Source organism: Canis aureus, chromosome 18 (assembly GCF_053574225.1).
Source record: "Canis aureus isolate CA01 chromosome 18, VMU_Caureus_v.1.0, whole genome shotgun sequence".
NCBI classification, from domain to species: domain Eukaryota; kingdom Metazoa; phylum Chordata; class Mammalia; order Carnivora; family Canidae; genus Canis; species Canis aureus.
This window is the reverse complement of record NC_135628.1, coordinates 1,378,694-1,450,782: the sequence shown is the minus strand read 5'-3', so window position 1 is coordinate 1,450,782 and position 72,089 is coordinate 1,378,694. Positions and strand designations below refer to the sequence as shown.

General features: G+C 43.7%; 2 long non-coding RNA genes across 4 annotated transcripts; both read right to left on the bottom strand.

Annotated features, from left to right (window-relative positions):
* Positions 1-22,531: 22,531 nt before the first annotated feature.
* Positions 22,532-25,457, bottom strand: LOC144288485 (uncharacterized). Its single transcript, XR_013356345.1, has 2 exons — positions 25,188-25,457; positions 22,532-22,694 (listed from the first exon to the last, which is right to left on the bottom strand). It is a non-coding gene; the product is annotated as an uncharacterized LOC144288485 (long non-coding RNA).
* Positions 25,458-34,194: 8,737 nt separating this feature from the next.
* On the bottom strand, positions 34,195-56,237 carry LOC144288484 (uncharacterized). 3 transcript variants are annotated; one of them, XR_013356344.1, is made up of 6 exons: positions 56,024-56,237; positions 53,166-53,271; positions 49,754-49,892; positions 37,899-38,103; positions 36,214-36,414; positions 34,195-35,009 (listed from the first exon to the last, which is right to left on the bottom strand). It is a non-coding gene; the product is annotated as an uncharacterized LOC144288484 (long non-coding RNA). The 3 variants fall into 3 exon arrangements; XR_013356341.1 differs by having other exon boundaries at positions 34,195-36,414; positions 56,024-56,233; XR_013356342.1 differs by lacking the exon at positions 36,214-36,414 and having other exon boundaries at positions 34,199-35,009; positions 56,024-56,230.
* Positions 56,238-72,089: the final 15,852 nt, after the last annotated feature.

Below are 72,089 nucleotides of genomic sequence, written 5' to 3'. Positions count from 1 at the left end.
GGCGGCCGAGAGCTTGGCCCCAGACTGACACGGGGGCCTCGTGCCAGCGGGTGGGGGTGCATGTGGTTCCCCAGGGAACGAGGGGGAGGAACGAAGGCTCAGATCTCTCTAGAACTGGACCGAGAAGGGCCCAGGACGGAGCATGTTCCCTTGTCACCCGGGAAGGCAAAGCTGGTGGCTCGGCCAAGGGGGGCCCGGGCCTCCTGTTGGGGGACGTGAGTTGGGGGGCAAGAGCCCGAGGGACTCGGCCGTGGGGGGCGCTGGGGCCGTGGGGCTCGGTGGCCACGTGGCCACCTTCAAAGGCCAGATGCGGCCGTGCTGCTGTTTCCCTGACAAGACGCCGCCAGCCTGCGCAGGGCCTCCCCTCAGCTCCAGGGTGGATCCATTTCCTCACGTCGGGGCGCGCCGGGCATGTGGATCACCCCTGGGGTGGGCGCCCCGGCGGCACTCCCCGGCCTCCCGGGCCTGGAGCCAGTCTCCAGACAGAGTCCCTTCAAACCGAAGCGAAGCCGAGTCCTCAGATTGAGGCTAACACTGTTCTCCCGGGCAACCTCCTGACGCTGGGGCCGGCGACCCGGTCTAGGCTTCCCGGCTCCTTGTCCGTGAATTCCCCGCATGGCCCAGGAGCGCAGTGCGAGCCACGGCCCGGTCCGCACGGAGGCAAGGTGTGACTTTGCCCTGGCCTCTCGCCCTTTCTCCTGTGGATCCCGCGGCCAGACTGACAATCGCTGCCCTGCACTTTGGTGGGTTACTCTTCCCTTGGTCGGTTTCTGAACAGTACAAATTTGGGTTCCGGAAACAAATACTTTCGCATATTTATTTATTCATGAGAGACACAGAGCGAGAGGCAGAGACACAGGCAGAGGGAGAAGCAGGGTCCCCACAAGGAGCCCGATGCGGGACTCAGTCCAACATCCTGGGATCACGCCCTGGGCCGAAGGCAGATGCTCAACCACTGAGCCACCCAGGTGTCCCTCCCTTTTTTTCCCGTTCTATTAGGAAAAATCCGAATCAATGTCTAAAGTCTATTTCTTTTTCTCCCCCTACCTTTTTCTTTGCTTGGGAGATGCTTACTCAAATTAGTTCTAGTAGCGTCTACGTTTTGACAGCCCAGAGAACTCCGCTAAGAGAGTTATGCTCAGGGGATCCCTTGGTGGTGCAGCGGTTTAGCACCTGCCTTCGGTCCAGGGTGTGATCCTGGAGTCCCGGGATCGAGTCCCACGTCGGGCTCCCTGCAGGGAGCCTGCTTCTCCCTCTGCCTGTGTCTCTGCCTCCCTCTCTCTCTCTATCTCTGTCTATCACGAATGAATAAATAAAATCTTAAAAAAAAAAAGAGAGAGAGTTGTGCTCAGGTTGCTGCAGCATTGCAAGCAGTTGCTTCGAGCGTCTGGTCATTTGGTTTTTTGTTGTTGTTATTTGTTTTTTTTTTTTGTCCTACTTCATGTGAAGGAGATGCTTTCTCTAGGAACAGACATTTTCTCTCTCTCCATCTCCGTGGGTGAGTCATCAGCTGCTGCTTTATTCTGTAGGTTATTACTTCAGCATGATCTGTATCAGTCAGGCCCGATGGTACTTTAGTTATAAAGAACCTGAAAGACATGAGACTCTCAAAGGAACACAGCCTCACTGCGTTTTGCCGTCTCCCATACGGGCATCCCAGGTTGGCAGTGGCTTTGTTTACTGTGGTCACTCAAGGACCACAACGAAAAAGAATTTCTCTTTGAGGTCTGGCACTGTCGCATCGCCCAGGGGCTATCACATCACACATCTGTCCGCAGCCCATTGGCCAAATCTAGCCACGTAGCCTCATCCAAAAACAAAGGAGTGAAGAAACGTAGACCTACAAAGTGCCCAGAAGGGGAAGAACAGGAAGCAGCTGTTCAGCAGCTCCAATAGGCTACTACTTGAAATCACAGAAAAAGATACAATGAAATAGAATATTTATCTATATCCATCGACCCACCCATCTATCTATCTATCATCTATCAATCTATCATCTATCTATCTAATCTATCACGTGTCGGGGACCCAAAGTACACCTGCTTGTTCAGTAGATACAAATACTTCTGTATTTGATTTCCCGCATATGTTTGCTCGCATCCAGAAGGCCATTGGTGATTTTGGACTTTTTTTATCTGTAGAAAGAAGAAACATTGACTATAATCATCAGCTGCCTCTCTAACACCTTCTAAGAAAAACTCTGTGCTGTGTTTCAGTTAAGAGGTGATGAGATTTCTTAATCATGATCCAAACTGTCTTGAACAAGTTTCAACACAAACTATAAATAGCCACTCAGGACCATCTGCTGCACATATTTTGGTGTCGGGGATATTCGAGGGAAAAAAGTTAAAGTTGCCAACGTGAGGCTCTTCAGAACCGTCGCCTGGCCCTTGAAACCCGTGCTAGGATCGCTTTCGCTCCTGCCAGGGTCTCCATAAACCGACCAGCATTATCGACACGTAAACGAGATTCAAATGTAAGCTTTATTTTTGAGAAGGAAATGAACACATCCTTACTAATTGGGCCTAAATGTCAGCACCGACTTTCACGGGCTGTTATGAACTCCAATCTCCATGCATCCATACGGCGGTATAGACATAGAAGCAAAAATCTACTTTACAAACAGATCATCTTTCTAAATGTGGCCCAACCGCCGCCCCCACCAGCGTTATTGACGTATATATTGACGAATAACAATGGTAATAGAGTCAAGGTGTATGATATAATAATTTGACACACATATACCTCGTGAAAGGGTTTCCGTAATCAATTTAATTAATATGCCCATTGTTTCACACACTTTTTTTTGTTGTTTTTTGGTTTTGAGGCTGAGAATGCTTTAAGAGCCACTCTCTAGCAAATTTCAATTATACAATATAGTCTTAGCAGCCCTGGTCACGGCGCTCACAACTATTCATCTGACAACGGAAAGTTGAGCCCTTTTACCGACTTCTCCCCCTTCCCCTAACCTCCAACCCCCCTGCCCCAGGCAACAACCACTTTACTACTTTCCCTAACCTACCTTCCGTCCTTCCTTTCTTCTTAGAGTCCATATAGAGGAGACTCCCCGCAGTATTTGTCTTTTCCTGTCTGGCTTATTTCATTCAGTCTCATGCCCTCAGGGTCATTTGTTGTCAAATGGCCAGGATTTCCTTCTCTCTCTCTCATATATATATACACACACACATATATATGTCATATATACGTATATATAAATCATATATATTTATATTTGTAAATATATATTATATCTATATCATATATATTATATATATCATATTTTAGAGATCATATATATTTATATATATAAATACATATTTCCTTCTTTGTTAAAATTGAATATATATGTATTTAATACTCTCGCGTTCATTGAAGCGTGTTATATTATGTATAAATGCTGCAATGAACATGGGAGGACGGATTTCTCTTTGAGATAGTGATTTCTTTCCCTTTAGATATACACCCACGAGTAGGATTGCTGGATCATATGGTGCTTCTATTTTTAATTTCTTGAGGAACTTCCATAGCGGTATTGAGTTACAGGAGTTCCTTATGTATTTTGGATATTAAACCTTCATTAGATATATGGTTTACCTTATATTAGGTTGAGTAGGTGGCCTTTTCATTTTGTTGACGGATTCCTTTGCTGGGAAAGACCCTTTTTATTTTTATTATTAATTTTTTTTAAAGATTGTATTTATTTATTCACGAGAGACACAGAAAGAGACAGAGACACAGGCGGAGGGAGAAGCAGGCTCCATGCAGGGAGCCTGATGTGGGACTCGATCCTGGGACCCTGGGGGTCACGCCCTGAGCTGAAGGCAAATGCTCAACCGCTGAGCCCCAGGTGTCCCACGGGAAGACACCTTTTAGTCTGATATCATCCCCCTTGTTTATTTTGCTTTTGTTGTCATTGCTTGTAGCATCAAATCCACAAATTTATCACCAAGCAAGGTGTTTTATATACACATGCTGGTTGTGTAGACGATAGAAATGAATTTTCCCATCTATGTTATGCTATAATTTGGTGGTTAGATTCCCAGATTTGATCATAAAAACTCTCTTCCTCCTCTCCTTCCAAGTCTGACTTTCTCTTCTCTGGTAGCTTTGACTGCATTACGAGATTCTGAGGCATCACATAAAACGAAGTCATGGGGTGGGGGGCAGTGAGAGACAGCCGTGTTAGCAGCGTCCTCGCGCTGGAAGATGGGACTGCAGTGGCATGCACCCAAGGGTAGCGGGTGTGAGGATCCTACAGCCTTTCATGTAAGAGTCCCCACATTTGGCTCACGAACACTGAAGATTATCTCAACAGTGTCATGCAACTTGGCAGATAATATGCATTCTCATGATATTCCTCTCACTCTTTCCTCTCCTTGTCTAGATTCAGATTCTGTTATCACATCTCAGCCTGTCCTAAGCATAGCAGCGGGAGACATCCCATGTGCTGGGAATAGCAATGCGGAATACTCTGATTTACAGAAGGGAGCTTTTCTTTACTGTTCAAATTTCAATTTGATTTAGTTTTGGATCGACTTGATTTAGTATTGGATCAATACAACAAGGTGGTTTGATTTTCCATAGGAGGAGAGGGCTTTTAGAGTACACATTTCCCTTTCCAGAATCAAGTAATTATCAGACATTTTTGTGTATTTTTTACAGAGATACGTCATACATATACAAGTAAACGCATATCTACCCATCATCCATCTATCTCACTTTCTTGTATTATACACATTTTCTTTGCACGGCCTTTTCACGTAACCTTATATTTTGGAGATCATTACAAGTTACTACATAATGAGTTTTTTTAATCCCTTTTTTATAGCTGCCCCTTTTGGGATGTATGTGATTTTTTTCACCACTGCTCTATTATTTGGGTACTTAGATTGTTTTCAGTATTTTGCCTTTACTAAAAATAATTAGGTAGTAACTTTTCATAAACACTATTTGGAGCACACCTGGAAGAAACATGCATGGGTAAGTTCCAAGATACATCCAGTAGCCACGCGAAGGGATCACAGACTCCCACCACTTGCATCATACACACAGATACAGGCTTCCCCGGCGATTCCAGGAACAGAGAAGCAGTACGGCCGAGCAGTCCCCCAAGGTCGGCTTTTTCCCCAGGACGAGCCGGATAGTGATGCTCTGAGTGTGCACTGGCTGAAGTGTCAGCGGATAGGGGCCTACCCGGGCCAGCAGGCTAGAGGGAGTGCGCCAGCACTCCGGGGGGACCCCGAACCCACAGCAGGAGGCCCTCTCAAGGGTGGGGGGCGCTGACAGTGGCCGTCCCGCCCTGGTTGAGCCTCTGTCTCAGGGCATGACCCCGGGTCCCGGGATCGAGTGTCGCATCGGGCTCCCTGCGGGAAGCCTGCTTCTCCCTATGCCTGGGTCTCTCTCTCTCTCTCTCTCTCTGGGTCTCTCATGAATAAATAAATAAAATCTTTAGAAAGGAAGTGTCTATCTCTTCACGGTTAGGTATGAACAATGATTATAGTTTTGGTGGTTGGTCTGTTTGAAGATTCCTTTGAATGGATTGAGGAAACTGCTTTCTGCAGCTTTCTGGGAGTTTTTAAAAAGTCACTAATTGGTATTGAATTTGGTCAAATGCTGTTTTCCCCCCTCTACTGAAATGATCACACGATTTTTTTTCCTTTTCTATTTGTTAACATATATTACTGGTATTCTTAGAATCGTGTATTACTGAAATAAATCCTAGTTATCACGATGTATTATAAATTGATGAAATTGATTTATGAATATGTTTTTAAAAATATTTTTGTGTCTATGTTTATAAGTGATATTGATTTCTAATTTCCTTTTTTTTTTCTAGTGATGTTCTCTTATAGTTTAATATGAGGATTATGTTCCTTCAGCCTGAAGGATTTCATTTAACTTACCTTGTAACGCTGGTCTGTTGGTGACAGATTCTCTCAGCTTTTGTTTATCTGTATATATATGTTCATTTTTGCCTTCATTTTGGAAGACTATTCTCTTTGACCATACTTCCTTTTTGGTCTTAGAACCCTTAAAAGATGTTGTTCTATTATTGTCTAGCCTGCATAGTGTCTGGGATGAAGCCTGTGATTCTTCTTATGATTGTCTCACAAATACAATGTGTGTTTTTTCCTCTGTCTGCTTTTAAAATTTTCTGTTTATCTTTGGGACTCAGCAATTTGACTGTGATATGCCTGCGTGTGGTTTCCTTGGCTTGGCAGTACACAAGGTTTAGGATTTCTGGTTGGATTTTTTAAAAAATTGAATTTGGAAAGATGTTTGCCTTTATTTAATTAACTATTTTTTCCTGCTCTTTTCTCTCCTTTCCACCTCAGATTCCAATTAGACATGTGTTTGATGTTAGACTGCTTTATACTTTCCCAGTTGACATTTAGGCTCTGTTTACATTTTGTCTTTTTTTCTCTCCCTGTATTTCAGTTTGCATGGTTTCTCCAGACTTTAAGCTCATTAACCTTCATATGTAAAGGGCATTTCGATGCTCATGGTACTTCCAACAGAATTCAGGAATCAAGAACTTTTACTTAATTTTTGCAATCTTATATATGGGCCTCCTTTTTCTAATGGTGAAAATCCCTGTCAATAAAAGTATTTACTTTGTCCCACGATGCACACACTAGTCTCCAAATTACGTAACAAATGCTACCATGACAAGATGTTTCTTTAACACGGTTTAGTCTTATTTCGTAGACCTTTTTCGTTCTTAGGGTACGTTATCACTAAGGAAGTACAGTTAAATTGCTGTGCTTTAAAGTCATTGGTGTAGTGATGCCACCAACAGATTCACAAGTTCATTTGTTTCACTTTAAATATTTAGGGATTAATAAAAGAAGTATGCTTTAAAATATTTATATGGCTTCAAAATCAAATCTACAAAATATTGCATATATTAGTTTCTACACACTACATGTACTACAAAATATTGTAAATCTAGTTTTCTTATCTCTTTCATCCTATTTCCTTTCTTTCTTTATAGATAATTTAAAGTATAATGTATTTATAAATTTATATTTATAAATATAATATATTAAAAAATATATATTATATATATTTATAAAATCTTTCCATGGTCTAAAAATGTGAAGAATCCTTATATTCCCCCCCTTTAAGCTAATAGCCTACTATGAACTCTTTTCACCTTATTTTAGTATTGCAACTCAATATATCCTAGATATAGCTCCACACTATGTAGAAATTCCCATTTTTAACTTATTATTATTATTATTGTTTTTACTGATACACATACTCCATTGTGTGGATGTGCCATAGTTTTGCAACCAGTCCCGTCATCAAACACACCTAGGTTATTTCCACTCTTTAGCTGTTATAATAAAATGGTAACAAGTCACTTATGCATACTTATTTTCATATTTTGCCAGTGTATCTTTGGAGTAGTTTCCTGAATAGTAGTTTCCTTTTGGGTCAAAAGGTAAATGAACATGTGCTTTTATTAGAAATCATCAAATTTCCCTTGCTAGGGGATGTGACATTTTAAAGTTCCACCATCTCTGATTTAGGGGACCTGTTTCCTGGTAGCTTCACCAAAAGAGTAGATTTTCAATCCTTTGGATTTTTGCCATCTGATGGTGAGAAGTAATATCTCAATGTAGTTTTAATTTGCATTTCTCTTAAGTATTACGTTTTTATATTTAAAAATAACCATTTTCTCAAGGGTCATTTTTCTTTCACATTTTTAGAAAATGGGAAAATCTCTATTTGTGAAGTCTGCTTCTCATGTATACACAAATATAATTTAAAAAGAAAGAAAAGTTTCCCCTCTTGCCAAAATCTTGGGGTTTTCACTTACACTGCAAAGAACAAATTGTAAACCACTTTGCACAGTGTCCCAGCCCCAAAATGAGGGTTTGATTTACCATGTAATTTATTTCTGGTTCATATTTCTGTTCTGAACAAGCTTTTGGGTTTGAGGTTATAAACAAAATAATCTGACTGTTTATTTGTGGTTGAACAAATGGCATAAATATATGTTAGGAAAAAAATCCTTTTTGAAGGAGAAAAAGTAGGGCAATAGTTTCCAACAATTATCAACATCTATTTGCCTGATGAATATTTGATTCAATAATATCGTAGAAACTCTTGGTTCCTGTCATAATAAAAGGTGTATTTTTTTCCTAGTCAAAGGACTTTAGGTCCTTGATAAGATAGCCACCAAAGTTCAACTGATATTGCTCTTTGTAGTCATTCTCACGAGTTTAACTTGGAATGGATTTTCAAATCTTGTTTCCTGTTGCTTTGTATTTTGTTCTTCCCTCACTTGTTTATCCTTTTATTCCCTGTCTTCCTTGAATTTCTTACCCAAAGACTTTTATTTTCCTTTCCCACTTCTTTTATAACCTATTGTTTGTACTCTTTCCTGCTTTCATGCCTTCCTTCTGCTTGTCCATGATTTTTCTTTGGTTCGCACACCTAACTGTCTCGTTTTGATCTGTTCTGGCTCTGGGTACCATCGTGGCACAAGAAATACCTTTCACCTGAGGCATGATCTGGTAGCTTTGACTGCATTAAGAGATTCTGAGGCCCTGGGTCTAAATAGAAGGCACGATGCTGAAAGAGAGGTCTCCTCACCTGTGTGTCGGCATTCTTGACTGATTAACTTTGCTTGTATGACCTGCTAGAATCACTTGCACAAAGGTGTCAACAAATCTCATCCCCTAGAGGATTTGTGTCTGCTTTCTGGACACATCAGAACTCTCTGCACCTTTTCCTGTATTTCTTTGATTGAACGTCTATGGTGCACCCATTAAATGCCAACCCCCGAAGCAGGCAGCAAGGGTACATATAAAAATAAGGCAGAGGTCTTGCTCTGAAAGTGCTCAGTTGGGTAGTGATTGATCACAGGCTCAGCCTACAAATACACACAACTCATGAAAATCTCTCTTCCTACCCTCGCATGGCCTATTCTGACTGATTTTTTCACCTTCTTTGCTACATTGTCCGGAATCCGTTGACTCCTCCTTTTTCCATTCCCAAAGTTGTTTGGTGCACGTCCTGGAGGCTCCCTATTGTATCCCACTTCACCACAGTGCATTGTAGTTGGGTCCTTCTCTAGACCAGAAGCTCCATGAGAGTAGGGGCAGATTTCCATCATTAACTGTAGGTTTCCAGCACCCAACACGGTGGTCAGCAGCACAGGAGAAGCCCGAAGAACATTCTCTGAGTGAATGGCTATTTATACACATGTGGGTATACCTCCCTGCATGTAATTAGAATTTGATGGAAGAAAGTATACCTCCCAGTGAAAATAAAGAGGTCAGAGTAATCTCTTTAAAGTATGTTCCTATGGTTATCTTGCAGAAATTTTGCCAGTTCTAATCGCAAGTACTTTTGAAATGTGTTTTTAAACAACTATCCATCAAAAATGTGTTTGACTTCCTTTAGTGGTATTGAGGGGACCCATGAAATACTGATGAATTACTCACTCTGACATTGAAAGACAAGCACAGAGGTTAGATAGGTCTCAGATGTTACTCAGTAATTCCCTTTAGCTCAGTCCGAGGTGTACCTCACCCATGACTTTAAAGCCGAAGTAAATTGCTAATCTGTCCCTCCAGACACACTCACAACTACAAAACGTAAAGCCTGAGGTGGAAGGAAATTATCTTCCTGTAACATTCTCCTGTTTTCAAATGTCCAACCATCACAGAAAACAAGATTTAGTTTCTGGATGTGTTCCTTGAACCATTTTCCCTTGGCTGTACTTTCTCTTTTTAAAACTGTTTTTATTTTATTGGTTTTTTCTATATTGACAAAACATTGGGAACAAAAGCAACAATCTAATGGCTAAAGATTTTCTTAGGTTGTGGTTATTAAACCAAAGAAGAACTAATGTTAGCTCTCATTTATAATGCTTTTGTAAAATAGCTGATCATTTCAGAGCTACATGCTGGTATCTCTAATTTATTAGCCTTTTTTTCATCCATTTAAAAATCACTTTTCTTCCCTCTGTGTCATAAAGATTTTCTGTACAAACTGAGTTTTGGCTAAAGCTACTAAATTAGGCTAATAAAAAAGCATACAAGTGATTAAGAGATCAGCTTGGAACCAGGTGGAAATGACTAATTCTGCTATAAAGATAGTATCATTATGGTCACATGAAACCAAAGAAATCCAGAATATGAAGAAATGCTATGCCTAGAAATCCAATGACCATATGCTAGAGTTTCACTTATGCTCTTATTCATTCAACATATATTCTTATACATCTATTCACATAAATAATAGATATTTCCCTTTAATAGGAATTACCTAAACCCCTTTCAAACAAAATTTGGAATGAAAACCTTAATTAAAGGAATTTCCAAATGCAAGAATTAAGAAGTTTTTTTATTTGCATATTCTAATTTTTATATTTATTTATTTATTTATAAAATATTTTATTTATTTATTAGAAAGAGAGAGAGCGTGTGCACAGAGGGAGAGGGAGAAGCAGACTCCCTGCCCAGCAGAGATCCCAGTTGGGACTCCATCCCAGGACCCTGAGATCCTGACCTGAGCCAAAGGCAAACAACTGACTGAGCCACCCAGGCACCCCACACCTATTCTAATTTTTAAAGAATCCCCAATAATCTCAAAGTGTCAAAATATTTTTTAAAAATTATTATTTAGAGGCTACCCCTCTGAAATTGTATGGTAATAAATTAACTTTAGTGAGAAATTATGTTGATTTAAAAAACTATTTATTTACTCATGAGAGACACAGAAAGGGACAGAGACACAAGCAGAGGGAGAAGCAGGCTCCCCATGGGGAGCCCGATGCAGACTCGATCCCAGGACCCTGGGATCATGTCCTGAGGCAAAGGCAGATGCTCAATGCCTGAGCCACCCAGGCGTCCCGAATTATGTTGATTTTAAGCATAATTAAATGTAACACAAAAGGCTACTAAATTAAAAATCAGCATTTTATTTGTTTAGACATTGTGATTAGTCCCTTTAGACTTCCTTCTTATAACCATGTTATAAAAAGTTCAGAAGCACATTTTATAGAGGGTAACATAATATGAAACAGACTTAACTAAACTGAATCAACTTCTTTGAAGATTTCAGTAAAATTTTGTTTGGTATCCGAATGCCAAACAGCTCATCTGCTTCTCAAGCTGAAACTAACCTCCAATTTGTTCACTCTAAGACTTATTAGGACCAATATCTGGAAGTAGTTTCAGTTGCACACCTGATTCAGCCCCAGATTCAAGACTCCTTTCATTTTGGTACCCAAAGCCCCCCAACACCCCAACCCAACAGTCCGGTATTCAATTGCCAAATGCCATCTTTCTATCACTAACACAACCTATGACCAAACAAAGCTGAGCTTACTATTTATTGTGGTGAGAGAAAGAACACCACTTTGATAGAGCGTTGGCTGTGTTTCAAAACACACAAAAAAAGGTCAATTTTCAATTAATCGAAAATTGAAGTTTGGTTTAAAGTGCGCCTTTCAATATGGAAGCCTAATAAGGATGGATAAGGATCACGATACAACACTATTCTCATTGTCTGTGGACTATTTTGTACCTTTTGTAAATTGCAGGTAACTGATGGATATGCAAGCTCTGGCTTGTGTTTGCTGAGATTTAATTGACTTCCTTCCCCACTTGGAAAAACCGTTACCTACGTTAAACTGGATTGGATGTTGTGAGCTTGCACAAATGGTCAACCCGTAACCAAACTTGCAATGCTTCCAGGTTCCCTCACTATCTAGCTACAGCCCTCCAGTTTATGTTCCCAACTCTTCTCCTTCCCTCCTGACTTGGCATCACTGGGAACAAACCCCTGACCGCATGGGTCCCCACGGAGACTCTAGGTTGCCCTGCGGCCGACTCTTTCCCTCAGGATCTGAAGAACCACTGTGAGCTAAAGCCTGTTGACACCATATCAACCTTGAGGGACTCATCACCACAGCAGATCATGATTTCTCCCTGGACAAGTCTCTGTCTGAGCCACTGAGGAAGTCCAGTGAAATGCTGGGGTCATGCTTATCCATATGTGACAAGCAGCCAAGACTGGACCTTATCACCAAGAGCACTGACATCCTAACCTCCATGAGCAGTGATGCATAATCAAAAGATTTCTATCTGCCAACTCTTGGTATCCACTGGACCGAATATTCTCAGAATTTAACTCCTCTTTCTTCACTTTAACCTTTTATGTCAATATTTCTTTTTTTAATTTTTTTTATTTTATTTATTTATTTATTTATTTATTTATTTATTTATTTATTTATTATGTCAATATTTCCATTTTTCATTTAAGGCATCCCTCTTTTAAGACGACTGGTCTCCACAATTCTAAAAGAACTGACATGTGCCACACTACCTTTCAAGGAATGATCCAATTAATTTTGCAAGTACAGCTCTAGCAAGAGTCCTCCCAACGGTATTTCCTCATTTCTGGTTCACCTTACTCAGGAGCTTTATGGTCACCTCTGAGTTGTACAACAATTAACGATATTCGTTTGTCTTGAACAAAGAAAGGAGGGGGGACTGACAACTGTTTAATTTCACCGGACGGAGCCTTGAGCTTCTAGCAAACAGTGATGGTTGAGAACTCTCCGCAATTTTTTGTTTTCTAAAATCCTTCATCATTTTTGTTCTAGAAAAACAATTTACCAAAAAGATTCACCCTCCCTAAGTGACTTACGTAAGATTTGCTATCCACTCTTTCTCATGACTCTAATAAGCCTCAAACATGACTCCCTTGGTTGCCTGTGACAAGACCTTTCCCTCTTCCCTAAGCCTGCTGATAAAGTCAGACACGTGCTTCCCCTTTAGCTGGTACTCAGCTTCCTGTTCTTTGTCTCATAAGTGATTAGCTAAGATTAGAACTGTTTGTCCTCCTGAAACTAGCCAGACAAACATTTCCTGTTCAGCTAATGATCAACTGTTGCCCTTATTGCAAACCAGTCTTCACTGTAATTCTCCTCACCTGTAACATGTCCCTTCTAGGACGCGCTCATCTCATCTGGGGGGCTTTCCCTGTTGCAAGAGCCTGAATGAAATAATCTCATTGTTCATTTCTTCTCACGCCACACTGCGGGGGTTCCCTGCATGGCATGAGGGAACGGATGCCAGTGCCAGTCGCACTTTCTTGTCCTTTTCACTTTCCGGACAAGTAAAAGAAATAAAGGCAAAATGCTATGCACTTACATCGGCCTCAGATAAGACTCTGAGAGATACTGATACAGTCGGTTTGCATAATTTCTGCTTTTGAAATACGGGTAGCAGGAAGTTACATGTTTTTAAAGAAATTCACATTGTTAAATTTGTGAATATAATTTTTACAATGTTATAATGAATCTACCCATTGACAAAATAGACTGTTGTGTTATTTTTAAATACGGTTGATGCAGTGCATGTCTGCCCATTTTATTTTTTTTTTATTTGTTTAAGGATTTTATGTATTTATTCACGAGAGACCCAGAGAGAGGCAGAGGGAGAAGCAGGCTCCATGCAGGGAGCCCGATGTGGGACTTGACCCCAGGTACTCTGGGGTCACGCCCTGAGCCAAAGACAGACGCTCAATTGCTGAGCCACCCCGGCGTCCCTTGTCTGCCCATTTTAAAAAACAACTCATTACCCTGGGTAGGGGTGTTGAGGGGACTCAACAGTAAGAGCCCATCTGGGCTACACATCTAAATTCACTTAATCCTTTTAATGACCTGCGTAAGTTATCATCCTTATTTTAGAGACGCAGAATCAAGGCTCCTAGGAGTTAATATCCAGCTCAAGATCACACATCTGGTAACTGATAGAGTTTGAGGCTCCATCTAGAGCCTCTATCCAGAGTATCTGATAAACCTTCAGAGCTAATTCTTCAGAAATCAGTAAACCATCTCTGAATCGAGAACTCACTCGAGACAAATACATATCTCTGCTTTCTACATGGTACATATTAGACCCATTAAGTATCCCAAAAGATGTCCATTCATTTGCCTTATTGTTCCAAAAATGGCAGATTTTTTCTAGAAGTCTCGGGGATCCCTGGGTGGCCCAGCGGTTTAGCACCTGCCTTCGGCCCAGGCTGTGACCCCGGGATCCTGAGATCGAGTCCCACATCGGGCTCCCTGCTTGGAGCCTGCTTCTCCCTCTGCCTGTGTCTCTGCCTCTCTGTCTCTGTGCATCTCTCATGAATGAATAAATAAAAATCTTAAAAAAAAAGTGTTAGAAGTCAAACTTATTGTGTACAACCTGTTAAAAAAAAAAAAAACCTTCACTGTTCTGAATATCCTTTGCACAAACTAGCATTCAGATCATTAATTAAATATAAACGAGCAGTAGAATCAAACCAAAAATCTTCGATTGAAAGCAAAAATATGGTTTTGATTATTGGATTTATTTGATCAGAAAACATTTTGCAGAACAACTCTGTGCAAAACAAATAGAAAGATCATTGTGTCCAAAGAACTTGGCTTTAAGGCACCGCAAAAATCCCTGGGGTCAGCTATGAGAGATCATCCGGTGTAATTATCTTCAAGAGGCGTTTTCTGCTGTCTTCGTGAACAGCCTTCCGGGCTTGGCTGTGGAGGCCTCTCTGAGCGCCTCTCCTCCGTCCGCGCCTCTCGGCCCCATCCTGCTGGCTGCACCAGAGTCCTTCACGCTCCCTTGATCCATCACTTTGATACTTCAATTAAAAAACAAATGCCCAGGGAAAAAAGTCTGTCCTGTGGGCTGGTGGCAGTTATATACCGACAAACAACTGCTTAATGGCAGGTCAGCAGTTTGGAAAATTAGAAACTTTTCCAACATAAGCAAAATGAAGGATTCCACTCTATTTGTCTGAGGCCATAATTTTCCAACCCACTTCCACTGTTTGCTTCATGCAGGACATCTCAGAGTCAGAAAAACTATAATTTAATGCTTCCTGATGATGTCGGCTGAAACGCCGAGTTCAGCGTGACCATTAGCTTGTTTATCTGACTCGAGGTAAGGCATTTACCTTCCATCAACCACTATTTCTAATTTTCTTGTGGACGTTTATACCTTCTGAAAAAATTAGCTTTTAAGGTCCTGCAAGCGCAGCCCTAGCAGCTTGGCAAAGTGCAACCGAGTGGACTAATCATCGTAAAGGGTTCACGGGCAAAGACAGGAAACCAGGGCTGAAAAACCAGTGTCAGAGCTTACACAGGTGCAAGAAAAAACCAAGAACACAATTTCCAAGGGGGGTTCTGTGGGTTTTTTTTTTTTAACACTGAGAGAAAAGCATTTGTCGAGGTATGCAAAATGTGCAAAATCATTTTAAAAAGTCTTTCCCTCAGAAATGAAAAATCCTACGATTTTAGGAAATGCTGAACCAAAGGAGTGGTGGAGGATGTGGCTGCGGGATTCTAGGTGTTTCTGGCGCCATCTCGTGACGGCCACGAGCACGGCTGCCGGGCTCCCCGCCTGCACACGCAGCCAGGAGAGCGGGGCCCACTCCAGGATGCGGCACCTGCGGGCCGGGGGTCACCGTGCGCCCCCGACGGACACTGGGCCTCCCGGGAGCAGTGACGAGCCGAGCTCCCTGAACACTGCAGTCGGGCCGAGATCACCATTATTTTGAACAAGAATCATCTTTTCTTTTTAGACACTATCTCTGACCAGAGGTTGGTGACCGTAAAGACAAACTTCATCTCAGTAGAAAACTTTGCACGCCTTTCTGGGTCATAAGACTCTGGCCCGCTTGTTGTCTGTGGACCATTTTGTACCTTTCTGTAAACTGCAGGTAACTGACGGATACGCAAACCCTGGCTTGTGTTTGCTGAGATTTAATTGACTTCCGTGTCCGTTGTGGAAAAACTAGTTCTGCTGCCTCTCTGTAAACCGGATGCTAGTTAGTCTGCACCAAAGTCAACCCTAGTGATCTCAGCCTAATTATATTTGGTCTGCTTATTCCCGCAGGTGCGACAGGGATGGGCATTTACCACGCAGACCTTAAATGTGTTTTGCTAGAAGTTACCATTAGGGACTCTAGATTTGACTATTAATTAGGTCAGCTCCCTTCTCACTTTTAAAATAATAGTCTTTATTTTACAGAATACTTTATATTTAAGGAGATAACACACGAGCACCACGTCCTGTGCACCTAGCTTCCCCGATTGCTCCTATTCTACGTTAGTGTGGTGTGTCTGCTACCGTTCATTAACTAAGATTTCCTCAGTTTTTACCTAACGTCCTACTTCTCCCCAAGGATCCCAGTGAGAACACCTGTTACATTAAGCCATCATTTCTCCTTGGGCTCCTCTTGGCTGTAACAGCTGCTCAGATTTCGCCTGTGTTGACGACCTTGACAGTTGTTGAGAAGTACTGGCCAGGTGTTTTTGCAGGACAGGTGTCTATTGGAATCTGCCTGAGGATTTTCTCGTGATTAGACTGGGGTTGTGTTTGGGGGAGGAAAACCACAAAGGTAAAGTACCATTTTCACCACATCGTATCAAGGTACATATCGAGGGTACAATGCAATTTATTTCTATTGATGTTGACCTTGATCACCTGGCTAAGTTTGTATTTGTGAACTTTCTGCACTGTAAAGGTTTTTTTTTTTTTTTTCTATTTTTAAAGATTTTATTTATTCATGAGAGACACAGAGACACAGGCAGAGGGAGAAGCAGGCTCCCTGCAGGGACCTGATGTGGGACTCCATCCCGGGATCCTGGGATCATGACCTGAGCCGAAGGCAGAAGCTCAACCGCTGAGCCACCCTGGGGCCTCTGAACTGTAAAGTTTTATATTTTTTATCCCCTTTTCATATTATACTCTTCAGGAGCAAATCACTGTGTGCAGCTCACACTTAAAGAGTGAAGAGTATGCTCCTTCCTTGAGGGTCAAGTATCAACATAAATCATATGGAATTCTTCTATGTGGGAAATTTTCCTCTTCATCCCCATTTATTAATTTATTCAATCACTTATGCATATCAGTTTGGACTCAGTGTACTTATTTTATATTTTGGGTTACAATTCAATGTTTTTTTTTTTTAAACATTTATTTTGTTCCTCAAATCTTTCCCATTATGGTTACTGGGAGCTCTTTCAGTTGACTCCTTTGCCCCCCTCACATCCCTCCATCAGTGTGTTTTTTTTTCCTTCCTGTTGTTGTAGATTTTCTTACTTTCTGGAACCACAAGATCTTCAAAGAAGGAGGCACTTCATCACTGTGAGGTGTGAGTACAAGTCTAGGCTCCCCTCTTGGCCTTTGTCAGCATGAATGGTGATGGAGTTAAAGTTTTTTCTTTGATGTATGACTGAAATCAAATGGTTATTGTCTAAAAATTTATGTCTTTCTAGGATATTCCTTTCTGGTCTTTTGGCTGGAAAGAATATGCTTCTGGTTGTTATTTATTTATTAGTCTGAACCTATTGGCATTTTCAGGTAACTAGCTTCTTTACCTGTAAGTCCAGGGATATATGAGGCACTCCCTCCCCACCAAAAAAAAAGACCAAAAAACAACAACAACAAAAAAAAAAACAAGAACAACCCAGGAAACAGAAATACCCCCAAGGAACTCATCACCATTTTGTTCTTTGTGTCCCGAGGTTCCCTCTGGTCTGCCTTCTCTCAACCTTTCAGGATTTTCTTATGTTTTACAACTAGTGAATAGGAGTTTCCCTTGTTTTTAGCATGAGGGATATGTGTACACTTCATCTTCTAAGAAGTGGAAGTCCCACACTTGCTTCTTAAAAGTCCTTTTCAGAAGCAATGATCAAATTCAGTATTATTTCGATAAGTTACTTTGTTGTAAGTGGCACTGACTGGTTTTTCCAGGAGTCACTAAATATTTCTCATCTTCCCTTGTAAAACATATGAAAACCTCTATGTTGTATTTCATACGTAAACCTTAAAGATGGACAACAGGAAATTAGCCTGCCATGGAAGACTTACCTGCTTAGATTATAGTTTGGAGGTTTATTTTGTTTTGTTTCATTTTTCTGAAGGTCTAGTGTTGGGACATCAGTATAGTTCTGGCTCTAAGTCAACAACATCAATCACTGCACAGATCAAATTGGTTTCTGTCCCCATCAGAGAGTAAGACATGTACTCCATAAGACAATAATGCCCGAGGAGTCACTTTTCCGTGAAATGAAACACAAAGTTTGTTTTCTTGCAGCGATAGAGAGACACACAGCCCACAAGGAGCTGTTCACAAATGTTCTGGAAGCAGTACCCAACATCTGGAAGAACCTGAAACTTGCCAAGGACAGTTACAAGTGCCAAGTAATCTAGAATCAATTATCACCTTCCCAACTAAGTAAAGATGACTTGAATGTCCCAAAGTCAATCATTCCTGTGGGTTCTCTGGAACAGTTAACCGAAACCTCAATTTCATAAAATATAAATACCCCTTTCATAATCATAGTAGTCATACTCAATCATATGACCATTTTGACCCTACTGAACACAGCACACTTTTTCGTTATGCAGCGACTTTCAGGTTCGGTTTTATCTATTGAACCAAAACATGTTAAATGTTTTATACAAATTCCTGGGAATGTTGATCAGGGGCATAATGTTTCATCTGTATTGTTCAGAATTCAAATATATATGCATTGAGGTCAGAAATTAATTGGTATAGCACAACATGTGGTGGTAAACATATTCTAATAACAAGGATTTCTGTACAAGAAAGCAAAGAGTAAATAAACAGAAATGATCAGAATATTATCACTATTTTGGTAAGATGATATTTATTGGTAAACACTTGTGTTTTTTTTTTTTTTTTTTTTTAAGTGTGGAGCAGGCTGCTAAGTTTGTTACAATAAAGGCAAAAAGAAAAAAGGAAGAAACTAAGATAATTACCTAAAATATATCAGTGGTTCTCTGTGGCCCCTGATTCAACAGCATCAGCATTATTAGGAACTAATTAGAAATGCAAATTATCCCAGCCCCCTCCACTGCCCCAGATCTGCAGATTCAGAATCTCTGCGGGTGGGACCCAGCAATCTGTATTTTAAAAAGCCCTACAGGTGATTTTACATATATATACATTCATTGATATCAATATTTCATGTCAGGCAAGGAAGAATTTTAAATATTTTCTCAATGTGTTCATATAATTTGCTCCTTTTCATTATCCGTATCATCCAAGACTCTGTTCATTACTTTTCTTATAAATATATAATTTTCTTAATGAATTAACTGTTTTTGGTACAATCTGAATTTTTGGTTCAATTCATTTTTCAATGACAGATTAATTATTATTTATTTCACCATTATATAATCGATCATACACGGTCTTTCCTTTATATTTTATTAATTTAATTTTTTCTCATTTATATAATTTAAATAAATAACTTAAATTTAAAGATGTGTAAGGAAGTTACTCCTCATATATAAGAAAATTGAGCATTTGTCGTTTATAATCAGATTTACTAAAACATTCTAGAATGCATTTGCAAGTTGTGCTTAAAATGGCCTACTCTCAACTCAACCTCTGCTTAGTTGGACCTAGAAAATACACAGCCTCTCCAGCATCTTGAGCAGGAAGGCGAGTAAGGGTAGAGAGGAGGTCACAGTAAAAACAGATGGTTCTATTAAACTTAAATTGAAGGTAAAATTTTAACTTTTGCAAATTTTATGTACAGCCACGGGAGCACATTCCTAGACCCAGCTGCCTTCAGGCCCATTATAGTCTTCTTGGGAGCCTTCGTGGGGGGAAGTGAATCAGATGAGGGGCCTCCATAGCTGAGGAAGGTAGCTCCTGGAGGAACCACTAAGAGATATTCTCTCTGGCAGCAGGAATGTTGCTCAACAATCTATTTTATATCCTAAAACTCTTATAAGATATTCAACTCAACAACAATCTAATTAAATTTAGGCATGTTCTGGGACGCCTGGGTGGCTCAGTGGTTGAGCATCTGCCTTCAGCTCAGGTCCTGATCCCAGGGTCCTGGGATTGAGTCCCGCATTGGGATCCCCGCAGGGAGCCTGCTTCTCCCTCTGCCTGTGTCTCTGCCTCTCTCTGTGTCTCTCACGAATAAATAAATAAAATCTTCAAAAATAAAAAAAATTAGGCATATTCTATTGATCCAGAAAATTCAGCTTGTTGAGCGGTTGAATGACACCAAATGAGTATACGGTTTTAATCCAGGAAGACATTGGTTCTACTTTTGACACTACTTTTTTATTTTTATTTTTATTTTATTATTATTTTTTTTAATGAGGGAAAGAAAATCTAAACTACAGGCCCCTCTCTGTCGTCTCCACACTGGGAGCAGTTCTGCTACAGCCTCTCATCCCCTGAAAATGTGCACCTGTGCAAAGCTCGTCTCCACCCCCTTCTTGGTCAGGATCCCCTCCCAGCTGCCCAGCCAGGTCACCGTCTGCAGTGGTGCTAAAACCACCGGAGACACTGACGGATCAGAGCCTCAGCAGCTTGGCAGCCCCACACCCCCCGACCTCACTCCTAGCCGCAGCTTCCGAACCAGCGCCACTTCTAGGGACATTGACCCAGCAGCCACGTTCACTGGGGCTGGGGCTGCCACTGTGGGGTGGCTGGCTCTGGGGCTGGAACTGGGACTGTGTTTGGGAGCCTCATCCTTGGTTATGCCAGGAATCCCTCTCTGAAGCAAAAGCTGTTCTCCTACGCCATTCTGGACTTTGCCCTCTCAGAGGCCATGGGGCTCTTGCCTGATGGTGGCCTTTCTCATCCTCTTCGCCATGTGACGGAGCCCTCTCCACCTCCCATAGGTCTTTCTCCCATGTTTTGTCTGCGCTGCATGTTCTTTTTCCTATACCTACCCAGGCAGCCTGGGGAAAGTGGTTGGCTCAGGGTTTGACAGAGGGAAGACAAATAAATACTGTATTAATAAGAAAAAAAATAAAATATCAAAGTATTGTCAAACAAAAACATTTCATAAATCAGAAAAAATGTCAAGATAGAACATATGGAATAAAGACTATCATTTCATTAATGTAACTACTGTATTTTCCCCTACAGATGGCTTGCAGAATCATCAACTCTTAAAATTCAGTGGAAACCATGGAATTTTGAACAGTTTAGATCCTGCAGTGGTACAGAAACCTAAAAAGTGGAGGACAGGAAGGCTGGGAGGTTTACTAAATGCTTTCCTAGGGGAAGCCACACGACCAAGTGCAGCTGAGCAAAAAGCCACATTTTCTAGGGCCAGATGCTTGGGTCATAAGGGGGTTTGTTAGGTCCCTGTCATGCCTCTGAATCAGAGACCAAAGGGGATTTGGAGAGAAATATGGAGGCCTTAGTTGTTCTTTGCCTGGAAGGAAGGAAGGAGAAAGGAGACGTGAGCACCTTCTTTGGAGGCCTATACCTAGCCCACCACATGGTTTTCACCTTCAGATAAAGAAATCTCTGACAGGAAATTGCATTACTTGTCCCCATGCTCCTCACTAAGGGAGCTGTTAGGACATCCTTCTGGAAAAGAGGAAGAATGGAGGCAACTGATATCTTAATGCACAAAATCTAACTAGAGTTGGAAACGGGAGGAAGTATATGTTTTGGTTTGTTTGTTTTAACCAATCCATCCATCAACCAATTTTTTAACACACGTTTATTGAGCAACTACTACGTACCATGCACTTGTGCCAAGTTCTGGGGCTAAAGGAGACCTGTTCCTTAAGAAACCTCAAGCCCAGGAGAGAGAGTCTAGTATAAACAAGTAAGTGCTACACCAGTCCTGGTGATGAGGCAGTTGTGTGTACAAGGTCCCAGGGGTACAAAGGAGTGGTCAAGTCTATCGGTGTTGGGGTGGGGGGAGAAAGGGACTGTAGTCACTTAAAATATAGCTTCCTGTTCTCTGATATTCTTCCCTTTGGGAGGTGGGGTCGATACCTGTCCCCTTGCATCCGGGCCGGTGTGTGCCTGCTTTGACGCACAGAGTACGGTGGGAACGAAGACTAGTCTTGAAAACCCCGGAGGCTTCCTCCTGGTTCTTTTGCAATGTCTCTGGATGCTCCCTTGTTACACTTCCTCTCAGAACCCAACAGCCATTTAGTGAGAAGACGAAGGCCCTTGGGGAGGCCATATGCAGGCCTTGGGTTTCCTTCTAAACCCTGCCATGGGCTCCTCCAGTCCCACCCCAAGCCGTCGGATGATCCAGCCCAAGCCCCTTGTATCTATCTCTCTGGATGAAGCCGCAGTCTTCATCGGACACAAGCCACCTGTGCCTTGTGCGCCCTGGCAGAGTATTCCGCCATACGTGACAAGGACAGGCCCAGGGGATATTATGGTAAGTGCCACAAGCCAGTGACCAAAGGACGTGCACTGCAGGATTCCACTGACATGAGACATCTAAGCCAGTCAGATTCACAGGATCGAAGGGTGGAATGGTGGTCACCACGGGCCGCCAGGAGGAGGATCTGGGCGGTCAGTAATCAAGGGTTCAGTTAAGTAGGGTGAACAAGCCCTAGAGGCTGCCGTACAACATCGGAACGCATGATTCACAGAACTGTACCGTACACCTAACAATTTTGTGAAGAAGGTAGGTCTCATTTTAAATGCTCTTACCGCAGTAAAATAAAATTTATTTTGAAAAGTAAAATAAAACATGAGGTACCTGCCTGGGTCAGTCGGTTAAGCATCTGGCTCTTGATTTCTGCTCAGGTCATGATCTCAGAGTCATGAGATGGAGCCCCGCGTCGGGCTCTGTGCTGGGCGTGGAGCCTGCTTAAGATGCTCTCTCCCTCTCCCCCTCTGCTCCCTAACTCGCTCTTTCTCTGTAAATAAATAAATAAATAAATAAATAAAATCTAAAAAAAAGAGAAATTTCTGACTTACAGAATCCAGAAGCATAATAAAATTGTGGTTGTTTTATGCCACTAAGTTATTGGTGGTTTGTTAGGCAGCAACAGACAATCACAATAGGAGACTTCCAGGGAAGGCTTTATAAAATATATAATACGTGAACGAAACCTAATCCACCCTAACAGTACAGACTTTGATCTTAAAGTGGGGTAAAAAAAAAAAAATCCCAATTCTACAAGGAACTAGCTACGTCATTTAGGTGACCCTAATGGGTTTGTTGTATGTATTATGGCATAATGACGGACAGTGTTTCTTACACTGTTGGCACAAGGTTAGCCATCGATGTTTAAGAAATACAAGTAGAAATAATAAGAGCAAAAGCAATCAGTCGCACTGGTATGGGGTCTACCATTCTAGTCGGGGTACCCTCCTGACATGGGTCATCCAGGACAATTCTCATATATTCCCATTGTCCTGGTATCCTTTCTATTTTCGCATTGGGGTGGAGGTTATTTATTTACCTTTATCCTTTCTATTTTGCTTTTGGGGGGGGTATTTATCCTTTCTATTTTCTTATTTAGCGGGGTTAACTATCTTTAAAATGAAGCATCAACGTTAATAGTTGCATTAAAACAAACTGGGGTAGATTGGATAGGCCTTTGCTTTATACTTCCAGGTTCTGCTGTGCAGTGAGCAGAATTCTCAGTTCAGCTTGGCCTTAAATCAAAAGAATACTTTTCCCATCTCTTTCCAGAAAAATCTAACGATCACCTTTTTTTTTTTTTTTCCCCAAGGACAACATGGATGACTCTGTAACAAAATAAAAGTGCATTGGGGGTAAGCAACAAGGAGCAGGTAACTCCTTGCAGGGCAGAGCGGTAGGGAAAAAATATTCAAAGCTTCTTCTGCCTCCTGTGGCCACGTGGCGAGGGAGCTGTGGGGGCACAGCCTCTGCTTTAGTGTTTGAGGCCTACCAGCTGCTCATCCGCAGCATTACTGGGAAGCCCTGGAAACTCTAAATCGGATGTGGCCGAAGTAATTGGAGGAAATGGAGCCTGGACAGTCGTTGTGTAGAATAAAAGTGGTCTGAATGCTTTGCTACAGTGGTTTAGCCTTTTATTATGCAGGGTGTAATGGTATTTATTTGTGATATTTTATAATATATATCATATAGTAAATGCAATGCTGTATTTTGGGGTTAGGCTCTTGTATTTTGCAATAAACCCTTTTGACAGCAATGCCCTCAAAAAAAATTGATGATGTTTATTATCTAACCATTGGAAATCGTAGTGATAGCACGGAAAAATAAAAATAGGCTTCAGATACATCCCCCATCTACCTCAAAAGTGGGAGTGGGCAGTTATTTTAGGAAGACTATGAAGAACTTTTCATCGAGGATCACATGAGTCTTTTAATTCATTTCACTCATTTCTGATTTACATTATTTTTAAACATGTATGAAAAGTAAAACAAATGCAATTAATATGTTGACCCTTGTCAGGACTTTTCAAACACTTAAATAAAGGCTGTTTTACATCAGTGACATCAGATGCTTCAAGTGGGAAGTCAAGTAAATTAATTCCAATGGTATGATTTTTTTTTTTTTTTTTTTAGAGTTTTAATTAAGTAACCGCATCCCACAAGGGGCTTGAACTTACAACCCCGAGATGAAGAGTTGCATGCTTTTCTGACTGAGCCAGCCAGGCACCCTGCAGTGGTTTAACTTTTTAATTCAACTTATGAAACCAATGAAATGCTTCTAAAATTTCCTTTATTTGAAAGGGACATCACTGATGCCATCATGACTGGCACCAGAAAGTAAGCAAAAAATTCTGCACTGAAGAACAAATTACATTTTTTTGACATGATAAAACTAGAATATTTGTGGAGAATAAAGTCATAGTAAACACAACGCTGCATTACACTAGGAAATTCATGGAGCAGAAATACTTGAAACTAACTGCCATGCACACCCAACTCATAGTTGCGTCTGAAGCATTTATACTGTATCAGCCACAACCGATAGCTGCTGAAATACACTCATTTTTAGATTCGCATAATTCAGTAACTGACGTATGAACTTCTTGTGACAAGGTTAATGCCGAATAAGAAAAATATGTCAGGATGGCAGGACATGTTTTCTCCTTAGCTGCCCATCATCAGCTAGATTTTTGAAATGCTGACCTTTGACGACTGGCCCTGTAAATCCCCTGTAGCATGTTATAATGCTCTCAAACTTTTCTAAAATGAGTCCTCTAAATTTTTCTTGCATTCTGTCCAAAATCTACTGGAAATGTTTAATCCAATTATTTGATGAATGGAGAGCTGCAAATTCCATTTCCTTGGCCCCACGCCTCCAAACTCTCAGCTCTGTCTTTCCAGCTAAGCTAGACTGCCAGCCTCGGGTTTGGATTCCCCTCCCGGGAAGCCCTGCGGGTAGTGAGCTGGGACAATTGTTGACTTACCTCATCTGTTTCCTCCTCTCCGGGAGCCCTCTCCTGCCTGCCTATTGTCCAGGATCTTACATCCTTTGTTTCATGTATTTTGTCCATCTTAAAATTGCTTAAGACGAGAGGGTAAATCCAGCCATCACTAGTTTATCAAGGATAGAAATGGAAGTCCCTGAAAATGGTTTGTGAATAGAATCATCATTTATAGAAAAAAAAAAAAAAGAATCAATACTTCTATCCACCAATATAATAACATTGAGTAATTAGTAGGTGAATAAACCTGGTGGAGAGTATATGCTTTGTTATTTTTATGTTTCCCTATATTCACAAAAGTTTCCCAGTTTGGATGCTAAACTATCTGGTAATTAATTCTAGCGTATTAATAATGTTTGCTAGTATTCAGCACTAAAATCATTCACGAAATTTTCTATTACATATTTTAATTTAAATAAAATTAGGAAGTGTATCAACACCTTAATTTCTTTCATGTGCATTAATTAATGAGCTCATTGGTTGAACTTTGAAACAGCACTATATAATTATCCCCGATTTGGGGATCCCTGGGTGGCTCAGCGGTTTAGCGCCTGCCTTTGGCCCAGCGCGTGATCCTGGAGTCCCGGGATCGAGTCCCACGTCGGGCTCCCGGTGCATGGAGCCTGCTTCTCCCTCTGCCTGTGTCTCTGCCTCTCTCTCTCTCTCTGTCTATCATAAATAAATAAATAAATAAATAAATAAATAAATAAATAAATCTTTAAAAAAAATATCCCCAATTAAACAAAGCTTTCAGAGTGTAAGAGGATTCCGTCAAACTCTACATTACGGCAGCATTCAGGATTCCATGTTATTTTTTTAAACCCGATGTGCAAAAAGTTCAGTTAAATATATATTAGGCACTTTATTTCACCAATATATATCCTTGCTAGATTCCTCTTGTTTTACTATTATTCTCTTATTCTGGCCTCTTATTCTCATACTTTACATATGTTTGATATATACCCTGGAACATGTTTGAATTCTGATAAATATGTAGTATTTAAGTGTATATTTGTTTTTAATTTACGCTAATGGCATAGCACCATAACATTCATTCTCTTTTTTACATTTCCACGCATGTGTTTTCATCCACCCGTGTCACTACATGTATGTATCTGATCCTCTGTTCCAAGTTGCTACCTCGTGTACCACCGTGTGTATCCGTCACGTGTTATTATACACTGCTCTAGAGATGGGCACCATTGCCTCAGACTCACAACTGTGCAAGTAAATGGATGGTTATCCTTGCTCGCTACCTTCATGGACATGTGTGGACATTTCTCTGTGATACAAATGCAGGAACGGGCTAGCTGGATCATAGGTTCTCTGAGTACTGCCAGGTTATTATTCCTGAAATTATACCCAAGTATAGTCCCACTAGCCATACAGGGGCTTCCCATTTCTCCACATAGTTCCCAACATTCAGAATTTTTGGTACTCTGTGTTTTGCCAAGCTGGTAGGTATAAAATAGCATGTTAGTGTTATGACTACCAGTAGGTTTAAACCTATATCTGATTTCCCTTCTTTTTCTGATCAATTTACATAAGTTTCTTATGTATTTAGATGTAAAATCTTTTTATTGGTGTAGACTTCGTTATATCCTTACAGTTTTCTGTTTTATATTAACCTCGTCTAACCTTAATATTTATTACACCAATATTATTTCCACGTTTACAGAAGCTCTCCTGTATTCCTAGTTCATAAAGATATCTTCTACATTTTCTTTAATTTTGTTTAACTTTTCTAGTTAGGTCTTTGACTCTTGTGATATTCATTCACTTTTAAATATGCCTTATTTTATTCCATGTTGGGGCTTTATCAGGATAAAAATCTTCTACACAGTGAAGGAAACAAACAATAAAACTAAGAGACAACCTACAGAATGAAAGAAGATATTTGCAAATGGCACATCAGATGAAGGGCTAGTATCCAAAATCTATAAAGAACTTATCAAACTCAACACCCAAAAAATAAAAAACCCAGTTAAGAAATGGGCAGAAGACATGAACAGACATTTCTCTAAAGAAGACATAGACATGGCCAACAAGCACATGAGAAAATGCTCTCCATCACTTGCCAACAGGGAAACACAAATAAAAACCATAATGAGATACCACCTCACACCAGTGAGAATGGGGAAAATGACCAACTCTGGAAATAATAGATATTGTAGAGGATGTGGAGAAAAGGTTCCCCTTACACTGTTGGTGGGAATGCAAACCAGTGCAGCCACTGTGGAAAACAGTATGGACGATTCTTAAAAAGTTAAACGTAGAACTACACTATGACCCAGCAACTGCACTACTTGGTATTTATCCAAAGAATACAAAAACAGTGATCAAAGGGGCACATGCACCCTAATATTTATAGCAGCACTATCCATAATAACCCAAATATGGAAAAAGCCACCCAGATGAAGGGATCAACAAGATGTGATACACACACACACACACACACACACAGAGTGGAATATTACTTAACCATTGAAAAGAATGAACTCTAGCCATTTGCAATGACCTGTATGGAGCTAGAGTGTATTTTGCTAAGTGAAATGTCAGTCAGAGAAAAACAAACACCATATGATCTTACTCACATGTGGAATTTAAGAAATAAAACAGATGAAGGGATAGGGGAAGGGAGGGAAAAAATAAGATGAAAACAGAGAGGGAGGGATGCCTGGGTGGCTCAGCAGTTGAGCATCTGCCTTTGGCTCAGGGACAGATCCCAGGGTCCTAGGATCCAGTCCCAGATTGGGCTCTCTGCAGGGAGCCTGCTTCTCCCTCTGCCTCTGTCTCTACCTCTCTCTGTGTGTTTCTCATGAATAAATACATAAAATCTTTAATAATAAAAAAAACAGAGGAGGTAAACCTTGAAAGACTCTTAACTACGGGAACAAACTGAGGGTTGCTGATGGGTGGGGGGGATGAGGTAACTAGGTGACATGGGGTGTGATGAGCACCGGGTGTTACATGCAACTGATGAATCATGAACCTCTACCCTTGAAACTAATAATACATTATATGTTAACTAACTGGAATTAAAATACTGAAAGAAAAAAATGTACTTTTTCTTTCTGACTAGGAATACCCAATATGTGCATTTTGTACCTCAGAACCAGACCAAATGGAGTCTAGGCTGGTCACATAGACATCTTTTTTCTTTGTAACCAATGACAGAGCCTTCTGGGGATTTCAACAAGAATAGGCATAGATCACCAACTTACCAAACAATGATATTGATAAGTTGGTCCACATTTTCCTCAGACTCATGACCACAAAGAGACACTATTAATCTGTACGATGCAGGCCTTGCCTGGGGGTCAGTGCTGTGTGGGTAATTTAGGAAAACAGCCAACAGACCCTTGGGGAAACTTACTTAAGATAGTAGATGTCCTTCTGAAGGCTTCCAGTAACCACAGTGTTGTTCACCCACACCCACCCCTCCCCAACCTCGTGCCATCAAGTGAAGCAGAAACTACAAGATGCTTGGACAAAGACGGTAATAGGTGGCAGCAGCTGTCAGATATCTGTACCACTAGTGTGGTAAGAGAGCAGCTTGTGTCTGAGGCTCAACTCTTGCCCCCGTACAATCATTATGTTTGCTGTCTACAGCCACCTCTGCTTTTGCTCAGTTTCCACTTTCTTCAAATATAAAAAATACATCAGTATGTTTTCCCAAGATACAGTTCTTTTTTTTTTTTTTTTAAATCTGATGCTTGTGTATTTATTTGGAAAGAATGTTTACACAAAAGTCATGCCTAGCTCAACCTTGGAGAAACAGGGACACCATATTCTGTTTAACCTTAGAAAGCATTTTATAGTTAATGTTTGTTCTAGGTCCTTTTATTACCCCATATCATGTAAGAGTAAAATAGGAATTAGAGAAGTGAAATGATACACAACTAGCAAGGAACAGTCTAGATTTCTGATCACGAGATCTTCTCCCTTCACATGGTGACTGGGGGAGGACATACTTAGTGGAGGAAGCAACATGAAAAAATATGGAACTACAGAGGCGTTTCCAGGAATTCAAGATATTTCTTCATGATGGGAGCTTAGGATGTATGTAGAACTATGGAACAGGGAACCCAAAAGAAAGGATTAGTGGAAAAGGTAGAAACTGAAGGCCTCATGATTGATTCGTTAGGTAAAAAGTGGTCATTGAGAGTTCTCAAAAATAAGTAACATACTCAGGTTTGAATTTCCAGAAAAATTTTCTAAATTCTCTAGGACCCTTATGGAGGATGGCGTCAAGGATTAAAGCTGAATAAAAGAATTGTTTGATCATGAAAGTGATGGTGAACATAAACTAAGCCATTAGTAGTAAAGATAAAGAACTTGGGGAACTTTGAGAGATGCTGGAGTGAACATGCATGAGACTTGATCCTGATTGACCCTGGTGAGAGTGGAGCGAAGAAATGGGAGAAATCAAGTGTGTCTCCATGGTTTCCTGCTTGGGTAGCTTAGGTGGTTGGATGATGTGATAGTGACTTCCTGGACTGGAAATACAGCGAAGGGGCATGTGTGGAAGAAAACAAATGAGTTCAAGACGTCTTGTATGTGTTATAGATGTCTGTGGGGCAGAAGGTAGAAATGCTCTGGAGGCTTTTGGATGGACAGCTCTGAAATCAGTGAAGTCTGTCCTGGAGCTAGATACAGATGTGTGCCTAGACCCTACCTTAGACCGACCAAATCGGTTTCCGGAAATAGGTCCGTGTGTCTCCCACTGAATCAATCTTATATTGAATAACGTGAGGGAGATATATTAGGGACTATCTAAGAGCGATGAGTATATGGTAATATTTTCTTACAATGGGGAAGAGAAGACTCGTGATTTAAGGCTATACATGGGCTAATCAACTTCTTAGGTTCCTCGGGTTAAAAATCTATTGTGATTTAGTATTTAACTTTGTACGTGTTTATTTCATTTCATATTCTACTAAAGAGGCCTATTCAAGCGATTAAAACATAGTTTTTGAAATTCTTTGCTAGAGACGATGTGATCTCCCAAAACAAAACAACTTCTTTAATCCTGCAATAAGATTCAAATCTCTAATATGAGCAACCTAATGGAGTTGAAAGAGTTGAAAAAAGATGGGGTTGGTGTCAAGAGATTTGGCTCTGCTACTTCTTGTTTGGTAAAATCACTTGATTGAAGTGCAATTCAATAAATTGACTGAGTGACTACCATGTACAGAGCACTTAGCTAGCGGTGGAGGGAATCCTCAGATATATACAGCACTTCCTCTTCTCTTAAGAAGCTTATACTCCATTAGCATACTCCTACACGGTAAGCTCTCCAGGAGCTTATCTCTGCACGCCCTAGAGACGGAAATAACTTGAGCACAATCACAAGACAAAGTAGAGTAGGACCGGTGTAAAAAAAAAAGGGAGATCGAGTGTTGTTATAAAATTTAAAGAAAAGGGAACATTTATTGAGTATGTACTACGCGCTATCTTTCTAAGTAATATGCTAGAATTTTGGAACATTCCATCTAAAAATAGCACTGTCTGATAGTCGTTCAATTTTATCTAATCATTAAAGTTAGTTAAATAGGGCCATCTGTTATGAGACCTAAAAGCAAGGCTAAATACCTTGCTTTTGACACCTGGTGGAACCGGAGGACTTTGGTCGAACTGCAAGTTCTCCTCCGCGCTCTGCGTCAGTGAATAAGGCCCCCTACTCAAACCACTGTTCTTATCAGGAGGACCAGGTACCCTTTTTGCTTTTCTCTGTAGGGATTTCAGTTCTCTGCCAACCCGTGGAAGTATTGCACAAGCCAATCACATCCTTCCACCAGAACCAAGGGGGAACCTCACAGTCTTGATTCTACAAAGGCTGCCGCCCACAGCCTCTGCTTGTTCACCCTCTTCCTGAAAGCAATCCTGGCCCAGTGTGGTGTGTGATTCTCCGCTCCCCAGGCTAGGAGTAGGCTTGATAAATAAACTGCTGTTGATCCCATCTGTCTAGTATTGGGTTCATGTATCTAGCTATCTCATAACCAAAGGGTGGGAGTCCCTTCCTCACAAACAGGGTGATTAGGTGGTAATTAAAAACAAGTCATGAGTAATTAAAAATAATAGATAATCTAACATAAACGTGACAATGTAGCAATTGCTTAAAAATTTGTACAGTCTCCTTAATTAAAAACCAAGAGCAAACACAAAAAACACAGGGTGAACTCTTTAGATATACAAGAAATTCCATAACCTTAGTTTGTGCCTACCTCTCTGATATTATTTTCCACAGCAAGAGTCTACCTCCATCCACTGTAAACCATTTTTGTTTTTTAATGCTCTACGTGGTGATAAATATCTATACTTTTACTTTTTTGTGTGTCTTCTGGCTGGTAAAATGTCTCATTATCTGTTCAACTCCTAAAAAAAAAGCCGACTCCGTATCTTCTCTACAGTGAGGTTTTCCTACACACCCCACAGAAATGCTGTGGTTGTGCCTTCCTCTATATCATCACATCACTGAAAGTCCATATTATTCCATAATGCAACGATTTGTTTATATACTTGTCTCTCTTATTAGCTTGAGGATAGAGTCGGTCACTTTTTTATTAACGCTTATGCTTCCGAGAACTTACCATGGTGGCTAGCATTAGATGATGTCAGCGTTCCAAAATCCTAGTTCAACAGACGCTGTTGAACGAATGAATCATCGTGTAATTGTGTCTGGCCAACATGGGGTTTATAGCCACGAAGCTCACGATGCAAAGAAATAGTTCCATTTCTCCCTCTCTTTCTTCCCGCAGCCCTTCTAATGATTGGAGTAATGGGAGGCTTACGTGTCTGGGTAAAGAAAGCTCAGATTTTCCACCGCCTCCTGGCCTCTGATGGCCACCAGTGAATTGTAATGGACCCTGTGGTCGTTGGGCCTTGGCCTTTATACCCGAGATGCTGAGACCACGGCAGATGCAGTGTAGCCCCACATATGTCCAATGCGTTACTCTGCGTTTTCCTCATCCTCGAATTAGACTCCTCTGCTTCCTGCATCTTTTTAGGAGCCAAGAAATCTTTGCCTGCCCTCCCCGCCCGCCTCTACGTCACGCAGACTGAGCCCTCCACTGGGCGCCGTACGCATCATCGCTAGAGACGGCTGTTCCGACACCAAGCTTCTGCTCTCCCTGGGTTAAACCAGGACACAAACACACGTCCTCTCTGTTTTGGGACTGCCTAGCTCTATCTGGGGTCTGAGGATTCCCCGTACCATTCTGATCACTCATTTTAAAATTCCAATCAATTCCACCTTTTCAGGTAAGCTTTCCCCAGAAAGAAGACAACATTGTTCCCGCCTGAACGTGAAGGGATCTTTTCTTTTGAACTTCTAGTTTATTATCCCGCCTTCTAGCTGACATTTATCACATACAGCTGTGAAATAGCGTATGTATGTATATATATTTTTCCCAACTATATCATATATTATATATGTGTTTTAGCTTTTCAACTATACCCTAAATTTCCCCTCCTCGTTTTGGATTTTTTTAAATAAGTGAAAACTGCCCCAAAAATGCCATTATTCTTTAAAAAATTACGTATACTCTGATGATAGTATATTATTTCCATGATCTCCAATAGAAGATCTGTAAATTTAATCTAGTAGCTGTTTAATGAATGGTTTCCAGGCCAACAAAAAAACAGCAAACATTACACTAAAACATATTTTTATCACAAGTTAAATTCCACTAGAGCGACGAAAATTTCCAAATACCAAAAACTGTTTTTCAACTCCGGCTATGGCCCACTTATTTCAAACAATACTTAATATAATAGCATTCTAGTATGACAATAGAATTGAGACAATCCCTTAGAGTTCATGTTAATTAGGTTTGCAGATGGCTTTAAATCTTTTCAATTTTTTTCTTATTTAAATTTAAATACAATGGGGAAACGGATTAGATATTGCATGCCAGTTAACTCAGCTACATTGTAAAACAAGTATAATATCAAATTACACATGACATCTATCCATGGGCTTATTCAACTGTAGGAAAGTGGTCTTACATTTTGTCAAACAAGATCAAACTAAAAGATTTAATCCAAACAATTCAATATTTGATGAGCGATAAAAAGTGACATGTGTTTGTCTAAAGAAAGACCTAAATGCCTGGACAAACAGATGTGCCTCTAGAAACATAAAGCTTTTGTTTTCCTTTTGTTCAGATTGTGCCAAGGAGGAATATTGTCTCCATTACGGTGAACATTTTATTATCGTGTCTCAACAGGAGTGCTCTGGTTGAGAAAGCCCTTTTCATTCTAAGTTCTTGTCCCCCATGGGCTCTAAGTTTCTTATTCTTACTTTCAATGCAGAACTGATTTCTTTTTCCCTCTTGAAATGTTTGATGAAATTTCTATGTGGCCAATTTTGAGTTATTGGAGCATAAAAATGATGATTTTTTTTTTCACCAGATAGGCGATTTTTCAGGTGCTCTGGGGACGGTTAACTTAAGAATTTATTTCGAAAAGTTAAACATTCTTCAGAATATCATTATTCAAGAGAAACAAATTCATCAGAAATAAGACCAACGAAATAAACAAGTGGTATAGATTGAAAGTCCGAAGACGTAGGGAATCTGAAACCTGAAAACTAGGTTTGTTATAAATAGTTGCATCAGTGAGTTCTCTTCTTCAGTGTGCGGAAGAGGTTTAGCAATGGGGGGCTCTGAGGCTGGGCAGTTTCTTCCAGTATGTGCTTTTCTACATCCTAAATATCCTTGAGACCAAGTCCTGTCTTTGTGCAAACTCTCATGTCAGAAAAGACAGTAAAATAGGGTACAAGGATTTAAGAATGTTCCTCAAGAGTCAGTGCTCCTTCCTCTACTCCCTTTCTGTATGTCTCAGAAAGTTCCAAGTACATGGCATGGAGATTGGTCACTGCCCCATGTCACAGCAGGATCTCAGTTTGTTGCCCTTAGTTTGTGCCTTACCTTTCCTTACCTTCCTTACCTTGTGCTTTTCCTTCACTAATTCTGTTTTTGCCTGAGATTTCAACAGCAGAGATCATCGAAAAGAGTAACTCGTTTTTTTGTTTTTAACCACTTTATTGAGGTATGATTGACAGGCTGTACATACACAAAATTGTTTCTGCCTCTTCAAAAGAAGCATGGATCCATCACTTTGTCCCCAAAGTTAAGACCTGGTGTCACGGAAGGAGAAGCAGTCTAGCATATTGTAGAAAGCACTGAAGACATGGGTGTGAATCCTGACTCTGCTAGATTCAGCTCTACGATCTTAAGCAAATTGGTTTAGAATCTCAAAAAGCGGGTCTCCTCACCAGCAAAACGAGGATTTTGATACTTTGAAGGTTATTTTGAAGATTAAAGACGATGTATGTAAAATTCAGGGATTGGCAGATGTTTCACAAATACTTCTGTTAACTGTGACCTTGAGCTTCAAAGAGAACCCTGATGAAAGGGCTCCGGCTTTCTTGAGAGGGAAGTTTGCCCTCATGCCCTCGCATGGTTTGAAAAGTCTTTGCCTCACAAAGAATTTATTGACTCCTTTGAGACAACGTGTGGTATAATGAAAGGAGCACCCAATTTGGAGTCAGGAGACTTAAATCTTGACCCTTCTTTCTTGCTAATTCATCTCTGTCACCCTGAGTAGGTCCCTTAAATTTTACGGGCTACAGTTTCCTCGTCTATCATGGAATGAGGCAATAGGACAGAGGATCCAAAAGTCCCTTCTAAAATTTTCTGACCCTGAGATTCAGAGCTCACGCCAGACTAGGGCAGCAGTGAAAGCCGAGGAGAGGAACACATGGGAGCGGCTCCCTGAGGCATGTAGTTCCAGGTCAATCTGAGAGCAAGATCAAGAGAGATTAAAACTAAGTTCAGTAAGAGAAACAAAGTCGTTGCTCTTTTAAAGTACTTTGGAAATTTGGTTTCTCTCAGGATATGTTATAGAGCTCATTGGCATTAAAACCCTTGGTGCATGTAAATCACACGTTTCTAAGATCGCTTCCAATGGCACCGGGAGCCCCGGATCTTTGAACCAGAGACCATTAGGTTGAAAGAAGGAAGAAAAGATGTTATGATGGTTAAGAGGGATTCAATTGGCTGGTGTCAAGGTGGTTAATGACACCATTTTTTTTCCTTTTGTACGTATGACCTCTACATTAGAGGCATCTATTTTCCAGGAGGGAGATTATTTTCATTATGATTCTGAGACATGTGCAAAGAGCTTCCAGCTGAGACAGACTTCCCAGAGCCCCCGTTGGGAGACTGAGCATTAAGATACATGCTGTGATTTCACCCTTGTCAGCGCAAGGAAGTACCAAGAGACGACTGGCTTCAGGCCCGTCTGCCGCTGCCCTTGCTACCAACCAGAGGAGCTGCTGCTACCTCAGTGAAAACGGATCCAGCTTTCATCTTAAATACTGATGGACATCGGACCCATGATGCACCCAACCTCAGCAATCTGGCTATGATTTTATTTTATTTATTTTATTTTATTTATTTTATTTTATTTATTTTATTTTCTGTTTTATAAAAGAAATCCTATTTTATAGAATTGGATAACCATGCTATTGCTGGTATAACAGCTATTGTAAACACTTGGTCAATTTTTATTGTTGTGATACATTTTCTATTGATGATCACTGGGCAACACAGAAAATATAAACAAGAAAATAAAAGCCACCTATTATAGAATCTTCCTGAAATGGCCTTGATAGTATTTTATGTACATCCTTTCAGCCTTTTCATGTGCATGAATATGATCTTCCCAAATTGGGATAATATGCCTATTATTTGACATTGAAAAAATAATTAAGATAATATCATGAAAGTCTCCCATGACATTAAATGTTCTTTGGGGAATATGGTTGTCGGGACGAGGTAAGGGTGGAGGGGACAAAGAGAAGAAATGGAAGTGGTGAGAGCTGAATTGGGAAGTCTCGTTGGGCTGGTTTATAAAGCAGCCAGGGTCTTGTAGGCCATGCTACTGCGGAGGAGGAGGCAGAGGGTTACGGTGCAGCGTGAGCAGAAGTCACTGAACCCACCTCTCTAAACAGGGGTGAGCGAGACAGTTGAGCAGGATAACCCAGGATCCTTGCGATTCATTTATGTCGTGAAGGGAGTACAGCAGAGAAGAACAGGCCATGGACTTTGGACTCAGCCATTTGGGATTTGATTCAACGTCCTGAACTTAACCCATGGTGCCACCAAGACAAGTTATGTCACGCCTTATGAGGTTTCCTCATCTGTAGAACAAGGACAATCATATACATAACTTCTACTCACGATTAAATGAGATAACACACGGAAAGCTTGTGTCTTTCTGCTGGCACATATACGGTGCTCATTAAACTTTTCCATTCTTATTATCCAATTTAGGTTATAGAGGGAAAGATCATCTGTTTTCCCATAAAAGACATTCACTCCTGTTAATGGGTCTGTCAGGGACACTATTTCTCAGAAGTGAGAGCAACTTTGTGTGTATTTACTATTTCCCTTATACAGAGTTGTTCACACAGTTGGGGGGGCGGGGCTTGAGACTTTTTCCATCAGTTTGGCCACCAATCAAATATAAAGGAACAAGTGTGGTAACTTAGGGGGTGAAATGTGGATTTAGTGAAGCCAATGTCCCTTGAAGATCTTTCCCCAAGATGACGGCCCCTCGTGGCATGCATCCTCCCCAGTGCTTTCTGCCTATTTTTCTTGGTTCTTCCTCTTCCTCACCCAGCTCCCACTGGTGCCTGCCTTCTGACCATGAAGCTCCATTGCTAAAACACCCTCCTCTAGTCTCATCCTCCTCACCTATGATGAGATCCATCCTCTAACTCCCAGAAAGGCACAGATTGCCGGGCCTACGGCTCACCTCACCTACGGCTCTGCCCGGGGCAAGCTGTGTGATCTGGTGAAATGAGGAGGTAACAGTAGGGCCTATTATATAAACGTGTGTACACATATGCACACAAGTTACTTATGGCTACCCTATGTTATGTAATTTGGGGCTGCTACACACTTTCACTAAATTAAGACATTACAGAGCACTTATAAAAATAACTGATAGAGGGGATCCCTGGGTGGCTCAGCCGTTTAGAGCCTGCCTTCAGCCCAGGGCGTGATCCTGGAGTCCCGGGATCGAGTCCCGTGTCGGGCTCCCTGCATGGAGCCTGCTTCTCCCTCTGCCTGTGTCTCTGCCTCTCTCTCTCTCTCTCTGTGTGTGTCTATCATGAATAAATAAACAAATCTTTAAAAAAAATAACTGATAGAGAGTAAGCCCTTACATCTTAGCTATGATTTTCTTATTTTGTATAAAAATAAAAATAATAACTGTGAATCAATCCGGTACTGAATGAGATGGTCTGTCTCGAAGCACTTAGTCTTGAGCATGGCCCCGCATAGCCCTGGCCCTCAATGGCGATAGTCGTTAATCTCTGCGTCCTAGCTACAGTGAAATCCTTCCAGCTTCCCGGGTGAGTGATGCTCTGTTACGTCCAGATGCTCAGTTACATCTCTGCACACTCTGTTCTTTTTGTCTGGAACTGTCCCCCTGTGGGACCCCTGCTCATTCTTGAGGTCTTCCCTTGCACGTTGGGTCTCTGCGAAGCCAGCTCTGTCAACGGCACAGACGGGCTAGAGGCCCTTGCTGTGTGTCCCCATGGCACCCCAGCACCCTGACCGTCTCCATTCGTGGTGCAGTAACGCACCACTCCCTGCACCCTTTGCCTCCACCCTTTACCTTATCCACGCCTTCGCCGTCCACGGTCTCAGTTACCCACAGTCGACCTAGTCTGGAAGCAGATGACCCTCCTTCTGACTTCTTTCTCGTCAGAAGACCAGCACCAGCCTGACACCCTCACTGCCCCTCACCATACAGACGTCTCAGCATCTCACATCTTCACAGGGAGCAGCGTGAGTGGAGCGCAGTCACACGTTGAGATATTCTGAGAGACCACATTCGCATAATTAGTAGAGTGTATTGTTCTAATTGTTCCACTTAATTATCACTATTATCGTTAATATCTTAGTGTGCCTTACCTTCATATTATTAAATAATCATTTAATTCATAAACTAAGCCTTACCGTGGGTGTGAGTGTGCAGGCAAAAACATCATCGATACGGGGTCAGGCACCATCTGAGGCTTCAGGCATCCGCTGCGGGTCTTGGGCCGTATTCCCCACGGATCAGGGAAGGGGTTGGCAGGACTGTGTAATCGCTGACTTTATCGTCTTTGCTCCCGACTTGGTGGCTGGCCCTGGGAGAGAAGATGCCTAGCTCCCGAAATATCACATGCATCGAATAGATAATAACAATAACAAAATTGGTTTAAAAAAATAAAGGGTAGTCATAAAGGTGAGAGGAAAACCGGGAGAGTAATTCCGTGCAACTCAGCAGGCCGCTCGGGTCTCAGGAAGGGACTGCGCGGGGGCTGGGCCTGAGAGATGTCGGTGCGCTGGGCCGTGGGGAGCCGAGCGGCCACCTGAGGGCCTGTGACTTCGGGCCGCGGGGCGCAGGGGGCAGGTTGCAAAGGGAGCACGGCCGGGCGGGAGCCGAGGAATCGCAGCAGCCAGTGTAGACGCCTCTGGCCAAAAGCGTGGCTGTGAAGCAAGAGGAGCAGGAGAAGAGCCCCTCAGCGTGCGCGTGTGCCCGTGGCTGCTGGGCACGCGTGTGCTTCCCAAGGGCGTGCATGGGTCAGGTGCAAGGTGGAATGTGTTTCCAAGGTGAGGGGAGGCGAGGCCACCGGCAGGCCTGTGAGCCCAGGGCAGGCTGGACAAGGAGCCGCTCGGGGCGGAGGTTCCTGGGACTCTGGCCTGTGCCCACGGGCAGCGGTGGTCCCCGGCTGCTGCTTACGTGGACGGTTCCCCAGGACCGTCCCTGTGCCCCCGGCCCCGGCTGGGATGGCTCCGGGCAGCCCCAGGCCCCGGCCCCGTCGCGCACAACAACTGCGGGTTTTCAAGACAACGAGGCACGGGCTCGGTGGCTCCTCGTGAAGCCCCGCGGGCCCAGCTGTGGCCGGGCCGGAGAGCAAGGCAGCAGGTGGCGCGTTCATGCCCCGACGGCGTTAGCACATCCTAGGTGTGCCACACACGGGTCTACACCCGCTGAAGCAGACTCGGGGCGGGGGCGCTCGGTGGCTGCGTTGGTCGTGACCTCAGGATCGTGGGATTGCGCGGTGGCCCGGCGACCGGCCGGCCTGGAGCCTGCCTCAGTCTCCCTCGGCCCCTGCCCACCGGCCCTCTCTCCCTCTCTCTTTAAAAACAAAAATGTAGGAGATAATGATGTTGAAGTCTCGGCTTCTCATTTGGAAACTGTTGGTATCTGTTCATTTAAAAGGACAGTGGCAGGACTCAGCAGGGCATGTGGAGCTTCTATTCTAAAGAAAACTGAGGACAAGGAAATGCGTCAGCCACTGTTTGCAATTTGTCACTGTCTAAACTCCTGGATGACTTCGTGAAAAAAAAAATTTACATTTTCTTAGGACACTGGAAAAGAGGAAAACTTTGGAGCAATGTTTTTCTGTTTGTTTTTGTTCTTTTTACATTAAACTGTTTTTGCTTTGAAAAATGTGATCACACGCAGAAAAGGGAAAGGTTTTTTTATCTTGTGCTTTCACTGCAGATCTTTTTTTCGATGGAGCTCTTTGAAATATTCTGGCCATAGTCTTAAAAAACTTCTCAAAATCGAAAGAAAATATTTTTACTGAGTATTCTTTGAAACTCCACTCTGATTTGGGATGGACGTACACATGTAAAATGTTCAAAAGGTACAAAATGAAATCGAGTAAAAAGTAAGTTTCCCGATTCCCACTCGCCGAGCTCCCGCCCTAGAGGCAACTGCTATTAGGAGTCTCCTGTGTTCTTCTGGAGGTATTCTCTGCATTTATAGTTACACATGTTGACACGTTCCCCTCCATCAGCAGCAGGTTATATACATGCTCATCTATTTTGTTTTGTTTTTCTCCTGAATGGTCCTTGGACTAAGAAAGTATAAGAAAAATCCTATCAGGCATCCTCAGCAGCGGAGCCTTGGCCTCTAAGTGACCAGTGAGATCTCCACCTCCCCTCCCCTCCCCTTCCAGGCACCGTTATGCATGGAGGCTTCTGGTTTTGCCTGAGGGAGGACAAGGAAGGAATATTTTTGAGGGGCGGGGTGTCTGTGGTTGGTGCAGAGCTAAAGATGAGAGACATTTTATGACCTTAGCCTGGGTTAGATGCCCAAGGTCAGAAAAGTGGAGGATTTATGGGAAGGAGGAGATGGTCAAATGTTAATTTCTGGGAAGAAGGGCCATTTCGAGCCCTGGGGACCAAATGTGGCACACAATTGGAGAGGAGGCCATTTCCCCCCATTTCCCCTTGGAAACTAGCAATAATCCGACATTCCTCAAATCTGCAGGCAGGGAATGTGGAAAATTATAAGCCAGAGTAGCAAAGGAAGGAAAGAGCAGACACCATGTAGTTACAGACTGGTTTGTGGGCATGTGTGTGGCATCCTTTTGGGGAACTCCCAAAAATAACTTGGGGACACTCGGAGATGTGCTAATTCCTAGTCATCAAACCAGCTGGAACTCCTACCATCATATTTTGGGCGTAAGAATAGACTGCAACTTGATCTTACCCCCTCAATCTGGTGAGGCTAGAAGACTTGGATTATCCGTAAAACTGGAAATTACTAAATATACAATAGGGGCAATGCCTTGCAACAGGATGGTGGGATGGAAATCTTGATTGCAAAACAACAGATACCTCTTCCAAGCTGAAGTGCTGAGCCAGGATCGAAAAGGAAGAGACTGAGAAGCAGCAGGTCACTCTTATCAGGAATACAGAGAGGTGGAGAAAGAGCTTGAAATGTAACTTCTTCTTTTCTAAGTTTTACTTTAGTTCCAGCATAGTTAGCCTGGAGTGCTGCATTAGTTTCAGGTGTACAGTGGAGCGAGTCAGCAGTTCCCTACAGCACCCGGTGCTCATCACAAGTGCCCTCCTTTATCCCCATCACCTATTGCACTCATCCCCCAGCCATGTTCCCTCTGGTGACCAGCAGTATGTTTTCTATAGGTAAGAATCTACTTTTTTGTCTCTCTCTCTCTCTCTCTCCTTTGCTCATTTGTTTTGTTTCTTAAATTCCACATATGAGTCACATCATACGGTATTTGTCTTTCTCTGGCTGGCTTATTTATTTCCCTTAGCATGATACTGTCTAGCTCCGCTCATGTTGTTGCAAATGGCCAGATTTCATTCTTTTTTTGTAAACTGAATTATATATATACACCACATCCTCTTTATTCATTAAGCTGTCAATAGACACTTGGGCCGCTTGCATATCTTGGCTCTTGTAGGTAATGCTGCAGTAAACATAGAGGTGCACATATCCCTTTGAATCAGTGTTTTGGTATTTTGGGGGTAGATACCCAGTAGTGCAATTACTGGATCATACAGTAGTTCCATGTTTAACCCTTTGAGGACCCTCCACACTGTTTTCCACGGTGGGTGCCTCAGTTTGCATCCCCGCCAGCAGTGTAAGAGGGCTCCCCTCCCTCCACATCCTCGCCAACACCTGTTGTTTCTTACGTCGTTGACTTTAGCCTTTCTGACAGGTGTGAGGTGATGTCTCCTTGTGCTTTTGATTAGCGTTCCCCTGAGGATGTATAACGTTGAGCACCTTTTCATGTGTCTGTTGGCCACTGAACTATAACTCGCTAGGAGGACTTCTCAGGAGAGTTCTCCCGAGAGTCGTGCCATCTACAAGGGCAGGTTCTGAGGGGTGCCTGCCCGTCACCGTAGCCAGGCCTTTGGTCAGACCAACAGGAGAGTCTGGTACGTGTTCCCCAAGACTGGAGAATACAGTGGACTGGCATCTCATTCTCCCAGGGAGTCTCTTGGGCGATGGATGCGCTGGGTTCCAGAACAGACAAGCGGAAGAAGGGCTGTATTGGGAGCCACCAGCACTCCCAGAGTTCCCCGGGGTGAGCAACAGGTGCATGTTCTTCGCGGGTGTGCTGTGGGCCGTGGGTGAGAAGGCTTGAGCCGGGCGGGGTTCTTCTGGAGAGAAGTCGGAGGGGGCGTTGCCAGATTGCTAGGGGCTAAGGAAAGCCTAGGAGACCAGACAGCACAGGAAACCCGGGTCCAGAGAATCTCAGGCGGCTGTTTCCAAGCAATTGGGGGGGTTTCCAAAATAACCCCCACAGTGTGTTTCTCCACAGGCTCCGCTCTGGGCAGCAGCCAAGCCTCGGTAGGGCTACTCCTGCACACCCAGTCAGGGAGCTCTCGCTCCCCTTGCCCCTCCCGTGCCCCTAGCAGCACCCTCTTTGCCCCTGAACAAGCAAAGCAGGGAAGAGGAGCAGGAGAACCCAAGAGGGAAAGCTGACCGTACTGGGGGGGGGTTGGGGCTGCCACCTGCAGTCACGTCCGGAACCTTGATCACCACACGGTGGGACACTTTAACGGGAGCATTTAGACTCAGACTAGGGAGCAGCTGACGGGAGCCGCGCATCCCACTCCGTCCAGGACACCGCGGCACTCCCCGGGGCGGGGACACATGGCCCAGGTGGCGGACTCTGCCTCTTCCCCCCGTGTCCCGGAGGCTCCTCAATGTTCACGTCCCTTCAGTTAACTTCTTGCCGGCAAGGCCCCCTCCTTCCCGCCCGCTCGGGCTCCACTTCTTCCCTTCTTGCGTCCTCTTGGGGTTCCTCTGTCACCTCGGGCCCGGCCCCGAGAGCCAGGAGTTCTCCTCCCGGGATGGCTCTTCACTCCCCGTGCGACAGTGGCCATCACCGGTGTTTGCAGCCCCTTTCTGCGGAGGGACCGTCCCGAGGGCGTTGGCCTCAGCCCGGGAGCCCACGGCCGCTGCTGGCGACGGGACGGGGCGCAGCCCGAGCTGCCTCTGCTGGGAAGCACCGCGCCTTCCAGCGACCCAAACCCCGCATCGGTGCGGCGGCTTGAAGGCTCCAGCTCACAAACCCCCGCAGTTGTACACACCAGGCCCCTGCCCCTCCAGGGGCAGCTGAGCTCCCACTCCTGTCTCCACTGCAACGCCTGCAGGCCCGAGGTGGCCGCCTCTGGACACGGAGGCCAGTGACACCACCCTCCGTTAAACGAGAGGGCCAGCGTGGCGCGGGGCGTGTTGGCAAAACGCTAGTGGGACGGAGGCATTTGCCAGGTATTAACTACTACCGTGTCTGTAATCCTCACTCATTTTAATCCCAAATTTATCCGTCTCTTGGATGCCCGGGCTATTAGTTACTTCTTCCTCTTCTCCTTCTTTTCTTTCTGTTTCTTTCTTCCTGCTTCTTTTTTCTTTTTTCTTTTTTAGATTTTTTTTTATTTATTCATGAGAGATACAGAGAGAGAGAGAGGCAGAGACACGGGCAGAGGGAGAAGCAGGCTCCACACAGGGAGCCCGACACGGGACTCGATCCCGGGACCCCGGGATCATGCCTCGGGCCAAAGGCAGGTGCTAAACCGTGGAGCCACCCGGGGATTCCCTCCTTCTTTCTTTCTTTTCTTTCCTTCCTGGTTCTTTATTTACACATGTTTTTCTTTCTAGGTCCAGGATTTCTTCTCAAGAACCTATATAGAAGTTTAAATGGCTTCGCAATAATAATCCAGAAAACTGTGTCCCTGTCGCACATGGGATTGAAGTCCCTTCCCACTGCCTGAAGGCTAAAGCTGTAAGAAGGGAAAGACTGCAATAGGATTATAGAATATTGGATCAATAGGATTCCTTAAAACTTCTGCTTCTCTTGATTGGTATTTGCCGTTTTGTCCTTCTTTCTTATTAGTTCACTTCTGAGCACATGGAGAGGTTTTAAAAATACTACTTGCCATGACAGCTGCTTTGGACCGTCATTTCTAAATCTTTATTGACATTGGAATCCTCAGTACATTCTCTTCTCGAAGCCATGTGCCACTAGAAACTTTTTTTGGCTCCCAAGAAGACGACATTTCTCTTCATTCTTGGTAGAATCAGGATTCCAATTTGGATATTATTGATATTTTTTGCTCCCTAGTAACTGGTGGAGGAAGGAAAAACAGCATTTGGAAGAAGAATTAAGGTCCTCTAGGGAGGAACTTCACTGTGGGTGTGGCGGATAGAGAGAAGAAGGTAGACCACGTACCTCAAGAAGGTCGACCGTCGTACCTTCCCAGAGAAGCGAGCGGTACGATCATCAACCTCTGAAGGCTAACTGGTTCTCTAACCATGTTGTCAATTATTTGACTTCACAGTGTTAAAGTAGAATTTCTTATAAAGCAAAAATTGATCTATTAGGATTTGTAAACCCTTTGAGAGAGTAATAGCTTTACTTTTCAAATGACATATATCTCAAGGCAGGGGGGGTTAGGTTGTTGGCTTGATGAACGGAAGCAAATATTTTATCACTTTGATTAGCAGATATCAGAGAAATTGTAGGCAGATGGAGAAATCTTTACAATGTTTCTTTGCACTAGTCCAGGGTGCTGGGTTTTTCTTAGCCCATCGTTTAAGTTTAAATTCTACTTTGAAGGGGGAAAAAAAAGCATAAATTTAACGAATACAAACTAATGATGATAAATGTCAAAAAAGCTTCCATACTTAATATTTTGTTCAAGTAGTTTTGGGTCATTTGACTCACAGTTTTTGTTTCTCATCTGCCACACTTTGCAGCAAGAAAACTCATTAATATTCAAAGTCCCTTCAATTGCTTCCTCCTACTTTCCAAAATATGTTCCATTCAAAATCTCTCTAGTCAAGCAGACATGAGGAAGAAAGAGAGTTTCTACGGTGTTTTTAAAAGCTGATTTGTGGCAAAATCATTTAATTTTTTTGTTGTTGTTCAAGCCCCAAAAAGGAGTATCTAGAGAAAATTTCCTGAGCCATGAAAGTCTCCCAAGGGGAACTAGTGAGGTGAAGAACAGCTCCTCAAAGAGTGCCACCCTCTCCTGTCACAGGAGGGTCACAAGATGTTCCACCCGGACTCAGGTAAACTGAGGCTCAAGCCTTCCCCTACGAAGATACCCTTGAGGTCACCAGGGTGTCGTCAGAGTCTTTCCCCTGAACCCTTCTTGGTAAAAAAGCTACTTAGAAACTTGTTTCAGCATGACAGGACACATAGGCTAAATACATTTTCATGAAACTGGGCCTTAGGTCCTTCTACTAGTACCTTTTATGTTGTTTATAACTATGGTAACTGGTAATAAACTATTATCCATTCCTTCCTCCTGACTCCAGTGTCATGACCAGCTTACTACTTTGAATTCTCCTATTTGCTACTCCCGTTTTCTCATTGGCTATCACTGGGATTTTTCAAAGCTACGCTTTGAAAAAATCATAACCAAGACTAAGTTCAATTTTAAGTTTATAATATGTATTCCTACACATGCTACGCCAGCTCAAATGTCAATACTCAAATGAAAAATGAAGAGTTAAAAGTACTTTATTTTTTTTAATACATTTTTATTTTTTTTAATTTATTTATGATAGTCACAGAGAGAGAGAGAGAGGCAGAGACACAGGCAGAGGGAGAAGCAGGCTCCATGCACCGGGAGCCCGACATGGGATTTGATCCCGGGTCTCCAGGATCGCACCCTGGGCCAAAGGCAGGCACTAAACCGCTGTGCCACCCAGGGATCCCTAAAAGTACTTTAAATACAAGCAAAACCAAGTTCCAAAGTTCATAGTTTTCAACAGTTTGCAGAAACAACCACTCTTTCCTTCCTTTGTAAATTGTTTCTTCCAAACCTTGATATTGTGAGACAATTAACATGCAGACTAGTTTACATTTGAGGACACTGCTCCTATCCTTTAGTCAAAGGATCCGCTAATGAAGGGAGAATGTATATTCCTTAACTGGCTAGAGCTGTTCGTGTAGGACGATATGTATCCATATTTTTTGCCTGTTGTTATTCTCATTTTTAAGTCAAACTTTGTAATGTTATGAACATTTAGAAACACGTAATTTGTCAAGTCAAATAAGACATATTAAAAATAAGCAGTGCCTTGCTACCTCTTTCTTCTCCTCTGATTTTGTTCAGAAATGAAGCAAACCCAAGACCGAATCTTGACAACCGAATGGCTGCTTAGTTCACCACAGCGTTAGGGGTACCGAGGCAGATGAGGGTCCTCTGGTCTCCTTCCTCTAAGTAGATCAACAAATAAATTACCAGACTAAAAATATCCCCTTCTATTGTTTTAGTTTTTCGTGGAGATTCCTTTCCATCTCTTTCTACATTTTTTGCAGTATTTTATTACCTGTAGAAGGAAAAAGCAGCTTTACGAGAGTAATTTTTAGCGTGTTGTATTTGTAAAATCCATGGCGAGGCGAGTCAGCAGGAGTTGGCTGACTACGCTTTGCCGTGGCCATGAGAATCGAGGAGCTGCTAATTCTTCGTAATTGTTATAAATTTCCTGGCCCACATCAATAATTCTGTATTCAGTCAACGGTGCCCATACCACCCATTGAGAAGCCCCGCTCCAGGATGGACACCCCTTAAGTCTGTTTTGAATAACAGTAGACTTCAGAGAATGGGTGGAACATATGAGTTGAAGGGCTGACTCTGTGAATCAGAACTTCAGGAAACCACAGTGAATTATCTGGCAATTAAACATATCCCATTGATAGAGCCTGAATCTAGATCAGCCTCAGGCCTTTGCTTTAGGACTGGCAAAACAGCCCCTGGATGTCCAAAGGGTTTTGTTCTACGGCCATGGTTCCCACCTACCGCCTTCTTCTATAATCCTCTTTCAGTGGGAGGTGGTATCAGAAATACACTTCCGCTACCATGCATTAGAAAGCAATAGAGTTCACGATGTTTATCCTGTGTCTTCTGAAACCAAGCGTCTCCCATTCTAAGACTTTCAAACAAAATTCAAAACAGTGGCCTTGGAGCAGAATTTCAAGGGAGGCCCCTACAAAGCCCGCCAACTCCATGGTTTCCAGTAAAAGGAACTCCTGCTCCAGTCTTTTGAAACCTGGTTCAAGTAAAATACCATTCTCATACCAGGGTTTGAATCACATTTCCTCTGTCCACACAGCTTCTATAGTCTTGCCAGAGAGAGCATTTACCCCTCTGCTTCCTGATTAAAAAAAAAAAAAAAAAAAAAAAAATCTGGCTGGCCTATTTTTAATATGCTAATTATCTCCATCTGTAAGTGCTTCCTAGCCTCTTTGGCTTTTCTTGGCCCAACCTCAAATCCCAACATCTCTTCCAAGGGAAAAAAATGGGTATCCGCCTTACGGCCAGAAGCCAAGGTGCATAAAGAGAGAATTGAACCCTTCAAAAACTAAACCCAAATATGGCGCAAGTTGGCAATCAGAGTTTTAAGACTAAACATTTTTAAAGATTATCAACTTTACGTGAACTTACTCTCTTTCACTTGGTTCCCAAGAAGAACAGTTCCCCAAGATATTTATTTATTTATTTATTTATTTATTTATTTATTTATTTATTTAATTTTCCCCAAGATATTTAAATCATTGATACTTTTTCATGATACTTCCCCAGATACACAAGAGAGTCGGGATGAACACATTTACGTGAAGCAGTAGATGCCACGAGGTTAGGTCTCGAGGCTTTCTAGGACCATAACTGTTTTGTTCGTGGACCATATGTTTAGCCATAAAGATTACATGAGCTATCTCACATGAAACCTCATACTGTGTGATGAGGGAAATAAGAACATCTTTGAAAAATGAAGTAAACTTTCAAAAGAATATGTTTTCTTTGGCCCCTGGGAATTTGTTTTAAAAATTGAGAGAGGAGGGATGAAAGCAACGCTCCACCAATGCTAGCAGAAGTGGCACGTCATGCTTTCTGTTTGGGTAGGAAGTGGTTGGATTAAGGTCAGCACTTGTATAATTTCCTGACAGATGTGTAAGGACAATCATCTCAAAAACGTCTCCGTAACCACTTCATGAGAAGCGTGCTTTTGTTTCCCTACCAGTATTTTTAGAAGTTGAGGAATATTTTTTTGTGTGTTTTAACTGCTTAAAAATCTTCAAAAATCCACACAATCTTCACATACCTTGCCATTTTCACTTTCCCCCCCAAGGACTGGTTTTGGCACTTAGCCAGAACAAATTCCTGGGGGCAGATGCTATCGGTCAGGAGAAAAAAGTAAAACAAGGTAGAAAACAGAGCCCAAAGCGACAAAGACTCACGTCTTGACCCAACTGTGGTCAGGGCCCTAAGAGCCTGCTTGACTGGGCCTCCTCGTTGGCCTGCCTTCAGCAAGAATCTTGCTGAATCCCTTTAGTGAGAATCCCTCCCCTTGATGTTTGATCAAACCCCTCATCCTTTGTCCTTGGCATTTAAGTCTTGGAGTCCCCGTGGCAACAATCCTGTTAAGCCAGTTTAACAAGAATTCCCTGCCCTTGACGTCTCTCTGAGTAATTTTCTACCTGTTGCGAGCTGCCTTTGCTGTTTTCAAAGTTGAACTCAACTCCTCTCCCTGTTGTGATGGTCTTGCCCAAAGCCTTCCTTATAATTTTTTTTAAAAAGATTTTATTTATTTATTCATGAGAGAGACAGAGAGACACAGAGAGAGAGAGAGAGGCAGAGAGAGACAGGCAGAGACACAGGCAGAGGGAGAGAGAGAAGCAGGGAGCCCAACGTTGGACTCGATTCCAGGTCTCCAGGATCATGCCCTGGGCTGAAGGCTGTGATAAACTGCTGAGCTACCCGGGCTGCCCCCTTCCTTACCATTTTTAACAAGTTCAGAATAATTTTTCTTTTTTTTTTTTTTTTAATAATTTTTCTTTAACAAGGGATATGAGTAGGACTTAAGACTGGAATGAACATTGTGAATTTAAAGGTCCCCAAAACTACAAATTGTCATCCAAATAAATATTTACTGAATAAATTTTGAAATATTCTCCTTAAAATTATTGTTTCTAATATTTACTGTTTAAATAATCAGTTAACTAAGATGTCTTATCTCGGCACACTCTACTGTCATCCCGAATGTAACAGCTGCTGTAACTATACCATACTTTTGACAATTAATCATTTTCTAAAATGGTTTCTAAAAATATAACCAAAAAAACCCATATTCTGTTGCATATATGCAAAAAAATGTGTGCATGATTACAAGAAAGAAAATCAGTAAGAAAAAAGCTTTAAAAGCAATAGGTAAAAAAAAAAATAAAGCAATAGGGAAGGATCAAGGCAAGTTAAGGCACTTTTTTCTTTTGAAGTTTCTTTTGTTAACTAGACTTATTGTAGTGATCATTTCACAATATATATGAGTTTGGAATCATTCTGTTGTACACCTGAGACGAATATAATGTTATATGTCAATCACACCTCAAAAATTGTGTGCAATTTATGCACAAAAACTATTTGTACATAAATTTATATATATATAAATAAACCATGAACCTGAGTACTTATGAGATTGTATTCATAATGGGCAGGTCATTAAGCTCCTCCAAGCTTCACTTAGTCCCATTTCCCCTCAAGCCAGAGCCCTTAAGTGGGACACGGCAAATACGACATTGATCGAGGCCTGGTGTTGTACATGAATAATTTGAGCGAATTTTTCATCGTATTTACTTTGTGTTTCAAGTTTTGTTTTAACGTAAAAGGTAAGGCTTTCAATAATTGACCCTGGAGTAAACTTACCATGTTTATTTTGGTCTTAGAGCGCCCTCGGTCCCACCGCCACCTACTGCAGCTTGAGAAGCAGGACAGGAGACGCAGGCTATGTAAGCGTAGGAAACCAGACGACACAGCGCGCGACACCCGCTCTCCTTCCAGTTACCTAAGAAATACATGAATATGCACTTACTGCAAAAGCTCCAGTTACCTGCTTTTTACGTCACCTCTCCTTCCCAGAGAAAGCCACCGTAAACAATTCAGTATTACTTTAGAGGTTCTTAAGTGGATTCTACATGTATACGTAATTTCCTCTGTCGCATAAATAGCGGATTGAACTGTCCGCTGGCTAACACGAGGTGTTTTTCTCTTAGTCTTTCTGAAAGAACGGTCTACTGTAATACAGTAGTCTTTCTAAAAAGCTAAATTGCCTTGACTCACTTTGGTTTTCAATCCACATTTATGACAAAAGTCACATTCAGAAGTAACGGGCAGATGAATTTAAGGAGTAAACGCTAACCCTGGGAGAACCTGTCCGCTAATATCTATGCATTAGATAATTTAGATGCCGTGGTATCTAATTTTAAAAATATAAATGCCACTATATTTCTGCTTTTATTTGACTTTGTAATGAGAAACTTAAATGGATCTTTTCAAAATGAGCTCTTAATTGCCTTGGTAGCCTCCCCTTGCTCTTGGTAATAACAAATCCGTTATCCTGACAAATGTCAGGGAGCTAGAATTGGGGTCCAGCTTTAAAACTGCTTGAAATTCTGTCCTGGGATTTTGTGTTTCCATTTTTCCTCACGGCTATAGTTTAAAATATTTATTGGACTTAAAAATTGGCTACGTTGCCTGCGGAACCTGGAACCCAGAGATACCAGCCACCAAAGAAAAGAGGAAATGAGCAGCGGGGTGAGAAGTCCTGTACATGAACTGGGGCCGCGGCTGTGTCCATAGTGGGCTTGCCTGACTAGACTTAGATTCAGATTTGTCCTGTCCTTTTTATTGTTCCTTAAATTTAGCAAGATATACATTTCCTCCAGCTATAACCTAAATCATCTGGGGCACATCAATTTGGTCTGAGGTCATACAAGGCGATGCAGCCATAATAGGTTTTTGCAAACGTACTGAATTATGTTTTCATGACCACTGAGGGTTCTGGAACTAGTTAATTCACTGCATTTGTCATCAAGCTGAAGGAATTCTTTAGGAGCTTTACAATGTTTGGGGGCTTTTTTTTTTTTTTTTTTAAAGAAAAAAATCCTTTTATTATGAAGTAATGCATGCTAACTATATAAAATTTGGAAATAGGCGAAAAGTAAAAGCTATAATTCTGCTATTTAGTGATAATTCTTCTTGGAAGATATTGTTGAAAACCTATCCAATGGCCATTTATATTTTTTTCTCATGAAAAGTAAACCAGATTAGAAGTAACAGTATGCCCAGCCTCAGGGGATGACCATATTAGTCTAAAGGAAGCATGAGCAATACCATTATTTTCCCCATGTTTAAGCATGTGACTCTTTTCTGACCTGGGTGCTGTTGGGGAAGCGTTCAGAGGGCCATGGCAAGATTTTGCTTCCTAAAGGATTGCATTTTAGGGAAAGGCCCCTTGTGCTAATGCCATTGTACATTCTTTTTTGAATCTAGTCGTCTGAGTATGTAAGGCTTGGAACTGCAGCAGTCATTTTGCAACCATGAGGCAACAATTTGAAGGTCAAAACTAATATGCCAAGTGCAACATAAAAGAAGCCTAGAAAGAACTCTGATCATTGCTAATAAAGTTGAGCTGTTGAACAAATACATCATAGACTTTTGTTAAATTAATAATATTTTTCTGTTTTTAGTAGCTGTTAACTGAGTACTCTTAATAAACCCTGATTCATTCAAACTCATGTACCGACTATGAGCACTCTTGATGTGTTTCCTTTCATACTGTTAAAGTAAAATAAAAGGGAGACAAAACCATTTTAAGACACGTAAGCGAAATATATTTTAGTGTATTTCGTAGATACAAGTGAAACTTAGATTTTTCCTATAAATGCTTCTGATAATCATAAATGAAACTAAAGTCGGTTTTCCCAAAATGGGATAAGAGAATCACTTTTAACTAATCCCTGCCATCTGGAAACCTCCATTGTAATAACCAGTAATTATGAGTGTTAGAGCAATGTCCTCCTCTGTCACTGTTTGCCACCCTGAAATGTCCTGCCTCTGAACTTTATGCCACTTTTAGGTTTGAAGTCTCTTGTTTGCAAAGCTTTTTTTTTTCCCTGCTCAATAAAATATTCATACCAAAAAAGCTCTCTGAATCTTCTTTTGACAGTATACAAATACTTTTAAAATATGGAATTGTACGAAACACAGCTTTTGTATTCTGTTTCTCCCCCTCCCACCTCCCCTGGAATAGTATCCTAAGTCAATAAATATTCTTTAAAAACATAATTCTTAAAAATTTGGTTACAATATTCCATCCTACTGATATATACTTATGTTTGACCATACCTTAATTGTTGGAAAACTTGGCTATTCTTTGAAAATATATATGACAAATATTTTGATAAAAAAAATTCTTGCACCAATTTTTTCTTTTTTAAAAAACCAGACTCTAAATTTTTGCTATGCAATACGTTCCTAGAAGTGGATGCTTCTGCTCTTTGTTATATACGACCCTATTGCATTTATGCTGTTTGAGGCGGAGCATCTAAGGAGTAGATTGACTTGTCTTCTCTTTCGCTTCAACACCACTTGGTCATACTCTCCTCTCTGAAGTCAATGTTTGTTACCAACATTTGCGGTGACACAGCCCACAGGCCTGCACAGTCCTCACGGACAGCTGCCTTTTGTTTCTAGAATACAAGGCAAGAGATAGAGATAATTGTGTCTCCGAGGACTGGATGGTGTTTATCAGTAGAATAAGAGCTTAGAATCGCAGGCTGTGCTGTGGTAGCATTGAACAATTCCCAGAAACACGGGCCCCCAGTTGTTCTCTAATACATCCGCTATTTTGCTTGTGTTTGTGATGCAGGACCACCTGAAGTACAGGATCCAGGCAGGCATGTATGTGAGTATACTTTTGAATAAAGGCCACTCACTGTTCTAAACTAGAGAAAAAAAGACATTTTAACTTTAAGTATTCAAGCAATACTTAATTTAAGGGATTTCGTCCATAACTGTATGTGTGTGGAGGCACACGGAGTTTGAATTCTCCGTGTCCTTTTTATCTGTGATGATTGATGCCTCCTGGATAGGTTCATCCTATTGAAATGATTATTGGGAATTCATAATGGGCTCTCTTGATGGAAATTGATGTATAATAATTTATGCACACACGTGAGTAAACATGAAAGGAAAAGCCAGCGTGGATTCAAGCACCAAATGGCTTCTGTATGAAACCTCATCCCATAACGGACTGATTCTGGAACGACACAATTACCAAAGCCGCGGTGACACATTCCGATGGTCTCTTTGCTAGAGCTTCAGTTTTCACAAGATTTGTTGTAGTCTTCGGTGCCATTATTCAGTACGCATGATCTCATTATCTGTTAGATTGATCAAAACATTAAAGACTAGTGTTTTGTATTACTACACATTTTTATGGAAGTAGAATAAATTTAAATAATGTTATGGCTATATGCGGCTTATATTGATGGCATTTGTGGCTCGTTTGTAGAAAAATTCGTACTCAGTGCAAAATCAACTCCTTCTCTGTTAATATATTCCTGCTTATTGATCTTGTGGGAAGTTTATCATATTCACTCAGAGCAAGGAAGCTGAGTGTAAATGAATGGATATGGGGATGTAGGAATCCAAGAACTTGATATTTAGTTGTGGTTCTGCCACCAATTATGATTTGGCCCGAGTCTCCACATCCATCTCATGAACTGCTCTGGTGAAGTAGTTTTCTGCATGATTCCCCCAAGTAACCTGAATAACCAGGTTGTAAGGGAAGGAATTTGAGGACTAGGCAATCAAGTTGAGTAATAAGGAAATGAAAGTAATCTAAAAAACTCCTAGGTGACGTGCTGAGCTGCTAGGGAAATCAGTCAGTAGAGCAGAAAGGTCTGCCACAATCTGCCATCACTGTCAGATGTTCTTGTCCATAAAAGCAGAAAAAAGCCCTCAACCTCCCTCAATTCAGAAAGGTCACATCTATTACCTGTGGCAATGCTGCTAAGCATCCAATCTGGAAATTTTTTTCTATATATGGAGCTGCCGTTTTACTTGCCAGCCAGTTTGTTTCTTTTCATATCTTATAACTATCTCCACTGAATGTAGGATAGATGTAGAATTACCCGGTTGGAAGATAGATTAGAAAAGTGGCAGAAAAATGCTCACCTATTGGAAGTGATAGAGGGAAATAAAATGGCAACTGTCACCTCTGGCCGTCCAACAGTCACGCGCTACATTTTGTTGTAGAGACAGTCAGTAAAAGTGAGTCAGGAGCACCCGCAGGAGAGTAAGTTAATGCGAAACAGCGTGGGGTCACTGACCACTAGAGAACTGCAGAGGGATACCAGACGAGATCCAGGCACCTTGCTCCTCATCTGTTAGAGCCACACAGGTAATCACAGGACCACGACAGCTGATGAAGCTTATTTTAGCACAGATATACAACGTGAGTGCTTTACACATGCATACACAGAGCTTCAAATGTCCAATAATAAGAATTAACAACCATGGAGTATGGTCGCGTGCCAAGCGTCAGGCTAAGCACTCAGAGCAGTCTTTTGAAGAGGGTTCCCCTACCTCCACTTCACCGTTTAGAGCACGGACGCTTAAGGAAGAAAAAAAAATGACCCTCCTGGGAACACACTATTAATGAGCTGTCAAGTTAGGATTAAAATTCCAAGTCTGTTTGCCTCTAGGTCTCTAGCCCTTAACATTGATAGGATACGGGGTTCTCGATTTGCTCTCCAGAGAACCTGCACCTAAAATGCTGTTTCCAGGGGCGCCCCGGGGGGGGGCGGGGTGCAGCCAGGGAGTATCTGACTCTTTGTTTCAGCCCAGGTCACAATCTCCGGGTCGTGGGAGAGACAACCGTCAGGCTTCACACTCAGTTTGCTTGAGATTCTCTCTCGCCCTCCCCCTCTGCTCTTCCCACTCATGCTCTCTCTCAAATACATAAATAAACCTTTTTAAAATGTGTTACTTCTATCACTTGCCAACCTCCTTAGCTTCCTTTATTTTTCCTTCACGGTATTTGCCATTATTATATAATTTATGTTATCAGATGCCTTATACTTTCCATTATTATACAGATCATCTGTATTATCATCTACTGTGTACTGTTCCCGCGTACGTATTGTGAACCCCCATCCCCTCCATTCTGTCCGCCACTGTGCTTTGTCCCCTGCCGACCTCCTGGGCTCTGAACGGAGCCTGGCACAGCGTAAGTGCAAATACGTATTTTGGGGGCTACATCTACGCGTGGTAACCTGGTAACAGGACAGTCACAGTAGCTAAATTTTTTTTTCACAGTCGGGGGTTTTAGTTTTCCTTTATCTGGTATTTGCGTTACTTGAAGCTCTTGCAGTCACTTTTTTTAACTTATCAACTGTACTTTTAACGTTAGTAGATTAGGTGAGTGACACCTAGAGAAAGAATAAATGTCAGATAAAACTTGTGGAACACATTTTAAAAACAGGCTGAAAAATTTTGCCCTAAGTGGAAGCTAATAAGCTGACATTAGTTCAAAACATTTCACAGGATGAGCAAGAAAATGAGTAATTGGGCTTTGACCAGAGACACAGAAGGTCACTTTACTGGAAAATGCTTTGCAAAACTTTTCTCAGAAAACTGCTTTATCATTTGAAATTTGAAGTGTTACGCGGTAGCTTCTGTGTTCCACTTCAGAGATAACGAGCTCATCTTGCCATTCCGCAAAGATATTTGCTTGACAGCTTTCATTTCTGTTGCCAGAAGTATATTTTTTAAATGCTTTGTGCTGTAGCTTCTGCACTCTTCAAGGTGATGAGGCAAAAGGAAAAAGTACCTTTGTGTGTTTTCGACAGCAGTGGAATCAGCCTCAAGAAAATTTAATAAATCAGGCACAATAGGAATGCGGCAATAGTCATGTTTTTCCTTTACTGCCGTCTGCCCCGACCCTGAACTTCTAAGCCAGCCTGGCTCACGGACGTCGGGGTCCCCGTGGGAGAGAAGGGCCCCCTGTTCGCAGGAGCCGCCTGGGCCCTGTCTTGCCCCGCCCCCGCCCGTCCCCCAGGCCCCCCAGCATCAGTCCTGCTCATCCTCCCGCTTCCTCAGAGGCACACCTTCTCCTGCGTCCCTGCTCACCTCTGCTCGTGAAGACCGAGTGCCCTGGAGGAGCCGGGCCTTGGGCGCTGGGTGCAGCGCTGGGTCACGTCGAGGTCGGGTCCCTGGGGCCCTGGGGGCTGCGCTGACCTCGGCGGTTCGGCTCCGGGACGCGCGTCCTCGTAACGTCCAAGCACAGGGCGCGAGCGTCAGGTCCCTGCTCGGCGGGGGAGCTCGGGCTGCAGGGGGGTGGGGGGAGGGGAGCCCTCAGGCCCCAGCGAGGCAGCGCTGCAAGAGGTGAAGTCCGGGGCCACGCAGGTCGGCCTCACGGAGCAAGTGGCGCCCTCCCCGGCCATGAGGCGCGCGGGGCAGCAGGCCAGGCAGGGGTGCGGGCGTGGGGCGAGCCTCAGGGCGCATGCTCCACTGTCCAGCTGGGGGGCAGGGGTGCGGGCGCGGGGCGAGCCCTCGGGGTGCATGCTCCAGTGCCCAGCTGGGGCCGGGGAGCACCACCGGGGACAGGGGTGCGGGCGCGGGGCGAGCCCTTGGGGCACATGCTCCACTGCAGACACGTGGCCGGGGAGCACCGCCGGGGGCAGGGGTGCGGGCGCAGGGCGAGCCCTCGGGGTGCATGCTCCGCTGCGGACACGTGGCCGGGGAGCGCCGCCGGGGGCAGGGGTGCGGGCGCGGGGCGAGCCTCGGGGCGCATGCTCCACTGCAGACACGTGGCCGGGGAGCGCCGCCGGGGGCAGGGGTGCGGGCGCAGGGCGAGCCCTCGGGGTGCATGCTCCGCTGCGGACACGTGGCCGGGGAGCGCCGCCGGGGGCAGGGGTGCGGGCGCGGGGCGAGCCTCGGGGCGCATGCTCCACTGCAGACACGTGGCCGGGGAGCGCCGCCGGGGGCAGGGGTGCGGGCGCAGGGCGAGCCCTCGGGGTGCATGCTCCGCTGCGGACACGTGGCCGGGGAGCGCCGCCGGGGGCAGGGGTGCGGGCGCGGGGCGAGCCTCGGGGCGCATGCTCCACTGCAGACACGTGGCCGGGGAGCGCCGCCGGGGGCAGGGGTGCGGGCGCAGGGCGAGCCCTCGGAGCGCATGCTCCCCTGCCCCGCGGGACCGGGACCGGGCGGGTGATGCCCGCGGGGCTGCGCTGCGCCGGGCCTGGGGTCCGCTCTGGTCCAGCTCAGGCGCGAGCAGCAGCTCCGAGGCCTTCCGTCGTCCGCGAGCGGTCCTCGGGCCCAGACGGTGAGGCCGCGCCGCCGCTCCCCTGCAGGCAGCCAGCGGGGGGCTGTCGTCTTGGTGGGGGCGGCCCGCGGGGACGGCCGTGGGGGGCCCGGGTGCGATCCCCAGGGGCCATGCCCGCGGCCGTACCTGGGTCGGGGCGCGGCCGGGCTGGGCCTTGCCGACTGCTTCCCGCGGCCTCTGGGGGCGCCGCCTGCGTGATGATGGGAGAAGCGGGCCGCAGGGGTGCGGACCCCGCCCGGGGGAGGAGGCCGCAGCGCCCGGGGGAGGAAGCCCCAGTGCTCCAAGGAGGAGGAAGGACGCCTCGCTCGCAGGAGGAAGGACGCAGCCCCCGAGGAGGAAGGACACCTCGGTCATAGGAGGAAGGCCGCGGCGCCTGGAAGAGGAAGGGCGCAGCCCCCGAGGAGGAAGGATGCCTGCTCCCAGGAGGAAGCCCCCAGACCCGGGAAGAGGAAGGACGCCTTGCTGGGAGGAGGAAGCCTGCAGCGCCGCGAGGAGGAAGCCCCCCGCTCCCCGAGGAGGAAGGACGCAGCCCCTGGAGGAAGAAGGACGCCTTGCTCGGAGGAGGAAGCCCACAGGCCATGGAGGAGGGACGCCTCACTAGGAGGAGGAAGGCCGCAGCGCCTGGAGGAAGAAGGACGCCTGGCTCGGAGGGGGACGCCCCCAGCGCCCGGAGGATGCAGTCGGCAGTGCCTGGAGGAAGGACCCCTCGCCTGGAGGAGGAAGGACGCCAACGCCCGAGGAGGAAGGCCGCAGCCCCAGGGAGGAAGCCCCCAGGCCCTGGAAGAGGAAGGACGCCTTTCTCGGGGAGGATGGACGCCTGCTTGGAGGAAGAGGCCTGCAGCACTGCTAGGAGGAGGCCCCGCTCCCCGAGGAGGAAGGCCGCGGCGCCCCAGGAGGAAGGACGCCTTGCTTGAGGGGGAAGCCTGCGGCCCCTGGAGGAGGAAGGACGCAGCCCCTGGAAGAAGAAGGACGCGTCATTGGGAGGAGGAAGGATGCCTCGTTCGTAGGAGGAAGCCCGCTGCACCCCGAGAGGAGGCCCGCAGTGCCCCGAGGAGGAAGGATGCCTCGTTTGGAGGAGGAAGGCCGCAGCTCCCGGAGGAGGGAGTCCTCCTCGTTCGGAGGAGGAAGCCTGCGGCCTCTGGAGGAGGAAGGACGCCTTGGTCGTAGGAGGAAGGCCGCTGCACCCCAGGAGGAGGAAGGCTCCTGCACCCCAGGAGGAGGAAGGCTCCATCTCCCCGAGGAGGAGGATGCCTTGCCCGCAGGTGGAAGCCTGCAGTGTCCATAGGAGGCTCCCGCCCCGGAGGAGGAAGAATGCCTCCCTCGGAGGAGGAAGGACCTCTGGCTGATAGGAGGAAGGCCACTGCACCTCCCTCCCTCTCTCTCTCTTCCTCTGTCACTCTCCCTCTCTCTCCCTTCCTCTTCCTCCCCCTCCCTCCCTCTCCCTCCCTCTCCCTCCCTCTCCCTCCCTCTCCCCTGTGGCTTAGGCTCAATTCCTCCGCAGCCTTCTTGACCCCTGGAGGCACAGCTGTCCAGGGATCCAGAAGTCCCGTCATCCCAGATTTCCGCCACCAGGAAAGAAATTCCCTCTTCCTGCTTCGGATCTTTAAGACATCAGTGTGGACTGTGATCAACGTGGCTTGAGTTTCATGGCCCTGTGGCTCAGCCCGTAAGGCCATACAATGGTAGTGGCAACCACGGGGTCAGCAGGTTTGGAGACGGTGGGGGTGGATGGTGTGACAAAGTGGGTGCTCTCACAGGACAGAGGAGGGGGCTCCACAAAGAAACCCCTGTAGAAGCCTGTGTTCGGTATTTATTGAGCTTAACTGCGAATTCAGACTCAATAGTAATGTCACTTAGTCTCCCCAAGTCCATAAATTAAAAATTAATCTGCACAGAGCAGAAAGCCCCAGAAGAGCAGGGTTTCCAACACAGGCTTTCCTTCTATTGACAGGGCTTTTCTTCTCTTATTTTTTATTTATTTATTTATTTATTTTTTAATTTTTATTTATTTATTTATGATAGTCACAGAGAGAGAGAGAGAGGCAGAGACATAGGCAGAAGGAGAAGCAGGCTCCATGCACCGGGAGCCCGACGTGGGATTCGATCCCGGGTCTCCAGGATCACGCCCTGGGCCAAAGGCAGGCGCCAAACCACTGCGCCACCCAGGGATCCCTCTTCTCTTATTTTAAGCAACACATCTTAGGGGTTAAATTTCGCCTTTCTACCTTTGTCATTCTGCTGGGTTGCCACTACTTTAATTGTATTTCTTGGGAATTCATTTACATGTACATGCTCAATTTGTGCTTTAAAAAAAAAAATGTTTCAAAACAAACTTCATCATATTTTTTACATGTACAGTCTTCTTAGCAGTTCTTGAAGTTAGGCGATATCTTTCCACAAAAGAATTAAATTGTAGATTAAGTAATTTATGACACAAGTTTTCAGAATAATGGGCTTTAAAAAACACGTATGCAAATGTTTTTAAAAAATAATGTGCTAATTAGTAAAACAGCACGTAGCCCATGTTCAATGCTGTCACAATTATTTTAACACTAAGAGGAATAGGTGCTGCAGAGTTTTGTATTTTCTTAAGGATTTTATTTATTTATTTATTTGAGAGACAGAGTATGTGCATGAGTGGGGAGGCACAGAGGGAGAGGGAGACAGAAGCAGACTGAGCCGGGAACCCAAATGACGGACGTGGGGCTCCATCTGCGGACCCTGGGATCATGACTTGAGCTAAAGGCAGACGCTTAACCGACTGAGCCACCCAGGTGCCCCAGGGCTGCATAATTTTAAATGAGATACACATTAGAGAAAAATTGTAGATGGCTAAAATCAGTCGCGACAAGGCGATATTTGCACCAGTGACTAAAAATTCTGAACAAAGCAATATTTGCACCAGTTACTAAAATCCATGGGTTTTGGAGACTGAGGATAGTATCAGGAGTGTTCGGTGTTAGACATACATCATAGCTTTTCTAACAAACTTTGGGCGACCTGCCTAGACTCTGAATGGTGAGAGTTTATCTAATAAGATCCAAGAAGCAGCTTGGTTCCTCATTAGCAACATGAAGTCGAAGTTTCCGAACACTGAGACTCGAAACGAAATGCATTCCATTAGACTCAAGCCCCATGACCCACTGTTTCCAAAACAGCTGAGTCCTGGTCTCTGTCTCTGTGTCTACCTCTGTCTCTTCTTTCCCCCAATCCGTGTCTCTTTCTTTAACTGAGGGCAACGTGCACTATGATTATTTAATGCATTTGGTATGTTCACCTGGGCACTTGGTTACCGCGTTGCCTATCGCTCCGCTCCGCTTTCCCGTTTGCGGTATGCGACGGTTAGGAAAGGCACATGCCATGTCCGTGGCCCTGTGGGCCCTGCTCTCAGGAGTTGGCTGCGCGAAGGGTGGCCCAGGCTTCCTTTATCGGAATTGGGACAGGCAGCTGGGCGTTTGTCTATTAGCCCATCTGCCAACCCCTCGCAAAATCACGCAAGTATTTCCGAGGCTAATGCTGAGGCCAGAACTAAGATAATGAGCTCAGATAATGAGACACCGCTTCCTCTTGGATATCTTAGTTTCACAACCATGTTGTGGTGAGAAAGTACTATTTTGGCCTAATGGAAATATTGCTCATAAAAATTAACACAGAGACAATTCCTCCCAAAGAAAATATGCTCTTAAGCTGGAAAATTCTGACAGAAAGATACAATCTTCAAACTGAAAGAGAAGATTAGTGGTCATTTGGTTCAATTCCTCTAATATGTGAATTACTTCTAGAACGTTCCTGACAAGTGTTGCCTAGTTTCTGTTTGAAACTCTCCAGTGCTAGAGACACAAGCAGTCATCTTTTGTGTTGGGGTATATTTGGAAAGGGAAGTAATCATGATGGCAGTAATCACTTCGAATAAATGCTCCGGGAGAAACAGGGGAACAGAAAATCCATCACCACTCCCCTTCCATCCACCATGACTTAGGAAAAGCTCTTCTTTCTTTGATGTGGATGTTGGGAAGAAAGTTTGGGACAGAGTAAGTTTCAGGGTTTTCTGAAAGCAAAGAAGGGGCCTAAAATATCTAACAGCTTTATTTTATGATTTAAAATTAGGGAAATTTTTTAAAATGTGGATTCAAATGACTCAGATCAAGACCCAGGATTAAAACATGGTAATAATCCTCTTGAAAAAAAAATTACCATAATGGAAAAAGCCAACCTCTGCATATGGTTACGTAGGTGGGAGCTGGGAATGTTTGTCCTGGGTCTGGGAGCTGTTTATTCTGGAACTTGTTTCTGATGAACTTTAGAACCAAGAAGAAAGCACTAATCTGGGCACTAAGAGATGTAGGGAAATGGTGGGATGCATTGGCCAAATGGTGGTGGCAAGGAGGGTAGGGAAGTTGGGGGTGGGAGACATGGCATGCTCCCACTGGAGGTATCTGAACTCAGGTTTCATTTGCATTAAGTCCTTATTTTATTTTATTTTTTGGGTCCGCAAAGATCTATCTGTGCAGTGACATTCATGACTTTGACGATGGGTCTACACTGACTTCTGTTCCTTCTGAACTTTCTCAACTCTGTGGTCAAGGACATTCTTTCTATTAAGTTGTCTTCTCGATGTGATAGACATTTTTGTCTTGATGCTTCACGTAAACACCCTTCTTTCAGCCCTCAGTATCTTACTTCAACACCATCCTAGAGTCCAAATCACAACATGTGAAGATTACCATTCGGTCACTTGGAATGTGACTGGAGAACGTGCTATTTTGTCTATACTCTAGCTTCCCTAGCACGGCAGATGCTGTCGCTGCCCCCGCTTGTATCCCCGGGCACTCACTTTTAGTTCCTGTCCAAGAAGGCTTCCTTTTGTAAAGCCTCACAACTTTCACCCCAGAGCTTGCTCTCAGTGCGGGCGTGAGCAGGCCAGCGAGGCCAGACATTACTGTCTGGGAGTAGTCCTCGGGTGATGATGAGGGGAACTGGGGAGTCTATACTCCAGCTCCCCCAGCTGAGCATGCGGTTCGGGTCACACTGCCTTCCAGAGTTGCCCAGCAGGGCCGAGCCTCAGATGCCCACATGGTAAAATGTGCCAAAGAACATGCCTTCATCCAATTCCTTCCCTTTCCTGTCGCTCTGCTCAGACCCGCCCGACGTCCCCGGGTTGCCTCCGCGAGATCGACATGCATCGAAATCTTCACTTCCACGGCCTGCTTCCGGGGGAATCCACACTAAGATACCTGAGGGGGTGCCTGAAAAAGTAAGAGAGTGTGGGTATCCATCAGGAAACCCATTTTGGGGATCCCTGGGTGGCGCAGCGGTTTAGCGCCTGCCTTTGGCCCAGGGTGTGATCCTGGAGACCCGGGATCAAATCCCACGTCGGGCTCCCGGTGCATGGAGCCTGCTTCTCCCTCTGCCTGTGTCTCTGCCTCTCTCTCTCTCTCTCTCTCTCTGTGTGTGTGACTATCATAAATAAATTAAAAAAAAAAAAAAAGGAAACCCATTTCGTCTCCTGTAACAAGGGATTATGCGTCATGTGTTTCAAGGGGAAGCACCCTCACCTCTCCCGACTTTGGGAACACGAAGAGATTCTGCTAACACGCTAACATCTCTCTCAATGTCTGGAGTCTTTTAATTTTCTGTGCCACCTTGATAAAAGTGAGGGGTTGAGAGTCCCCCCAACCCCTGCCTCTTCCATTTGCAATTCCCATATCATAACCTTGCACTTCACTTTGAAATAGAGTTTTGGGTGGCTCTGTGGTTGGGCGTCTGCCTTCGGCCCAGGTCGTGACCCTGGGGTCCTGGGATTGAGTCCCCTGCAGGGAGCCTGCTTCTCCCTCTTCCTGGGTCTCTGCCTCTGTCTCTGGGTCTCTCATGGATAAATAGATAAAATCTTAAAAAAAAAAAACCCATAGTTTTCATTGAATTCGTGTTTCAACTGACACTGACACCTTTTTAATACCCGGCTGTGTAGGGCACATGTTGTGTGTGCTGTAGACGATCCGAAGGCCCTGTGGGCCCCTGCTCCAGTAGGGAGCACCCCAAGTGCTCTCCACGGTCACCAACGCTCTCCAAGGAAGGCGCGCCAGGCTGGATGGGAGGACACGGGCTCTGCCCACTGGCCGAGCAGGCGGCGGCCCACCAATGTCAGGCAGGAATCCCTCAGGGCGACAAGTGCCATATCCGACCAAGTATTGGTCAGACATGAGACGACAAAGGGTAAAACCTGTACCCAGTGGCTTCCAGGGCCTTCCTCGCGCACACCCCATGAAGCCCTTCCCCTCTGCATGGGGCTGAGCGTTGTGAACGGAACAGCAGTCTCCTAAAGAGCTTCGTTAAAAAACAGAAAAAAGAAAAACTGGCCCAATAATGGCGATAATTGCCTTCCACAGATCACCGTAAGATTGCTTAAATGTAAGGTGTAGGATTTTAAATCTCATATTTTACTTCATATTTTGGATCAGTTCTAATCCTTCATATCAGAGCTTCACCCTTTTAGCGAAGAGGAGAGTGTAAAGGTCACTCTGTTCCATGTCCTACGTGTCTTTGGTGTTTCTGCTTTGGGCCCTCAGCCTCCACTTGGCCACTAGCCCCGTGAGGGAAACTGCCATCGTCCTGGCCACCAACTCATTCAACCATCAGATGAACCCCGGGACTGGCTGGCTTTGGAGCGCCCTACCGCCCTGGGATCGACTTCCATATCTGTTGTATTTCTGATCGAAACTTTACTACTTGAAAGATGACGTGGCATCTGCTGGGCTTTGTTTTGTATGTTACCAAGGGTGCTGCTCTGCTGTGCTACGTGCTCCCAAAGAAACTGTCCCCAGAACATCCACATTCATAGGAGCCTGAAGCTGCAAGGACATTCAGTAACAACCTTCACCTCCCCAAGATAATCCCAATAGACCTTTTCCACATTAATGGAAAACACTGCCGTGTGAGTATGTCACCTTCAACAATTTGCACATATTCCAATATCCAAGCTTTGACCTTTCATCACAAACTTTGTTTTTTTTGTTTTTGTTTTTGTTTTTTTTTCATCACAAACTTTGAAGTTCGCAGTCAACAAGTTTGTTCTTGTGTCTCCTTCAGATAATTTCATAAGGCAGCGAATAGACCCTTCTCTTGATCCGGGAATATAAGCTGAGCTCCAAGACAGCATCTAGGGCACCGAGAAAGACCAGAAGAGAGTCACCGCTGCGATGAGGAGGTCAGGTGAGGAGCAGAGGGATGTTTTCCTGGTTATTCTCATTTGATCATTGTCTAATTGGCTCCGTCAGCATTTTCTCCACTGTGTTCTGTAGAACTTGGTGATTCCTCAACTTATTTTTTCTAGATGTTAACAGATATTTCATGAAAAAAAGAATTCTGTTGTTTATTTTGAAACAAACAGGCAGCTGTATCCTCACATGGAGGCAAATGTCCTGGGCATATTAAAAGCATTGGAAAGTCCTGCAGGAAAGAAATCTGTCTAATCCACTGGTTGACCACACAACCTCTTCCCCTCTGTACTCATGGAACACATACTCCATGGAATACTGCATAGGGACCCTGGCCCGCATCTTTGTTAAAAAACACAAATTGTGATGGCTAGACTAAAGAGAATATAGCAGGTGGAACCGAACCGGTAAAGAGGAGAGTGGATTATTCCAGACATAATTCTATGAATGAAATAAAATAACATATTCACTTTTTCAAGACTGTGGTTGACTTGCACTAAGCTTGTTGCCTAATACAACCTCTGGGTCTTTTCTTTCACAGGTTGTACTTTGTGGTTCTTGTTACATATTTGTAAAGATATAAGAAGAAAAATATGACATCGATTCCTATTAAGTTCTGGTCTACTGAACTTAGTGGCTTCCTTACCTCAGCCACAGACACACACATTAAATTAAAGATGAAAAACACATTTACAGTGTGGTAGGTAATTTAATTAATTAGGAAAACTGTTGCGTATGATTTGTGTAGTCACATACTATTTATTTTTTAAAAGTGCCATGAAATGGTATAAAACATTTAAAGATGCCATACTTATTAAAAGAAGGAAATTATGTCCCAGAAAATTACCATAGTCAAGGATTTTATAGTTGGCAGTCACTCTCATAAAAGATGAAAGTCAGCCTCCCAGACGGAGTTTGAGGAACGGCAGAAATGGAAACGATAGCATTGGTTTACTGATAAACTGACTCTAATTTCAGAATGTAACCAAACAGAAAATTCCAATTAACCCTAAGTGCTATCTAAGAGCCACACACTGTTACAGCTAAAACAGACCTGACATTTCTCATTTGGAAAGTGACATGGAAACTAGGACATAAAACAAGAGGGTAAAAGACATTCAAATAAGCTGAAGAAAACTCAAGAAAAATGATTCATAATAATTAATTTACTTTTTTGCCACATATTGCAGTTACAAGCCAAAGGATGTGGTGAGCAGGAAGTCTTGATGTTTAAATATATTACATAACGGACGTAAGTGTAGTACACAATTCTGATAAGTTTGAGAAAATACTAGCAAATTATTTCCAGATTGAGGATCCTTTTAAAAATTTAATCATCTGAATTTGTACAATTTGACTTGCTTTTACTGAAGAAATTATGTTCTACTGCTAGTTCCCAAAATGTACTCAAATTCTCAAATGCCCTTCAACGGTGAAAGAAACATTTTGTTGTCGCATCAGTACCAGTTAAGTTGCTTTAAGCTTTTAACCAAAGTGAGTTTACAATTACATTTTTATACAAGTGAAATGAAGTTTTAAAAAGCAGTTAATGTAGGGGCATTTGGATGGCTCAGTTGGTTAAGTGTTAGATTCCTGATTTTGGCTCAGCTCGTGACCTCAGGGTCATGAGATCGAGCCCTGCCTTGAGCTCTGTGCTGGGCATGGAGCCTTCTTAAGATTTTCTCTCTCGCCCTCCCTCTACCCACCGCCCCACTGCTGCTTCAAGCATGCACACTCTCTCTTAAAAAAATAAAAATAATAATAATTAAATAAATAAATAAATTTAAAGAAGCAGTTAATTTGAGAAGCTCCATCTTAATATTATTTTCTAGTTCTGTTGTCTATATCTTTATTTATTTATTTATTAAATTTTTATTTATTTATGATAGTCACAGAGAGAGAGAGAGAGAGAGAGAGAGAGGCAGAGACACAGGCAGAGGGAGAAGCAGGCTCCATGCACCGGGAGCCCAATGTGGGACTCGATCCCGGGTCCCCAGGATCGCACCCTGGGCCAAAGGCAGGCGCTAAACCCCTGAGCCACCCAGGGATCCCTGTTGTCTCTATCTTTAAAACACGGACCTATTATGGTAAAAACAATCAGGTTTTTTTGTACCCACAACTATTGAAATGTATGTCCTTCTGGTAGCAATAGAGCCTGGTTGTTAGGTAAGCTTCCTACCTTCAGTTATTATATTCAGAGCCCTTCACATAAAAATATGTTACACACATTAAATAGGCATCTATGATTATTGTGACACACAAAGCACTGAATTTTAAAAGAAGAATAAGTTCAACATACACTTGGCCAAAAATGTAGGGAGTGTTTATTTCCTTTTTCTATAATAACCAAAGTAATGCCCTCATTAACACAATCGTATTTTCAATCTGAGCAGATAAAATTTATTTTTAAAAGATCTACTTCTATTACTTGGAATTGCTGAAAAAGAGCATGCACAAAATTACTTTGTGGGAGAAACAGAGAAAAGAAAGACTTAATGGCAAAATGGGAAACGGAGAAAATGGGGGAAAGCACTAGAATTAAGGATATTCTATTTTCAGGTCATACGCATCCGGTGTGGAAAAGACTGGGAAACAGAATGGGATTGTTAGGTTTGGGAACAGCCTTATTGTTTAAGAGGCTAGCTATAAATATCCGAGGCCAGTATGCAAAGATAGACTACAAGTTACACATTAGCCCATTCATTCCCAGTTAAGCACACAGGAAGCGAGACGAAAATTGCTTAACAGACGATATCTTTAGATACTAGAAAAATGCATTCGATTGATTGAAAAAAAAAAAAAAAACTACTCACTGTGCTGCCGAATATCTGATACTTCGTGTCTGGCAAGCACTGTATACAGGAAACAGTATGTTTTGGGGTGGGAGGTGGAGTGTGGAGCGTACGAGGCAGGGAGAAAGGGAGATCATTTGTAATTTTACTCTTGCCTTTAGAATGATAAGAATTGAAGAGGAAGCAAACAGTTTCAGAGCATTCTAGAATAATGAAGCAAATTGTCAGGTTTTCCCAAGTCTCTCGTGCTGCCCTAGGAAAACAAATCCTTTACTGCAAGGCCCTCTCCAGAAATGTTATCCTCAGGAGTGTGCCCCTCTCCACAGCACTTCCCGAGGCCCACTGGGATCTTGCCGCATCCTCAGTAGACCTCAGTTGTTTACCTGTGAGGTCTAGATGGGTTTCTCACCTGTGAAGCCTCAGACACTCGACTCTGTTCTAGCACTGCTGGCCCGTATTTCTGGGCAGACCTGTATTAAACTTCAAAACCAACATATAAAACCTGAATATTAATATTGTTTAATTTGGGGAGAGAAATAATAATACAGGGATCAAAAACTTTTAATGTGTAGGGCAAACACATTCTTTTCTTGGAGGAAGAATTCTATGGAAAAACTAAATGATAATTAAAAGTCGGCTTAGTAAATATAGGTCAAAGCAAAGGAAGCTTCGGTGACGTGGATAGTCAACAGGTGAAATGGAAGTAAGTTCAACAGAATCAGGGCCACGTGGTCTCCTGCACTTCACCCCACAGTACAGATGGTCCTTGGGAAAATCCTTGGGGTCCTTTGGCCTTGACACCTCCATTGGACGATGGTTAGAGGGACTCAGTGCCTCTGGTTATTCTGCTTTAAGATGAAACCTCAAGGGCAGGTTTAGAGCAGACCTCTGATGAACTGAACGGTAATATTTCTAGGGAGATGAGAAGAGGGCCAATGATCCCAGAGGGCAAGAAAGAAAGAAATGTTTCGACTGATGACCTACTCTGTGACCTACCAGAACTAATGAATTGGAAAAAAAAAATTTGTAGTAAGTGTGCAATTGAACTTTTACAATATGCCAGTCATCGCGTGCAAGGTGCTCTAGTTACAGGGTATTAAAAATAGACATTAACCTTAATTCCCACAGTCTAAGGAGACAGATCATTTTAACAAAGAGCTTAATAGAGGTGAGCAGAAAGAGAAATTGAAATAGCAATAGCCTAAGGGGTGCCTGGTTGACTCCGTCCATGAAGCGTCTCCCCTGCGCTCAGGTCATGATCCCGGGGTCCTGGGCTGGAGCCTGCGTCTCGGTTCCCGCTCAGCGGGGTCTCTGCTTCTCCCTCTCCCTCTGTCCCTTCCCTGGGCTCGAGCTCTCTCACTCTCTCTCTCTCAAATAAATGAATAAAATCTTAAAAAAAAAAAAAAGAAAAAATAGCAATAATCTATCATAAGAAGAAAATCCTGACGTTTTATGTCCACTAAATCCAAAATCCTCTTCTCTCCACATGGAACCAAGTCTGGGTTTTCTGAGTTCATCTTCTGCTAATTTTCAAGCTTAGCATTTGAGGAAAGAGGACGGCACTGGGTAAACCCGTCAGCTGTGTTTACAACGCTCTGGTCTCAGAGGAGGATGGAGTCTTGTGGAGCTGGCATTCTGTCTCTTACCTACTTCTTTTTTTTTTCTTAAGAATTTTTTAAAAAATTTTTAAGTGATCTCTGCACCCAACATGGGACTCGAACTCCCGACCCTGAGATGGAGAGCCGCATGTTCTTCTGACGGAGCCAGCCAGGCCCACCCGCCCACCCCAGTGCTTCTGGTGAACCCAGGCCGAACAAGGGTGATGCTCGGGCCCCTGGATTAGATTAGATCCCTGCTTTGGGATCGAGATAACTGAGTCAGAATAAGGTTGATCTAAAAGAAAATAGAAATCTATTTCTGCTGAAAAAACTGTATTATGTAGGGATTCTCTACTTAGAGGAAAGTCCATGGCAGGGCCAGATGGCCCGGGTGCAATTCGCTGACCCACTCTGTAGCCAGAGGGGACAAGGGTGCCCCCAGCCCCCACCTTTGCCGCACTTCGTGGGGATGTCCTTCGGGAGGCCCAGCCGTGACCCGCCGCCCCAGCGGACTGTCCCGTGGAGGCCACCTCCTTCTCGGCAGAAGGGTTCTGGGCAGGGATCCTGCTAGATTTCTTTGATAACGAACCAAAACCCACCAGCCCAAGAGATTGAGACTGTGTTTCATTAACACGGCTTCCCAGAAAAGAGCGTGGTGCCAGGCCCCGACTAGCGTAGCTGGCGTCCAGGCTGGCTCTGGGGCTGTGCTGGCCCGCGCGTCCTCGGCTCGAGCCCTCGGCCCTCCACTCCCACTTTCAAGCGGGTTGCAAACTCTTCCCTGGAAGTGTTGGTGTTTCCGCGTCTCCGGTACCTCCCCTCTGCAGCCCTGGAATCGGAGACGCAGGAGCCACTCAGCCTGTGAGGAATAGCCAAGTGGGTAGCGCAGGTAAAATGGGAATGTGACACATTGTGAGACGTGTGTTCGCGGCCGCGGTCCAGCATGTGTTACTATTACTGCCCTGAGCCCCGCCGCACCCCTATTCTCTCCTGCGTGTATTTGGAACAACTCAAAACCCTTCTGTAGCCAGGCCCACCAGCCATCGCTATTATTTACCAATACGTACCCCCCGGTCTACACTGCGCACCTGTGGCCACTCATTTCCTCCCCACGTTGTATAGGTGAGGACACTGGGAAGCAGACTGGGGAGGCGGCCTGCGGTCCCCGGGGGGCAGGCAGAGGCCGGGCGGGGCTGCGACCAAGATGGGCCAGCGTGGAGGTCGCCCGGCCGCCTCTGTCGTGACCCCGAGTAGAGGTCCAGCCGCCGCGGCCTGTACCAGAGGTGGCAGGTGACTCTGGGAAGCACAAATGAGTTTAAATAAGACCGATGATACTGACATTTAAAAAATAGTTTCAGTGTTGATTTTTGAATATTTTTCCTTTTTTTCTTAAATCGGAGCAGAGCCGACACACAATGTTTCAGGGGGTTCAGGTGTTGCGCTGGGCGGTAGGCGAGGCCGCACACTCGGCTCCTTCACCACGAGTGCAGCCACCGTCTGCCTCCTTGCGTCGCCCACTGTGCTCCTTGTGCTGTGCCGCTCACCCCGGGGATGTCTGCGATCCATCGTGGGGAGGCTGGACCTCCCGCTCCTCCCCCGTTTTGCCCGCCGCCGCCCCCCTTCTCCTCTGCTATTCATCAGATTTTTCGTTTGAACCAATCCCAAGGTTACAGAATAATCGCAAGTTTATTTTTTTATTTTTTATTTTTTTTCTGCTGAACCCTTTGAGTCGGGGTCTGATGTCCTTCCATCCCTGAGTGACGTCCGGTGCCTTCTTGCTCTGCCACGTGCACAGCCAGCAGAGTAAGTGAGGCCGTCGGGTACAGAAACGCACTACTGCTGTCTCTCCCCGACCCCATTCAAGTTCTGCCAATAGTCCCAGTAACGTCCTTCCGAGCAGAGGGACCCAGCTCAGGATCGTGTATTGATTTTAGTTGTCATTTTTCTTTTTTATAGGATCTTTTTTTTTCTTTTGCACCTATATTCACAAATGAAATTGGCTTAGATTCTTCTTTACTTGACTGGTTTGGGTGTTAAGGATTAAACTCACAGAAATCTGGCTGCTGGCCCTTTTTCTAGTCTTTGAGATGTTGAATTTAACGAAAGGATTTGTTCCATGAAGGTTGATAAAAATTCATCTATGAAAACATCTTGACCTTGTGTCCTTTGTGGTAAAAGGCTTTGATTTCTGCAACGTACTAGCTTTTTATTCCGTTGGCCAGTTTTTCCTGTTTCTACGGCATTGATTTGTGCACTTTTATTACTTCCTTCCACTTTATTACTTTTCTGTTTTGCTAGCTTACTTAGTAGGATGCTTAGCTTAGTTCAAACTGTGTTTTTGCTTTTGAGTAGGTCTTGCAATTCTTTCTTGATAGTTGGACATGATACGCTGCCAGAAGGAACTGCTATAAGGAGGCCTTTGGGAATGTGCTGGAAAGGCCCGTGTGTGGGGAGAAGTGTTCCGCAGTCTTATGATCCTGTTTCCATTTCTTCGGAGCCGATGCCTCCGGCGCAGGAAATCACAGGCTATCAGCTAGAAATGCAGTCATTCCGTCCACTAGGAGATATGGATTTGAACATTTGGTGTCTTCAGAGTTGCTTTCTATAAGGGAAGTGGTTCGAAAACATCGTCTTAGAAAAAAATCAGAGGCACATCTTAACACCTACTGAGCTAAAAATGCACGTCAGCCAGATTTAAGTGTTAACAAAAAAACCAGACATCTGAGAAGCAACTGAAATTTTACATAATGAAGAAGACAGGACGAGACATGAAAGTAGGGCCGAGTTAGATGAAAATAGATCCTGAAGACTTCAGAAGTGCCCACCCCTGATTCAGTGCTGTCTGGTGGGTCGGCACTTCTCTACAGTTTTGGTATTTGTAGTTAACATACGGGTTAAGTTGCTTTAACAGAGGCCTAAAAATTAGGAGCTTAACTAAAACAGACGTTTCATTCTTTTTAATGTAACATCTGGTCATTCATCTTTGCCCTCCTCAACATCTGGCTTCTTTCTCTTCAAGGTGGCTCTTCCAGGTGTCCCCACACTCCAGTACACACACACACACACACACACACACACACACACAAATCAATTGGGCGTTGTTTCTACTGATTACAAGGAAGTATGTTGCTAACCCTTGGAGACAATTAGCTTTTATTTATTTTTTATTTTTTTAAAGATTTTATTTATTCATGAGAGACACGTAGAGAGAGAGAGAGAGAAAGAAAGAGAGAGAGAGAGGCAGAGACACGGGCAGAGGGAGAAGCAGGC